General features: G+C 38.0%; 2 protein-coding genes across 2 annotated transcripts in view; both read left to right on the plus strand.

The window, feature by feature from the left end:
- Positions 1 to 6687, plus strand: part of LOC124391472 (histone-lysine N-methyltransferase KMT5B-like) — a 9504-nt gene extending 2817 nt beyond the window's left edge. The window contains exons 4-10 of the mRNA XM_046858065.1: positions 496 to 661; positions 740 to 849; positions 933 to 1099; positions 1201 to 1220; positions 1310 to 1446; positions 1529 to 1728; positions 5337 to 6687. Of these exons, the coding sequence (XP_046714021.1) occupies positions 496 to 661; positions 740 to 849; positions 933 to 1099; positions 1201 to 1220; positions 1310 to 1446; positions 1529 to 1728; positions 5337 to 6598 (2062 nt within the window). The 3' untranslated portion in view covers positions 6599 to 6687. The remainder of the gene's footprint in view (positions 1 to 495; positions 662 to 739; positions 850 to 932; positions 1100 to 1200; positions 1221 to 1309; positions 1447 to 1528; positions 1729 to 5336) is intronic.
- Positions 6688 to 21951: 15264 nt separating this feature from the next.
- On the plus strand, positions 21952 to 60421 carry tp53i11a (tumor protein p53 inducible protein 11a). Its single transcript, XM_046857623.1, has 7 exons — positions 21952 to 22105; positions 44144 to 44281; positions 51570 to 51628; positions 51838 to 51886; positions 54048 to 54138; positions 58012 to 58113; positions 59114 to 60421. Exons 2-7 carry the CDS (start codon positions 44159 to 44161, stop codon positions 59245 to 59247), a joined length of 558 nt encoding a protein of 185 aa, XP_046713579.1. The 5' UTR covers positions 21952 to 22105; positions 44144 to 44158; the 3' UTR covers positions 59248 to 60421.
- The last annotated feature ends 527 nt before the right edge of the window (positions 60422 to 60948 follow it).

Here is a 60948-nt window from a genome sequence, read left to right on the forward strand (position 1 = left end):
AATCTTATGTTTTCCTAATATTTTATGTAAAATTTCAAATTTTGTAAATATATTCAGACGATTTAAATCAGGCAATCTTTAGAAGAGATCTTGAATACGTAAAATTGTACATCTAAAATTAATATAGTTAAAAGTTATAGTTCTATTGTAAAAAAAAAAAAAAAAAACTGTGTTAAAAATGTGTAGGAAAATTGGGGTTATTGTTGATTGTTTCTACGGTTAATACATTAAAATATATATATATATATATATATATATATATATATATATATATATATATATATATATATATATATATATATATAATAAAAAGAAGCAACTGTGTATAATTCTTTTTTTTTTTTATTTGGAAGAGTTTGTAAAGACGTGGAACTGACATTTATATAGTAAATTATCAATCTCATAATTTTGTAAAAACAGCTCTAGTTTTTGTAGGTATTCATGAGCATGAAGGCTTCTATATGAAATGCATAACTGTTCTAATCTTCATTGTAGATTTCGCCCCATTAAAGGAAGACAAGACGAGCTAAAGGACATTATAGAGAGTTTTAAAAAACACAGCGACCTTGAGAAAACGTTCGAGTCTTTAACGTGTGGAGATTCCTCCAGAAATCATCTCCTGTCCAAAACAAAGGCTCAGGAGAAACTTTTTAAACAGCACGTATGTATTTTCAAAAGCCTAATTTTTCATATGATGATGATAAGGATGATAATAATGATTCCTTTTGTGTTAATTTAGGTATTCGTTTATCTGCGCATGTTTGCGAGCGACAGCGGATTCGAGATTTTGCCTTGCAACCGATATTCTTCTGAGCAAAATGGGGCTAAAATAGTTGCAACGAAAGAATGGTACATGAATAACGTGCGAGTATAATAATGAGTACGGACTCGCGCTAATACAAGACCTCTAAATGTGTTTTCCTTTCATACAGGAAAAGGAACGATAAGATCGAACATCTCGTGGGCTGCATTGCTGAGCTTTCAGCCAGTGAGGAGAACATGTTATTACGTCACGGTGAGAACGACTTTAGCGTCATGTACTCCACTCGCAAAAACTGTGCCCAGCTCTGGCTCGGACCCGCGGCTTTCATCAACCACGGTATTCGTTAGCATCTTAAACTTCATCCTTTTAAATGCTGCAAATGTTTGCCGTTACATACGTTATGGCTGAGTAATTTTTCTTTTTCTGTTTTTTTTCAGATTGTCGGCCAAATTGCAAGGTCAGCACTAAATTAATTAGCATAAATCTCATCACGTCTCGAGAGTTCAGCATCTCTTAAATATATTCATTTTTCCGTTATTTTATCAGTTTGTTTCAACGGGTCGTGATGCAGCTTGTGTCAAAGTTCTCCGAGACATCGAACCAGGGGAAGAAATTTCCTGTTACTACGGTGATGGCTTCTTCGGAGAAAACAACGAGTTTTGCGAATGCTACACGTGTGAAAGGTAACCTATAAATATATATATTTTTTTCCTTTATTCAAAAACACATCTTGAGAATTTGTGTCTGGATAATTATCGCTTCCAGACGTGGCACCGGTGCTTTCAAATCAAAAATGGGACTTCCTGTGGAAGTTCCTGTTATCAATAGCAAATACGGATTGAGGGAGACAGACCGGCGACTCAACAGGCTAAAGAAGCTGGGAGAAACGAGTCAGAACTCCGACGTCCAATCTGTCGGCTCCCCCGCCGACGCAGACACTCAGGATTCCCCGAAAACACACTCATGTAAGAATGTTCATCTTTCTTGATTTTGCTTATACTTTATTTATACACACACACTCTACAAGTCAAAAATTTGGATTCTCCATATTGTATCTAAATGTTGAAGACCTGAAATTGAAATGAAAGAACAAATCTGAAACGATTTAGTCAGCAATATTTTGTTTCTACAAAGTCGACACCTTTTGCTTTGATGTCAGCTTTTCACACTTTTGACATTCTCTCAGTCAGTCTCAAAAGGTATTTACCTAAAATGGGTTTCCAGAGGTGTTGAGTGCCTGTTGGCTGCTTTTCCTTCACTCTCCAGTCCAACCCATCCCAAACCAACTTATTATGAGTCCAGGTCACCTGATGCAGTACACCATCCTTCTCCTAGGTCCACACCTAGAGGTGTGTTTGGGGTTATCGTCCTGTTGGAAAACAAAGCTGAGACCATGATGTCATGGGTCTCCTCATTGCTTCATGGTGGAAACCACACATTCCCGAACTGTCCATTCACGCTCTTGTTTAGAACTTAAAAATCTCAAATTTTAACTTATCAGAACAAAGGACAGTTTTCCATTGATCTAATGTCTATTACTTGTGTTTCTTGGCCCAAGCAAGTTTCTTCTGCTTGTTTTTTCCCCCAGAACTAATGGTTTGAAAGCCTGACTCGCGCATTCTCCTCTGAACAGAGGATGTTGAAATATGTCTGTCACTCGAACTCGGAGAAGTATTTGTTATTCTAATAAACGTGTCCTCTGCAGCAGAGGTAGCTTGGTCGTCTTTCCTGGGGCTGTTTACATGACATTTTATCATAGCATTTTGATGGTTTTGAAAACTGCACTTGGGGATACATTTTCTCTCAATTTCTTGAGATTTTCCGGATTGACAAGGCACAAACGTGAACTGAAAAAACAATCCAGGTGATTTCCTCATGATTCTGATGAGATAATGCAATGAGTGTGCCAGGTTGTCATCAAAGCTAAATGTAGCTACTTTGGACAATTTAAAATATACTGTAGAACATATTCTGGGTTGTATAACACACATATACCGTATTTTTCAGACTATAAGCCTCTACTTTTCCCCCCACGTTTTGAACCCCGTGGCTTAAACAACGAAGCGGCTAATTTATGGATTTTTCCTGGTTTTTTCCCAGTTTCACAAACTTCCAGCCAAAAAACTGAACCCCATAACATTAGACCGATGAAATTTTCCGAACGGAAACGAAAAAACGCACCTCACCTGTGTTCTGAGCTGCACGGCATCGGGAGAAAAAACTTCCACTGGTGTTGATTTTTAAACGCACGACGATGACAAAAGATAAACTCCCGAGAGAAATAGTTGTGAAAGGAAGGAGGAAGACAGTGAACAATGACTTTCTTGGTAGGTTACTGTTTAGATACAAGCCGTTGTAGCGCGTTGAGTCTGGGTGATGGGAGAGCTCGCTAACTCCAGTTGCAAATGAAATCATATAAGCACAGACAGGTTTCCAAAACTCATGCTTTTTTATTTTTCTTGGCAACAGCATTATGGGTTAGTCAAAGAAACTTAGAAATGCATCAGCAAATAATAAACACGTAATCCTCAGTCTCACACGCGCACACACACACACACACACACACGCACACGCACACCAGTAATACCGGAAGAATGCAGTGATGTGCTGTTCCCAAAATGCCGCTCTGCTCTTAAAGGAGCCACAACATATTTTACCCGTTACACCGTGTAACAGACACTGTCTTTCGGTAAAGCCTGTGTAAAGTTTATTAGTTTAAGTGTAGACACTGCGGCTTATACACAGGTGTGGCTTTATTTATGTTAAAAATAAAAATATTTGTACAATTCAGTGGGTTCAGCGGCTTATACAAGGGTGCGCTTTATAGTCCGGAAATTACGGTAATTACATAATTACATACCATGTTCTTTCATAGTTTGTACATTAATATTAAAGGCATACAATGTTGGCTTCGGCCATCTTTGTGGGGAGCAACAATTCTAATTCTCAAAACCTTCAGAGAGTCTTTGCCATGAGGTTCCATGTTGAACATCCAGTGGTCAGAATGAGAAAATTGTACTCAAAGCACCACATTTTAACTGCTCTAATACACACACATTTATGTTCCTCACAAGCAGACAAAAACATCAGCATGATGAATAGGATGTGTGGCATTGCATGGTTACACAATGTACAGCTGTTATCACTTAGGGTGTACTCACTTTTGTTGCCAGTTATTTAAAAAATAATGGCTGGTTAAGTTATTTTCAGAGGACAGTAAATCTGCACTGCTGCACAACTGCACACTGACTACTCTAAAATATAGCAAAGTTTTATCTCTGTAGTATTGTCCTTTTAGAGATACACTAAAATGGTTGCTGAAATGTGATGGGTGAGATACTGTGTAAAATATATATACACACAATTGCACACTCGCAGTCATATGGTTATAAGCCCTTAAGCCATCGCTCTTACTCATGTTTTCGAAACCTTAAATCAGACTTATACAAAATCGCCATGGGAGTAGATCCTTTATAATATATTCTTCTGTTCCTCTCCAAAGCTACTGATGATGCTTTGATCCATGATGACTTGGCAGTAAAAACATATTCCCAGCTGCTTTTAGTCTCACACACCTGGCTGTGTTTTATCTGTAACAGAGCTTTGTGCTGCATGAAATTTACAGCATTAAACAACAATGGTGTTTATACAGAAATCTTTGTCTAGCAGTAGCTCTTAATTTATATAAACAGTTTATACAAAAGCTTAACAGTCCTTCAGATGCTTTAAAGTACAGTACCAATTCATTGTGAAAAATGTGTTTTGTCTGTAATTCATTTTAATCTATTGTAAATGGATATGTAGTGGAAAAGGTTTTATTCCTCCCTCATCTATTCAAGTTTGCTTTATTAAAGTAATGTGTACATTTATGTGCACGCGACCAGATTTTCTGCATAAAAGTTTCTGCAACAGATTTGCTTCATGCTAGCATTTTAGTCTTCTTGTGTAAACATAAACCTATAGAATATATAGTCTAAAAACATTCAGACAAATTTCAAGCCGGGTTTCATGAATACAAAATATGTTGTGTAAACACTTGTTTATGAATGAACCTGTTTGTGTCCAGCTTGATAAATGAGGCAAAAGATCCACAGTATATTCCAAATTTGGTGTACGTTTTTGCTGTTACACTGAAACAAATCAATTAAAAGCTATATATATATATATATAAAATGTATATGTGTATGTAATATATTAAAATACTTAATTTGGCTTATATATAGACTTGGGTGTTAAAATAAAAGAAGCAAGACTAGGTGGTGGGGGAAACCGTTTTGCTGTGACTGCACTGAAGTTTTCTTATAAGAGTATGTTCCGCAGTGCTTTATTCTTTTTCTACTACTGCAATTTGCCAGCACCATATTTTTGTGTTCTTTTTATCATTTTAAACAAACAATTTAGCTCCTGTCCTCACACAAAATATAAACAGTCATTTGGTAATATTTGTAAACCTAAGGTAAGGTGGGGACCTTCTGACCAATCAGAATTGAGAATTAAAAATGTCTGTGGTATGAATGATGTGTAAGAGGCATAACAATCAATTCTAATTAAAGCCTTTTTTCTTTCTATTCAGCATCTAGGAAAAGAACGCCAGCTAACACGAGGGTAAGTAAAGGCAGGAGTCATGATGGACAGTCTCTCTCAAGAGCTTACACATCTACCTCACCTTCCAAACAAAGTCAAACTAATAACAGGGTACCAAAGAGACTGAAATCAAAACCCTCCAAGCCTTCACTCCCGAACGTAAGGTTACGAAGCCAAAGCCAAGGGTCAGAGGCCAAGACCTCTCTGAAGGAGCCGAAAGCTGCTCTCTGCAGAGACGTCCGTGTTAAAAAGGAGAAGAACTCGCTTAGAGCTTTTAACCCGACGGGATCTAGAGACTGCTTAACACAGCACATTGCGAAAGAAAACAATCAACAGTCTTTAAAATGTCTTGCGGGATCAGACAATTGCACGTACAGGACTCGAAGGTCGTTGAGGGCTTTGAATAAAACGCAGGACGTTGACTGTGTTAATGGTGAACAAAGCACTTTTGAAGGCCAAAACCCGGTCATAAAAACGGAACCGGCCGACATGGAGGAGTACCTCTCTCATGGCTTGAGGTCACACGAGAAAGCAACAGAAGACTCGTACGTCGCAATAGTTTCTAACTCGCAAAATCTGCATTTCCCTCCACTCCAGCTGGACAGGAGAATAAAAAGTGAGGACGAGCCAAGCAGACCATTCATGCAGAGGTTTACGCAAAGTCCTAGAGTAAAGGATGTGCTCCTGGGGTTTCCAGAAAGGTCTCGGCACTGCGGTTCCTCCAAAAAGAAGTCTAAAGGAAGCAGTCGGAGTTTGGGAAAAGGGAAAAAGAAGCACAGGATTCCACACTACGATGCAGTGATTCTGGAAAACAGCACAGGGATTCCTAAACTGACCTTGCGCAGACGTAGGGACAGTGGAGAGACCAAGCAGGCTTGTGGGAGCTCCTCAAAGATCAAAATCAAGCTGGGCAAACACCACAAGCGCGACAAGGGAAGCGCTTACGAAGCCAGGTCCAGCAACGGCTTCAGTTCTGCATCACACATGAGGACAGTCATGAAACATGAGGACAGCGAACACCTGGTTACGCCGGCACGTTTCAACGGAAGTCACCGGAGCAACCACATGGATGAGCAGACTTCAGAGGAAGAGGAGGACCAGGAGGAGGAAAGTGAAGATGATGATTATGAGGACGATTTTATCCCACTTCCTCAAGCAAAACGTCTCCGGCTTATTCTCGGCAAAGATTCAATAGACATCGATATCTCCTCTAGGAGGAGAGAGGATCAGTCGTTGAGGCTCAACGCATAAGCTCACCTTCAGACTCACGTGTACATAAACTTCAGGTTCATTCTGATCATGTCACTGAAAAGATAAACACAATTAAAGGAATAACTTGAGATGTTTTTTTGTTTAATCAAATCTCTCTCCAGTGTATCTGTAGCATATTTGTGATTGTTGTGGTTAGTTTGAGTGTTTCCCTAAACAGAAAAAAACAGCAAGTCTATGGGCAGATATTCAGTTTTAAATACACGATCATTTGCTGCAAAATTGAATCTAGCAGCTGAAACACTAAAGGGATGACGATGTGAGAAGATTACAGTGATGAATATTTCCGAAATGGGAATGCACATTGGTGTCTTGAACATTATGAATTCACAAACCAAAAGGAAACAAGGGCCACAGGGTAGAATGTGTTGTTTATTATTTAGTGGGTTAGCATGAAGCTGTTCAGCCTACGGACACAAAACCAACATTTTTTTTCTTTTTTTTTTTCTTCTCCTCTCTGTAAGAAGAGAAACAAAGTAGTTCTTGTGAGGAAAAACAGGAGCAATACAGCAAAGAGTAATTTCAGAAATTGCGCTTATGTAAACAATTTAGAGAATCGGGTATAAAATTGACTTATTTGAATTTTGTATTCAAAAGTGTATACAAGTGACACACAAGCAAACATTGACATATTCGTACTGTATAAACGATAGGAACAAAAAACAAACTTGGCTAATGAAATCCAAATGCTAGCAAATTGTTGCTTGTGTTGTCTTCATCCAGATCATTTTGGGAACATTTAAAAAGAATTGTGTGCGTTGATCAGTAGCAAAACATGAACTTTAAATGAGTTTCTTAGCATTGTGGGCTGCTGCGGGTTTGCAGTTGGTGGAAAAGCGTTCCTCCTTTCATCAACTTTCAGAGATCTTGAAGGTGCCACAGCCATTGTTCTTGCTTTTTTTTTGGGTAGGAGAGGCAGACTCTTACACCCAGATCAATCACAGTGACACTAACCCGATCTCCAAAGCTTCTGTGGCCTGATGTATGAAGTAGAGTGCAGATAGCATTTTTTTCTCAATCTCATCATGAGCAGCAGCAGTTCACTTTTTTTATTTGAAAACACATTTAACATTTATTAAAACAAAGTCTGACATCTGCCTATAGACTTGCAAATGAGCGAATTTTGGGTAAACAATTTCTATTTTTCCGCAGGAAATGTAATGACACTACAGATACGTTAGAGAGAGATTGGATTGGAGTATTTCTTTAATGAATGTTTGTATATTGTTTAAATGCACTTAAAATGGACGTTGTAAATATTTTGTAAAGTAAGTATACTTGTTTGACATGATGTAATTTTTAACATTGTGCTCTGCTGGAATCAGTTGAAGAATCCAATCTGAGTCATGTAGCACCATGGACCACCCCAATCCACCCCCACCACCCCTTACACACGCACACACACGTGGATACGTTTTTGTACGCCATCTTATTGTGAGCGTATCAACACCGCACAGAACTGACAGTTTTATTTTGCTTTAGTTTACCTTTTTTTTTCTTCAAAACTGGTGCTGATTCTCTACGCCATCACGTCTGAGCGAGAGATAATTTTAACATATTACATCTATACGGTGTAGGATTTGTGAAATGGCAGACTTCCATGCCATTGGTGCTCATAAATATAGGACTTTTGTGAATTTCTCATGACCAGGTAACATTCCACACACGATCGATCTCCCCCCCCCCCACCCCAACTCCTCGTTGTACTTTGCTGAATATTTCAAACCTTGGACGCAACTTGGAGTATGTTTGAAGCATACCTGAGCATGTACTATTTACATATGGCATTATATTTGACATTATGACAGAGTTCTCATTCTATATACCTCTTTCATGTAAATGTTAAAGCTAATCACAGCACTAATCACTGCTTAGTCATTTTTTTCTAAATATAAATATGCTTAAAAAAAAAAAAAAGTTAGCAGACGACTAGAAAATTTTACACAAATTCTCAGGTCAAGGACTCAAATCAGTCATACATGACAGGGTGTGTGCTGTTGTAGGAAAATAATCAATAGTGCAGAACAGATTTACGGATAGCTATTGATTGGGAAGTGAAGTAAAAGGAAAACAAAGTGTTTTCTTCCTCTTTCACCACACCTAGTAGTCAAAGATTAATTTTAAACGAATGACATGGCATAATCCTTATCCGATTTCATTACTTTTATTACAAGTGAAACAAATTCGCTTCTTATGTTCTAGCAGCTATAAATGAGCGTTCCCTCATCAGCTTCTTGTTGTGTTTTTTGTTTTCTCTCACATGAAGTTAACAGGACAAAAAACCCTGGCTTGTTATTTTACTGACAAGAAATCACAAAGAAGCATACATTCAAAACATTTACATTTGCAGATTACGCACTATTTTTAATGATAATGTTATTGTACATGCCCTTATGAATGAGATTTGCAGCTGCGCTAATGTCAAATGAATCGATGAGTCCAACAAAACACGTTGAAGAATTGCAAGTTAGTGGACACGAATTCATTCCTCCGGAAGCACACGGTGCCTCGCATCAGGCATTTTTTTTTTCTTTCTGCTGGCCAATATGAATATAACATATCATGACGTTTTGAGATGAACGTTAAAACTTTCATATAACCAGCAGCTATTAACTGGACTTTTCATCGTTGTCCCACTAACTAATTATCCCACCTCACCACACCTCGCCTCATCTTTCATGCATCGAATCGTTCGATTCCTGCACCATTTACTGTCTGTGTAAAGTTCTATGATGAGATTCCAGCTCTGTTTGATTCTAAATGTGTATAGTTGTTGTTAATAAGGGTATGGGGTACAATTTAATAGCAAAGCAAATGTGCAAAAGTTGCCCACTATTTAAACCTGGTTTTTATTTAACAGTTTTGAATACTTGAAATGAAGATAAAGTCCCATTGGGGAAAGTAAGACCAGTCCTGTGTCCTGCGTGAGTTCTGAGTCACTGTGTGATTTAACTTTTCTTTGTCTTGAGTTTCACAAATCACAAATCCTGCAAAGAAAGAACAAACATTTAAAAAATGTAAATAAAAAGAAAGAAATGGATATCATTCTAAAAACTGACATGAAAAAGAAAGAATGGATGAAAGAAATTAAGTAAAATAAAATAATAAAAGGAGGAAAAAGGTAAAAAAGAAAACTAATCAGAAATGTAAAAAATAAATAAAGAAAAGAGGTAGTGAGGAAGTGCAGAGGAAAAAGGAATTATTAAAGGACTGAAGCAAACATATCTTTTTCTTCTTTTGGCTTTTTGCCATTAGGGGTCGCCACAGTGGATCACCTGTCTCTATACCCCCCCTGTCCTCTACATCTGCCTCTTTCACACTAATAAACTAATTTCTAATCCTTGTCACTCCCAACGAAAATCTCAACATCTTCAGCTCTGCTACCTCCAGCGCCACCTCCTGTCCTCACAGATACCCTTCTATCACAAATCACTCCTGCCACTCTTCTGCACCCAATCCACCCTGCCTGCACTCTTCTCTAACACACTCTCCATTACCTTGCACTGTTGACCCCAGGTACCTGAACTCCTCCACCTTCTCCACCTCTTCTCCCTGCAACCGCACCACTCCACTGCCCTTCCTCTCATATACACACACCTCCACCTCTCCAGGCTCTACCACAAATCACAATATTATCCGCAAACATCATAGTCCATGGAGCTCGTCCATCAACCTGTCTACCACCACTGCAAACAGGAAAGGGCTCAGAGCCGATCCTTGATGCAGTCCGACCTTCACCATGAACCAGTCTGTCATTCATACTGCACACTTTACTGCTGTCACACTGTCCTCATACATGTCATGCACCACCCTCGCATACTTCTCTGACACACCTGACTTCCTCATACAATACCACAACTCCTCTCTCGGCACCCTGTTGTACACTTCTCTAAATCCACAAACACACAATGCAACTCCTTCTGACCTTCTCTATACTTCTCCATCAACATTCTTAAAGCAAATAAGGCATCTGTGGTGCTCTTCCTTGGCATGAAACCATACTGTTGCTCACAGATGGTCACCTCTTCTCTCAGCCTGGCTTTCACTACTCTTTCCCATACTTGATGATTTGACTTATCAACTTTATTCCCCTGTAGTTACTGCAGGTCTGCACATCTCCCTTATTCTTAAAGATCAGTACCAGCACACTCCTTCTCCGTTCTTCAGGCATCCTCTCACCCTCCAAAATCTTGTTAAACAATCTTGTTAAAAACTCCACTGCCATCTCTCCTAAACATCTCCATGCTTCTATTTGTATGTCATCTGGTCCAACCGACTTCCCACTCTTCATCCTCTTAATCGCTGCTCTCACTTCCTCCTTACTGATCATATCCACTTCCTTTTTCACCATCTCCACACCATCCAACCTTCTCTCTCTCTCTCATTTTCCTCATTCATCAGCTGCTCGAAATATTCCCTCTGTCTTCTCAACACACTCTCCTCACTAGTCAACACATTTTCATGTACATCCTTTATTGCTCTAACTTGCAGCACATCCTTCCCAGCTCGGTCCCTCTGCCTGGCCAATCGGTACAAAGCCTTTTCTCCCTTCTAATTGTCCAACTTCTCATACAGCTCTTCATATGCCTTTTCCTTGGCTTTTGCCACTTCCCTCTTTTCCTGCTGCCGCATCTCCTTGTACTCCTGCCTACTTTTCTCATCACTCTTTCGATCCCAATTCTGTTTTGCCAACCTCTTTCTCCTTATGCTCTCCTGCACCTCCTCATTCCACCACCACGTCTCTTTATCTTCCTTTCTATTTCCAGATGTCACACCAGGTACCTTTCTAGCTGTCTCCCTCTCACTTCTGCAGTAGTTGCCCAATCATCCAGCACCTCATCACCACCACTGAGCCCCTGTCTGACCTCTTCCCTGGATCTCACACTACAGTCTCCCTCCTTCAGTTCCCACCATCTTATTCTTCTTTAAGTCTTCACTCTCCTCCTCTTCTTCACCTCCAAAACCATCCTACAGAACACCATCCGATGCTGTGTAGCTTCACTGTCCCCTGCAAACACCTTACAGTCTCCAATCTCCTTCAGGTTGCATCTCCTACATAGAACATAGTCCACCTGTGTGCACCTTCCTCCACTCTTATATGTCACCCTATGATCCTCCTTCTTCTTAAAATACGTGTTCACCACTGCCTTTTCCATCCTTTTCGCAAAATCTACCACCATCTGCCCTACAACGTTCCTCTTCTTAAGACCATACCTACCCATCACCTCCTCATCCCCTCTGTTCCCTTCACCTACATGCCCATTAAAGTCTGCCACAATCACCAATCGTTCATTCCTAGGTACACCATCTACCACTTCATCTAATTCACTCCAGAATCTTTCCTTCTCCCCCATCTCACAGCCCACTTGTGGAGCGTAGGCACAGATGACATTTATCCTCACCCCTTCAACTCCCAGCTTCACGTTCATCACCCTTTTAGAAACTCTCTTCACCTCCACTACACTCTTACTGTAGACTGAAGCAAACTTATAAGGAAAAAATATTGCTTAAAAAAAGAAAAAAGAAACAAAAATGTATACGTTAGTGTGAGTCAAATTCAAACCTACATTTGTGCATTTATTTTTTGCTTGTTGTAAACCAGGTGTGATGCAGCAGCAGGACAGATATACATCAGACTCATCCTATTATTTTACATGTAGGCTTTAATGTGGGTAGTCCACCTTGGATTTCTAATTAAATATTAAAATTGTGATAAAAAAAGAAAGTGTGATTATTTCAGAGATTCACATGGTGGCGCTGTTTTCCTCTCTAACACTATTAAAAGAACCTTGCACTGCAGCTGCACTTTGGTGTTTGCTAATCAGTTCTAATGTGCTGCATGTAATTTAGGCGTTATTGCTGAGATCTCTCTCACACAGTGCACTGTGACGTATGCAGGGGGATGAAGGCGAATTATTCCTCTGTAAAGTGGTAGAAGAATCACATCTTGTGCGTCTGCCTCGTAAAGCAGAGCAGCTCATCTCGTGTTCGTCTGACGAGGGATTTCTTTGTGTGGTTTGCTCTTTGCCTAAGCTCTAACACGATTTATAAACTGTGATAGAATCGTGCTCTGTGCTGATCCCGTGGAGTCTCTCGACTCGCTGATTGCGATTCTCACTCAGGGTTGATGATGGGGAAGGAAACGTCTTTATTCTCTAAAGGATTTATTTATTCCAATTGCCTTTTTTACTGTAATGGAACAGGAGCACACTTTAACTCCTGGCTCAACAGCAGGAAGCCTACAAATTTCATCTCTTGTTTTTATCTAAATAGCAGAGCACCGAACTGACATTGCATTAGAACATACTTCGCTCTGATTTGTCCAGGAAGCTGTACAGAATGTCCATGTTTGGTGTGCTGTTTATGTAACTGTCCAATAAACCTGTACTGCTATCCATAAAGCTTGCTAGCATGTAGAGTGATCCGTGGTTACTTTGCTAGTTTGTTACTACTGAGTGATCGTGAATCATAACTTTTTTAAAAATATATATACAACAGTGCAGATGATGGCAATGTCCCAAAATGCCAGGTGATGCTACCGTCTAGCCGAAAGTCATATTGCTAACAAATGGTTGAGTGATAGTTTTGTTTAAATGCTAATCATGGTCATGTACACCGTTGGTCAGAAATGATTCTCGATGGCCTGCTCCTGTACTAAGATTGCTTAAAGAAAAAATTAAAATGCTTACAGCTTACAAAATTAAATTGCTTATTCACCTGAATTTCTACACATAATTTGGGGATGAGTTTATTCAGGCATATATCGTGGAGTCTAATCTGGATTGAGGCAGTCTGGTGATACATTTTTTGCATAACAGTGTGTAGGATTGATGGATAAACCCCCTATCCCTCAGTCATTTTGGGTAATGCAACAGCTTAATACATCTACAACAGACTATGCATCAGATCAAACCTAATTTTGTTAAAACCGTGCAAAACCAAACCCCACAACTATCATCTGACGATCTGCTGAAAGTTTACTGCACCTTCCTGCTGTTCCTGTCAGCCTCGTTTACAGGTGTTCATAACATCTAACAGTTGCTCTCTTTTTCCTGTCTAAAACTTTGTACCAAAACAAGTTATTTTCTGTTCCCTCGTTCGTGCGATGAAAAACATGAGCTGACAAGAGGAATTCAGCTTTTTACTGTCTTTAGCCTAATATTCGAAATGATTTTTGTCTATTTTCAGACTGTTTTCTGAATCACCCATTCAGTCACAGCTCTAGTATCCATTATTCCAATTTATTCTCAAAGGAAATATTTTCTCACAGGCAATATTTACTTTGTTACGCTAATAGACCCAAAGGCATTATGCTTTATTGCAGTGTTTATAACACATTTAGAAATCCTAAATCTTTAATAGATGTTCATATTTGTAATGACTTATGAATACATTTACATGCTATGATACATTTATTAGGCATTATACACTTTCCATGAAGGCCATTTCCATGACCTTTATTGTTTTATGACACATTTTGAAATCACTTTCCAATGCATTCATATGTGAAAAGACTTCTGAATATGTTTCCAGCATGTTATTATGGATTTATGTAGGCGTTATACACATTTAAATAATTATTTATGCAATCAATCTTAATTATTATAATTATATATGTATAATAATGGTTTACAAGAAGTCGTTATAACACATTACCTCCCCATTATACAGCACCTTCTATAGAACATGTCATGAACACTACTTCCTGTATAATTTTAATGATCCATACTGCATTGTTAAGCAAGTTATGAAGTTGAAAACATTTTCATCAAACTAATTATATAACCTGTGTACAATGCTTTAGAAATGCTTTATACCATAATAGACATGCAGTCATAGTTACTTAGCAATGCTGTATGACCTTAATGGATGAAAGAAACTAATTTAGACATTCCTTAACTTTACAGGCATAAATTCAGAATTTTATTATTAAAAAAATTTTTTAATTATTAACAAATCGCTCATAGCATGCTACAATGAAACTGAGTTATTATTACCACTCTGAAGTCAACTATTTCTCTACAACCGCACATTCCCAATCCCCCCAACTCTGTTTTTTTGAAGCCCCTCATCCTACATTTCTTTCGGTCAGGAGCTTCCTCTCTTTAAGCTATTTTTTTTCAATGTTATATTACAAACTTTCTTTGTTGTTGGAAGTAATGACAGAAACATTGACCCACTGCTCAGTGTTGGTGATGAAGACAATGGAGGATGAGTGAGTTTGTTTGTTTTTCCCCTGGCTGAGACTGTAAATGCTGGTAGTCCCAGTCTCCTGCTGACTGTGGCAGACCCCCTTTTATCCCACCTGCCCACCGCTGCACCATGGGAGCCTGTTGCCATGGAGATGTTCCCAGTTCCTTATCATTCGAAAGCTCACTGTTATGAAATTGCACAGTGGAAAAATAGGAGAATTGCAAAGAAGAACAGTGAACTGAGTAAATTCTTCGACATGAATCTATTTATTTATTTATTTATTTATTTATTTATTTATTTATTTATTTATTTGGAATGATGTATTCTTATTCAATTCATTTGTCTAAAAAACATGAATTAGCCCCATTTCCTCCTCCCTCAGATTAAGTCTTTAGTTTGTTCTTCAAATTCATTGTTTTTCATGCTTGTAGGTGACCTTTTTCGCCACATCCCATCAAGTCTGTTATACGTCAATTTCGGAGCAGACTGAATAACATTCTGAGACCAACTCTATAGTCCTCAGAATCTCTTTTATTTAGCTGTTAATAACAACTCTGCTTTCTTTTTTCAATGGTAACTGATTAGCTGGAAACTTTACAGTTTGTTATATTGTGTCCCATCCTGCACACCCTTTAAGTCTTTAAAGTTAAAACAAATATTTATTTTATTTATTGAAATGTGAAGGATAATGGAGAACCTACAGAATTTACATAACAAACTTTCTATCGTACGTATTGTATGCCATACGGCAAAACTGTACGCTGTATGTTTAACAAAGTTGTTTTAATGCCTTCAAAAGGCATTAGACACACGGGTATAACTGTAGAAGCACTGTCAGTGCAGTGATATAAAGCTTTTAGAAATTGTCCAAAATGTGTCCATATGTGACGTCCATATGTGTAATGAATATATTTACAGCATGCAGTAATCTATTAAACAGGCATTAAACACATACAATCATTATGTAATGTATCTGCATTAATATAGTAATATATGCAAAATAATGCGATATAAAATGTCCTTATGACACAGTATATAGCCAACATACATTATCTTCTGTAGTGTTCGGTCAAGTAATAATTGGTCATGTAAGTTTAATGCTTCATGTTAATGATTTATAATGCATAGTAAAGAGAGTCACATAGTCTAAAGCATTTTTATCAATAATTTGATATATATAATATAGTTTATGAAATGTATATGAATAATATACAATATACATAGGAGAAACATATATTTATACTAGAAGTGCATGAAAAATCAATTCTGTATGACTAGAAGTGCAATATTTTAGAACTGGATTTTAATGGTCATTTTTGAGGATGATCAGTTAGGAGAGTTTCAGAAGAGTTGAATTTGCTGATAATAAAAACATGGATTTATAGGGAACACTAGGTCTTTACATTGATTTTAAAGATGTTGAAATGCTGTTTCAGTTATTGAGTGCTATAAAGTTCTTCCAGAAGTTGAAAATATTCTCAAAGTTATAATTAATTCAGTAAATAAAAATTCCTTTGGCAGCTGAGTTTGGTATTGGTGATAAAGTGTGTTATATGCACTGTAATGCTCACGGTTCATATAACTCGGAAACATAGCTGTTGTGTTTATAGTTTGTTAATAAAAAACCTTTGTTTAAACCAGTCATATTATCAGCAAAGTTCTTGGCATCCCTACTTATTTTTTACCTAATAATCAATTGCTCTTATTATCCAGGAATGTTTATGTTTCCTCTTTATCTACATCTGATTTCCATGAGTTATAAATATCCTGAATGCTCTCTGGCTACAAATGCAGAATTTTCCCATGAGAGATTCTGCAATTTCACTGATGAATTTGACTAGGTCTCAATTTCTGTTTGTCTAACCGTGTCATGAACTTTTGCATCTCATTAGCAAACGATTATTAAATCTTCAGTAAGAGCCTTATCCTGTTTAGTGTGGTTAACAATGTATTCCCAGAGCCTATCCTGGGAATACGGGGTGTGAGGTGGGAGAACATCCTGGACATTAAGACAACATTCGTATGTGGGCGTCATTAAGAGTCTGTTCCACCTACCAACATGTTTTTGGCGCGTAGGAGTAAACCAGAGGACTTGGAGGAAAACCAGACACACACTCAACACACAAATACATATATATATATATATATATATATATATATATATATGTGTGTATGTATGTTGTTTCAGTTGAACTGCCATCTAAGAAAACAAACATGTTTCATAAGCCATCTAATATCCCTGTGTGATTTCTCTCAGCTCTCAGCACGCTGTGTAAACATAGAGTTGATGATCTTCAAGCAATTATTATTAAATGTGCAGATTTATGATTAGCAGAACAGTTTATACAACCACTTTGCATGTTCCTTTTTTATTATGTTGTACAAGAAGGTGAAAGAGTAAATTTATTTGAATTTGGAATAAACCAGGAATAAACGTTGCATTTTTCTGATCTGAAGCCATTATTGGTGGAAGCAGTCAAAACTTTGCTTCCTAAAGGTCAAAAATCTATTGTAAGCACACGTTAATATAACATAAGTTTGGATTTCTGTCTTACAGGATTATTGAAAAAAATTTGATTATGGCAGTTTGTCATGTGATCGATATTATTTGTGCCAGAAGCTTTTAAGCAACATATTTTGATCAAACAGGCTTATCTGAAATGTCAATGGATCCCCTGGGTCTGGGACAACTTCCCGTGTTGTTCTCTCAGTAACAGGGATATTTGTGGCTGCAAGGACATAAAGAGACAGTAGCCCCTTTTAAACAAATATTTATTTTCATTTATTCTCTCACTCTTTTAAAGGTCTAATACTGTAAATATATTGTACAATGTACAACAGCTGTGAAAATGTGTAGAGCATAAAGCTTAGTCTTTAAATATTAAATACAACACTAAGCCTATATAGGTTTCCTTTTAGTTTTTGACTGTTCTATTGTTCATAAAGAAGAGATTAAAATCTACGAGATACTATCACTATTGTGTAGTGTGTTTTCATTCCTGCTAACCATGGCAAATGTGAGAATATATATTGTGAGAATATATAATATTGTGGAACTGCTTATATATATATATATATATATATATATATATATATATATATATATATATATATATATATATATATATGTAGTTGCAGTAATATTGTGAAAATACTGCGAAAACAAGTTACCTCCTGTCCTCACTTACGTTACAGCTGCTGTAAACAGTCATTCCTTCCAACAGTCTCTTTGTTTTTGACTCTTCCAGAAATTAATAAACCATGCATACTGCTGAGAACCCTGCAAAGAGTAAACTCCCATTTTCTGAAGATTTGCTGAGACTGGAGATTCATCCATAAACATCTCCTTTCAGTAAATGTCCTCATATCAACTGTTGTTTTTTTAAATAGTACTTTTTAATGAACTTGCATCACGTCAAATCTGGCCTCAGTGAATAGCAATTCAGCAGCAGTGAGATTTAAATAATCTAATAATAAACATGATTTCAAAACTGATTTCATGACAAGGAACATGTTGGACTTCTGATCAGAAGGTCATAAAGGAATCAAATCCCACCACAACCACTAAGCTACCATTTGCATGAATGAGATAATTGTAAGTCGCTCAGAATAAGGTTGTCTGCCAAATGATATAAATGTAAATGTTCTGTATCTTCTACTATAACGATTACAGAACTTATCCAATACTCTTTCATTATTTACATGTGAGGTGTATGACATATTCATATGCGAATTCTATCCTAGTGCTTTAATGAGTTTACGGGCAACATCTTGAACAGTGATACACAATAAATCCACAAGCTCGCTGGCCGTTTCCACACAGCGCAATGCTGCCATTACCGGTATTCCTTTCAAATGTTTCAAAATTAATTGCACCCCCTGGCTAGTCTCTAACCAAACACTGAAGCTGAGCTGCCAGTGGTTAGTGACTGGTCTTTTGAAATCAAATCACACTCCGACTCTTCCTGAGCTGTAGGTGGTTATTCTGCCTCAAAATCTAATAGAACATGTTCCAGGCTTTCATAAACCTGACTCGGTGCTTCCACTCAAAACTCACTTAGAATCTTTTATTTGCCAGGTACAAGATGTGCAAGGATTTTATTCCATGGTGTAGGTGTTACTATACTGGACAAGGTGTGATGGTATGAATAAAAAGTGTGTAAAGTGTGAACAATTATTCTAGAAAAATTTAATTAATAAGCTGAATATCAGAAACAAAAACAGACTATAAAAAGAAAAATTTTCTTGTGAAGTATACTTGGGAACAACAGAGCAGCTTTCATTTCTTTTGTTATTTATAGACAGTTGTTTCAGTGCCTTAGATATTTCGTGTGTAGGTTTTCTACTAGAGGAGGCCAAGGCGTAAGTTGCGGTTGTTTATATGCATTGTAGCATTGGATGTGGTCTCAGATTGATGATATTGATGAAATGAACTCTTTAACAATGGCCCGTGAGTGAACCGTAATCAGAGATAGTTTCAGCATGCTTCATTTGTACTTCATTTTGTGGTCCACTTGAAATTGTGTTTTGCGAAAACAAAGCAGTCCTAATCTGCTTTTTTTGTTTTATTTCTAAATAGCTTAACATCCATACATAGCAGAGAAAAATGTGAAATAAAATTATGGCCTGTAAGGTCATGTAATAGAGACTTTTATTATGCTATTGAGGTTTGGTTTATTGTCATTATCATAGACATGGAAATTACAGGTTTAGCACTGAGAGGGTTAGCCTAACCCTAACCCTAAGAGCTTCTGCAGCCACAAACACTGCTGGAACCTTCTGGAAAACATTATCCACAATTCAGTGTTAAACAGCTGGGCTCTGAGTTCATGGTGTAAATGACAAGTGCTCATTAATTGGCAGATTGTCCAAAAAGTGAACCAAGCTCCCTTTTGAGTCTGTTTGTTTTGTGGACAAGCTGAAAGGTCATTTTTGAACCAGCATTAACATGACAAATTATGAGTCATTTAGATTGTTTATACTGTATATATAGTCCTTCTGAAATTAAACCTTGTCATGTTGCTATTTAACACTGTGCACTTTGTTGTGCCATTACAGACAGTTAAATTCATATTCATGAGGTGACAGAAAACTATCCAGCTATGTATTTTTGTTAGCCAGGTGGCAACATTTGAATTGGACAAGATGAACCACTAACAAACCTTACTGAGACCTGTGCAAATGGTCTTTATCTTGAAAGCTAAAAGTGTGAAAAACTCTAAATGATATATGTAATATACACTCCAAGGCAAAAAGTATGGGGACAACCTTTCTTCTTATTGATTTCTGTTTTTCTAGCTTCACTTATTGCAAACAGATGCATCAACCACATACCCATGCAGTCTTAATAAGTCAACACTGGCAGTAGAATTGAGCATTTCAAAGAGCTCAGGGACTTTTAACTAAGGCACTGCCACTGGATGCCACCTTTCACCTTTACCACTTACAGACTGGGGCTGTGGAGTGCTGAAGCATATAGCTTATATCCTCAACTATCCTCTGTTGCATCAGTCAATACAGAGTTCCAGACTGCCTCTGGAAGCAACATCAGCACAAAGACCAAGACGCCAGGAGTATTGTGAAATGGTTGCACACAAGTCTAAGATCACTACGAATAACACCAAGTGTCAGTTGGAGTGATGTTAAGCATGTTGTGTTCTCCAGAGTGATGAATCATACTTCACTAGCTGTCAGTGTGATGAATATATCTGGGTTTGGTGAATTCCTAGAGAATGCTACCTACCGGAATGCAGAGTGCCAGTGGTGAAGTGGGGTGAAGAATAATGGATAATGGTTTGGGGCTGTTCTTCAGTGATTGTGACTGTACACTGTATGCTTGTTTGGCTTCTTTAATAAAAACTGAATATTCCTTTAATCTTTTTTATTTTACATCTATCATTGCATTTATCCACATGTTGGGTGACCAGATATCTTGCATCCCGTAATTTTCTGTATTTGGATTGTTCCTACAATAGTATTTTGGTAAGTTCTAAATTTAAATTGATGGAATATGTCAGTTGCATTATCAAAAAAGCCATGACACCAAACAAATGCAAATAAAATTGAGTTTCAATAAAGAACGCCAATGGATAAGAGCTTTATGCAACCTGTACCAAAGTATTATTTTTTTTGTTTCCCACAGAGGTGAGTATGATGTAAAACACACAGCACATGAGAAAAGACAAAGAAAAAAAAAGACATTTAAATCTATGAACTACTTAATGTACTCAAGCAAAATGTGAGTTTTTTGTTTGCATTTTTTTGATACAAACTACAAATAAAGTGGGTAGAGTACATGTTTTGTCTTCATTTAGAAAGAACAAAGATCAAAATAGAAGGTCTCTCAGTGTCCAACATTCAGTCTGTTTGCATCTGGTCACCCTAACCACAAGTGAACCATATACTCAGAGACTCTCAGCATGCTTCATTTGGGGTGCATTTTGTGGTCCACTTGAGACTGTGTCTTGTAAAAATAAAGTTTTGATTTTGTTTGTTTTTATTTTTAAATATATGACTGTCCAAGTGGGAAAAAAAACTCTAAGGTTCTGCCCTTGCGATCGTGTTATAGAGACATTATTGAGAGTTCTGGATGAAGTTCCCAGCTCTTGGAAACCGCTCACTGCTGCTGAGCATGGTCTTACATGGCTAGCAAAATTAGATTAATATGAATGATGTGCAATTAATGCTAACTTTTTCTTGCCCAGAAGTGTACATAATATGGGTAAAAAATATGGAAACATTTAATCACATCTATGCTATGCACTTGTCAGACATCCCATTCCATAATTGAATTCACTTTCATTGAAATATATTTGTTTTAACAAGAGAGAAAGTCTCAAAACACCTTTGTTGAAATGTAATTTAATCATTTAATAGGAATAATGTTATTTACCAAGACAGTCCTATGAGGTGCTGAGGTGATAATAAATAACTGTAGCATATAGCTTTACAGACTTATTTTTATTTATTTTTTTGCCTTGAACACATTCTGTATTTTGGAACATTTTTAAAACAGTTGACATTCTGCCAGGCGGAACTTTATGGGGAAAAACTTAATGTGAATTGGCAAAACTGAGGCTCAAACGAGCAAACAAGAACAAGAAAGGTCAAGTATTGCAGGTATTACGGTTCGCTTTGGGCACGGGCGCCATTTTGAATACCCTCCTACTGCGTCCATTACGGTAGTGTTTGCGCTCGTGCTGGATTGTCGTGTTTGCCAAACTGTGCTGCTGCGATGTGAAAGATTTCCTCCCACACCGGGGATCGTGTATCTCATTTCTCTCCTAAAAGTACAAGGTAAGCGTGCTTTTTATTTATTTTCTTTATCATTCCTCGCTGTGGGTTTTCGCATTTATTTTTATTAATAAATTGAAAGTGTTAACAATTCGTACTTTTTTTCCCCCCACCACGTTATAGTGCACGTACCTGCATATAGTTTGTAAGGCGACAGTCTGAACGCGTTGCAGTAAATGTGTCCATATGTAATAGCAAACTTACACTTAAGAGTTACATGTAACTGCTTTACACAACTAATAAATCATCAGGGTGAACGTCTTGGAGCTTTTTTCAAACATTTCCTTACGTTTTTTGTCCATTTTTAATCGCGAGAGGTTTTTATGAGATGAATCTGATCTAAACATTGTAGTGAAGATCCTGGTCAATGTTTTGTCTTCATTTCTTGAGCCTAGTTAGAAATACTTAAAATATGAACTGTTGATACTTGTATGTAATATTTTTTGCTGACTTTAGGATCCGGAATAGAATAGGATATTTGTTAGGAATACATCCATATATATATATATATATATATATATATATATATATATATATATATATATATATATATATATATATTTTTTTTCTTTTTTTTTTCCCCATCCATTAAAACATCTAATCAGAGCATTCACTTTGAGTCTCTATTGATAGAGGATGGTGGGAAAAAAAAAAAATATATATATATATATATATATATATATATATATATATATTTTTGTTTTGTTTTGTTTTTTTTCCCCCCACCGTCCTCTATCAATAGAGACTCAAAGTGAATGCTCTGATTAGATGTTTTTAATGGATGGGGAATTTTTTATATATATATAATATATAATATATATAATTTTTTTCAGTCTCTACTGATAGAGTCCTTGGAGTCCTCGGACCCTGAGACTACTTTCTCGGGAATGTCTGATGTTCATGAGTGTGGAGTCGATGAGACACATCCACTGTCCAGAAATACAGTGTTAGAACAGAACTAGATCAGATCTGATACCAACTCATCACCGATCCTTTATAGGCCTTCATAAGCTCTATTTGGATGGGATTAGTTTCTGTTGCCAGATGTTATTAGACAAGGGTGTGTCAGTATAATGTATTGATAGCCATCACATACACATTTCCAGGCATCCTGCATGCACATCAGTTTAATAATAAGTTGGTAGTTTTCTCCTTTTCTCCTGTTCTTGTAGTGGGTATGGGAATGAGAGGTCACATGACTTGAACATGTATGTAAGCTCTTGTCTGTTTTGGAGCGCAACAACTTGAAACTGCTTCTCAGACACATCCTTCTATATTTTACTCGTTCAGGGGCTGTATCTCATATGGCCGTAATTACTACAGTGATCAAGTGTCCAGACAGAGAATCCCAAATCAATAGCTCCTATTATTCTCATGCCATTTAGGAGGGATTTATCTGACCTGGTGGTATTACGGTTCATTTTCTCGAAGGTAAACGTAAATTGTCTTGAAAGATCCATGCACGCACATGCAGGTTGGGTTGGGAATAAAATGACAGAGTATCTCTGGTAATAATTGTATTACCGCCACCTCCACATGAAAACGAACCTTAAAGTAGTGATTATTCCGCACGTTTCACTGTAAACACTGTTTCGTTTTCGTACCTTAAACTGGGCTGAGTGAGAATATTTCATCTTTTTTGTGTTTTTTTTTTTATGTTTTTGAACAAAATAAGCCTACTTGTTGAAGCTGAATTGCTCATTTTTGTTTGTTTGCTCTTTGGTTTGTTAATAATTATAGGCTGCCCGAATATATGAAAAGTGTTGGTTAAAGTGTGAGTGGGGCATCCGTATAAAACCCTTTGGTATATTAGTCAGAAATACAGTGAAGGTTAATCACACCTTTAACAAGCGCGCATAGAGAATGAACATTTTCTTGCCTCACATGTGCCTCATCAGTTTAAGTTTCCAAAATGCGAAAGTTAAAGCACTGCTACAGCTCTGTATTTTGGTTCAGTTTAGGTTTCAGTCTAATCATTTTTTTCTCACTTGTAAGCTCAGATTCGAGCTTGAGCCAGTTTTCTCAAGTGACTCAACTCGAATCTGAGTGTGGCTGCTGTGTGTTTTGTTCAAGAACAACATAAGGGTTCTCGTGCAAGTACCTTCTGTAGTTCGACAGTCACAGTTGCAGCTTATTTGCAGGAATTTGGAAACATTCTTCAGGTCTTGGTAAATTATTTACTTCCTGAACGGAGGTCAGGTTTGTGCTCAGACAGGCCTGAATGTGGGACAGATTGTGACGTTATCCAAACTTTTTAATCTTCCTGATCTATCTATCTATTTGTCTGTCTGTCTGTCTGTCTGTCTGTCTGTCTGTCTGTCTGTCTGTCTGTCTGTCTGTGTATTGATACACACACATAAAAATGCATATGTAATCATGCACAAGGCTGGAATGGGCTACAAGACAATCAGCAAGAAGCTTGGTGAGAAAGAGAACACTGTTGGCATGATAAATCGAGAATGAAAGAAATAAAGGATAAGTCAGTCTCCCTCACTCTGGAGCTCCATGCAGAATCTCAGCTCATGGGGTAAGGATGATACTAAGAAAGGTGAGCAGAGTGATGCAGAGAAGGCTTTGGAGAACGTGATGTGGTCAGATGAGACCAAAATTTAGCTTTTGGCATCAACTTGACTGGTCATGTTTGGAGGCAGAGAAATGCTGAATATGACCCCAAGAACACCATCCCCACTGTCAAACATGGAGGAGGAATCCTTCTGCTTTGGGGCTGTTTCTCTGCTAAGGGTACAGGAAAACTTCACCACAGGAACAGGACCATGCACTGTAGAATCTTGAATGAGAACCTCCTCGAATCAGCCAGAATGCAGAGGATGGGTCATGGATGATTCTTCCAGCATGACAATGACCAAAAACTTATAACCAAGGCAACAATCTGATGGTCTTGAAGCCCATTCCAGTCTTGTGCAGGTCTACAGTCTTGTCCCTCATGTCCTTTGACAGCTCTTTGGTTTTGCCCATGGTGGTGGAGAGGTTTATCCTGCGACTGCTGTCTTTTATACACACCATTAGTTGATATTAGAAGAACCTTCTAATTTGGGTGTGTGGGAGTCAGAATTCTTGCTGGTTGGTACAGGATCAAATATATATGTATGGATGTATTTAATATTTGTATATATGTGTGTGTGTGTGTGTGTGTGTGTGTGTGTGTGTGTGTGTGTGTGTGTGTGTGTGTATATATATATATATATATATATATATAAAATATACATTTTATTTATTTATTTATATACACACGTATAAGTGTGTATGTATGTATATATATATATATATATATATATATATATATATATATATATATATATATATTTATATAAAATCAATAAATACATTTAATTAGATGTGTAATGGTACATAAAATTCACAGTTCGATACGTCCCCTGGTTTTTAAGTCACAAAACTATTTTAAATAAAATACCTGTAGTCAATTAAATTGGCACAAATGAACTTGATTAAATTAAATCAAATGAATGGAAAAATGTAATTAAATAGTTTACATTTGATAGACCTCACCTGTGTGTGTGTTTATTTAATATTTAATTTTCTAAAAATATGATCTACTTAACTAGTTTTTTTATATCAGCATACTAACAAACATCTTCATTCTGTCCATCCTTCATTCATTCTCTACTTCGATTTTTTACTTCGAGAAATTCTTGAAGCTGGACATTAAACGCTAAAGAATCCACAGCGTTTTCATGCATTCGCAAAAACAAATCTTATTTCCAGTACGCAGTGAGTAGCCACAGGGACACTGCACTGACTCTAGTTTCTTTCTTTATACCCCTGATATTGTTGTGCACGTTTTCAAGTTTAAGAATAATCATTTTTTAAAATGTGCGATTTGGAGACTAAATAACATCGCGGTTATTTACCACTTAATATGAGCCTGTAGGAACTCTGAAGGAACACTGAGTAACAAATCATTTATTTATGTACCGAAAAAGAAATCCTTTTTTATTTGTAAAAAATATTATTTTATTTATTATTTAATCAAGCAGGCACTTTAATTTAAAATTGTTTAAAAACTATATATATATATATATATATATATATATATATATATATATATATATATATATATATAAAATTAATATTATTATTATTATTATTATTATTATTTTTTTTTTTTTTAAAGAACCCTTTCTGGTCAGTATTATAAATCCTGAGTGCTTGGACATGATTTTAATGTTCTTTTCTTGAAACCTTTAAAAAATAGCATTTCAGAATGCTGTGATTGCTGTTTCTATGGCAGTCATTATTTTTCAATTAACTTCGTGACCATAACTGGAAAGTGGAAGCTTTTGGCTTTACTGTGCCTAATCAGTGATTGAAGAAAAGTACACACTTTCTTTCCCCTTGTATACTGCGATTTCGGTGGCTGCCTCAGAAGAGCACAAGGCTACTGGGTCAGATTTATTTCCTGCACTTACAATAGCTGGAAATGAGCCTGTAACATGGTAGTAATTATGTAGTTATATTTAAAGTGACCTTGGCTTGATTTGAATCAAAATCCCTCTGTCGTCTGTAAATCATCCGGCTTTGTGTCGCTCAGAAAGCCGGACAGCTCGACACAGAAAGCCGCTGCGTCTCTGGAGCAAAGAACAAAACAGCAAGTAATATCAGTGTGCCCCTGTGTGATATATGTGCCCTAGTTTTAGTATCCATTACACTGAGGATTCACAGTTTTGCTTTTCTGTCACTCGCCTGAATCATTCCTCAGAAACGTTGACAGTGACTGATATAAGTGTGAGGGTTAATCAGAGCCAGAGAGTTGCTCCCTTGTTGTGTAGCTGTTATAATCAGAGGAAGTCAAATCCAGTGTTTTTCTCACATTGTTTCCCAAAAGAAGTACATGATTTTTTCGATAAGAGGACCTGCAGCTGCCTGCAGGTAAACAAGCCCCGTCATGTCCTGTTTCTTCACAAGGTCTTCATTAACTTGTTTTAGGGGAAAAGGAACATTACACTGTGATGAACTGTTCACACTGAGCTGTTTAAAAAGCAGTCTAGGAACTGATGCTTCGGGGCTCGTTTGCATCAGATGGTCTAGACCTGGGAGCGAACCGTAGAAGAACCTCTAGGGGGCAGGAAGAAGAAAAATTGGCACAAAATGATTTTTGAAAGATATATTGTGTCAGATGCTGCACTGACTATAATTTGTATTTCTTATATATGAGGTTCTGATTTCAGGCTTCTGATTGGTCAGAATGTGTTGATTTAAATTCTGTGAATGACTGTTTCATCACATCTCGTTTCGATGGTGATTATTTTCCCCATAACAGAACAACAGACTGAACTGTCAGTATGACCTCATGCTGATACATAAAATGTGTAAAAAAAAAAAATAAAAAAAAAATAAATCATCGAAGAATTTTTTGAAATGGTTTAATCTTTCTAGATGTCAGAACAGGATGATAAAGAAATAATCACGTGTTATGTCTTTTAAAAAATGAAACGCACACTGCCCTGTTTAAAGCTTCCTCCAGCCCTGGTGTGTTGTGTGTTGATTTCATTTATTTATTTTTGTCAGAAACTCCGAGCAGGGCGCGTGTGTGCTGCGTGAAGGGGAACATTAACAGCCTGCGGGTTAATGAGTCTTAACTCCACCCGATGTTCGGAGCACCAGAGGAAACCTGTGTGATTTGGGAGAGTCCACATTTGTATTTATTTCATTCATTTATTTGGTAGTCATGCTATGTAAGCACACGCATAAAGATCAGTCCGATGAAACCAGTTTTTATGATTTTTACATCTGTTGTCAACATTACAACAGTAAATCTGTGCCATTTAAGGAATAAAACACTGGGGGAGCGTGTGCTGTTATAGAAAAAGAATCAACTAGGAAGTAGTATGAAGAGGCAAAGTTACTGTTCTTACCTCTAATACACATGTTTTAGGCAAAGTTATTGTTCTTACATCCAGTACACATGTTTTAGGTGAAATGTTTCCTCTCACAAGTGCAAACGTTTTATTTATAAGTAAATGATTTGGGATTAATATATGATTGACGCGATATATTTTAAATCCACATGACTCAGCTGGAAATCATGCTCGCGTTCTTCTCTTTCTCGAAGGAAGGAGTTCAGTATTCAGGTCGATGCTCTCGTCTTGACTGCCTCTGTTTTACCAGCAAACATAATGCATTAAATCTACACAAATTTCCTTCACATTGAAAAGAACTCTAAGTACACAATGTCCACTTCATCAAAAGTTCTGTAGCATTTCTAGGAAAAGCTAATGAACCGTACGCTCTCGGAGCGGCTAAATGGATCCCGTCGGTTTCCGACCGACTCGTTTAAATGGGTTAAAAGCAAGCGGCAGGATGGCCTTGGCCTTTACATCAGAATTAAAATGACGTGTGGTCAGAGGGAAGTGGATTTGGTGCCCTTCTTTGTTCAGACTGACAGAGTACTTTTCAGACTCGAGCCTAATTAGACCTATGGATCTTCTCGGACACGGCCTGTCGAGAAACGGCAGCTCGATAAACGAACAGGTCCAGCGGAGCGGAAACCAGCCAAACTTGTTACCCTCTATGTGTATACACTAGATTACTTCTGGGATGTTTTACAAATGCGTAGATCTTGATAATTCAATTTATTTTAATTGTCAAGTAGTAAACATGTCTTTTTTTCTGGTTAATTTTAATATGTGTGGAGGAGGGACATGGGGGGTATATCAGTAGGAGAATGCTGAGGATGGAGCCACCAGTAAGGAGGAAAAGAGGGAGGCCAAGGAGGAGGTTTATTGATGATGTGAGGGAAGATATGCAGGTAGTTGGTGTGAAAGCGGCAGATGTAGAGCACAAAGGGGGGGAATGGTATGGCGACAGATGATCCGATGTAGAGCACTTATTAGTAAAGATATTTATGAAATATGGAGACATGGAGTCAGGATGGCTGCGGATGGTCTTCCTGTGCTTGTTTCCTTTTCAATCTGATTCCCTTTGTGGTTTCAGGAGTGTCATCTCAATAAGCGAATCTGTTCCCTCCGCCTTGATCATTAGGGTTGCATTTATACATTTTTATCCGGATTTGTGACCGTGTGCATGGTTGAAAGTGCTTTAAATAAATTCAAAATTTTATTCTGAGTAGCCTCATGCTTCTGACTCTCCGCCCTGTCCCTCTGTGAATAAAACCACTGTTTCCCATCTCTGTAGGCACAACGTAAAAACCGCCCTTTCCTGCCTCACAGTGGGCGTGAAACCCCCTTTTTTTTTTTTTTGCTTTTGTGAAAGTAAATGCTCTCTCCATTAGAGTAAAAACTTTCTTCACACGTGTTATAACCATACTGCTTCTGCCTCCACGAGACCAAAAACCTCCGTGTTCTCCCACCACATGAGTGGAAACTACCTCCATGAGTATAAAAGCGTCCTTCTTCTGCCTCTGTAAGAGTAAAATCTTCCTCCAGGAAAATAAAAGCTGCCCCAATGTGAGTAAAAACCTCCGTTAGAGTAACAACCGTCATTCGTAAATACAGAAAATAAAAAGTAGGGATGTGCTGCTTAATGTAGAAGGAATATAAACTCCAGCACACTGACTAATAACTCCACATTTACTGCCTCCTTTCCTTCCTCACTGCACTAACATAACCTCCTGACCGCACATTTTCGGAACATATGGAAGCGAAAAGTCTTAACTGTGTGTGTGTGTGTAGGTGTGTGTGTGTGTGTGTGTGTGGATTTGAAGTGAACTGCAGCAACCCTGCGTGAGTCTGATAAAAAGCCGTCCCCGCCGTTTCTCTGATTCACTTCATTAACTCTGTGTTATAGCGAGCAGGCCGTTTTCATCACCACTTCATCCCCCGCCTTTCACCCCAGTCAGCAGAGTGCGAGTTATTTATTCATTAATATTGTATATGTTTAGTTGCCGATAGCCTGATTTCCCTCTGGTCGAGTGAGCAATGAGTTGAGAGCAAATACTCAGACTTGAAAAGCAAATACGCCGATTCCCCTTGCATAAAAAACGTCATTAGATATACTCAAGGCTAAAGGTTGTTTTGCTTGTTTAAATGTTTTCACATCAAGCTTAATTCTATTAGATTATAAGGGTATTTGTGCAGTGTGTGAACAACCAGGCTGTTTGAAATTAGATTCGAAATGTAATAAGGGTTTAGGTGTGGCCACACTGGTGTAGATTTATGTTTTATTTATTTATTTATTTTTATTTATTTGTCCAAAGAATCTAGAACAGGGGTGCCTTAATACGTCGATCATGATCGACCTGTAGATTCCAAAGGTAGTATGGGTCGATCACATACCATTTAAAAAAAAAAAAAAAAAAAAAAAAAAAAAAAGGCAGAGACTCTATTCAGTGCAAGCCATTAGAGTATATATTTAGTAAACTTTTTTAATATTTAGCATTTTTAATGTAGGTGGATCATTTAGTTTTGGGCATTTCAAAATTAGCTCGCACGCTGAAAAAGCGTACGCAGCCCTGATCTAGAAGATATGTGTGTAGAACATGAATTCAAACATGAAATAAAAGCGTTTATTGTTCTATCAGCAATCACGTGTTACTTTGCAAGATTTTGAAAGGAATTACAGAACTAGATATAAAGCTTGTAGAACTCGTCTATGTAATCGCCAGTTCTGTTTGGGGAAACGCAGAAAAAGTCCGCCTACTTGGACAACAGTGCATCAATTTCACCAAGTGTTATCAAGGCATGCCTTTTATAGACTGCAAAATCTGCATCATTTTCACAACAGATTCATAACCCGAAGAAATCATTTTCTTAAACTCATGGTTGTATAAAATGTATCAAATCTTTACTGGTAATTGAGCCTTTTTTCCTTTCTCTGTGTGTGTGTGTGTGTGTGTGTGTGTGTGTGTGTGTGTGTGTGTGTGTGTGTGTGTGTGTGTGTGTGTGTGTGTGTCAATCAATAAGGGCTTTCTCGAGTGTGTATTTTAGTTTGACCGTGTGCAGTGGATCTTGGTCCGAATCTACAGAAAATCTGCTTTCATTAGGAAAAAATTGCAGTGTTCCCCAGATATTCTTCAATATTTTTTATATTTTTTATTATTATTTTTAATCACTGGATGCTTCATAAATGGAAGTAAAACAAGCAGTTTGAATGCTTGCCATGGGAACCGATTTCTTGCATGTGTATTTATTAAGTTTTTATTCAGGGCGATTAGAATATTGCCTTCATCCCATGTGAAAATCATGACTACGTTCACACGCTTTATTGTGTCAAAATATATGGCATCGGTCTTTTGCTGGGCGTCTGAGTGTGTAATGCGTTTTTAATAGAAGGAACGAAAGGCATGTGAGTGATGTGTGCCTACACACTGCTGCATTAAGCCCTCACGCTGTACAGCAGCTCCATCCTGTTGACGAATCTCCACTGGGGCTGGAATATGGAAATGAGTGCCTGTCCAGGATTCGCCGCAGCAAACACAATCTCTATATCGCACCCCATTTCCATTACGATGTCTCAGGCAGCTCAGGGTTTAAACGAAGCTTCGGGATGGGTATGTTACAGATCAGCGGTTTCAAGATTAAAAATGCACAATTTTTTGCGAATAAGAGAGTAAATCTTGGAAAAATCCGTAAAACTTCCAGAGAAAAGGAACAACCTTTTTTTCCCGCAAAACACTGTGTTTGAAATATACCGTTATGTTTTTTCTCATATGCGTTATTCTTGAAATATTAAGGCTTTTTCTTCTCCAAATATCCAATTTGTTCTCATAACATTTTAACCAAAAATGTTTTTCTTAACACAAACACAGATAGTTCTCTACTTACGATGGAGATACGTTACGGCGACCCTGTCGTAAGTCAGTAAGTGGAAGATGGTGTTATGACTTTGACAGTCTTTCCTACTTCATACTGATTTACAATTTTCATTTTCTGCTCTAAAGAGAATAGATGGCTTTCCTCTTCTTTTTTTTCACTAGCAGCAGGAGACATATTTGGGTGCTTGGAAGACAGGCTTTTATCACGAAAATTGCTGTTTGAAACAGAAAAAAAATACACAGAGAGAAGAATTTACTCCCTCGACCGCTAGCGAGAGTGGGGCATCTGACAGGGCGAGAGATACGCTCATCCCAGCTGTGCATCCAACGTGTCGGACATCGTCCACTGCTGCCTGTACAATTTAGACGTATCGCTATCGTCATCGTAAGTCGGACCATCGTAACTCGGGGACCATCCGTAATACACAGGCAATACTGAAAAAGAAACATTTCCCGTAATAATAAATGCAATAAAAGTATGTGCACCCCGATTTATATTTCACTCTGCTGATATTATAAGCTCCACTCGTTGGTGACGCGCATTTCTGCCTATCGAACCAATATGTCATAATACTGACAGTGTGAGAACAGATTGTATGAAGAGCTCGTTCTCAGAACTATATTTCTAAGAAAGAAGATTAGTTAGTTGTTCACAATAATTCCTGTATCGTACACGACTTTTACATGTGGCTCGTGAGCTTTCTCTTCATCTCTGTTTACTGGTTATGTACTTAGACTTTCCAGTCTATGAGTTTGACCGACGAGCGGCGCTTCCGGTGTTTTAAATAATAACACTGGGACATTTCGCTTGTCTATTTATTCGCCATCCAAAAATAAAAAAAATTCCAAATATAGCAACGGTTCTTCATATTGCAACTGATGCTGTAGTTCAGTGACGTCCGCACGGCGCCATGGCAAAATGCAACCCTCTGTAAATCTGTGTGAACTGTATTTCTTGCTAAAATAACCACATGGTGATTATGTACCGTAATTTCCGGACTATTAAGCGCACCCATATATAAGCCGCACCCACTGAATTTTACAAATATTTTTATTTTTAACATAAATAAGCCACACCTGTCTATAACTAAAACTAATGAACTTTACACAGGCTTTAACGAAAGACACGTTACACACGGTGTAACGGGTGAAATATGTTGCGCTTCCTTTAGGAGCATAGCGGTATTTTGGGAATAGAATGCCAGAAGCGAGCTCTCCCTTCACCCGACTTAACGTGTTACAACGGCTTGTATCTAAACAGTAGCCGACTAAGAAAGTCATTGTTCACTGTCTTCCTCCTTCCTTTCACAACCATTTCTCTCGGGAGTTTATCTTTTGGCATCGTCGTGCGTTTAAAAATCACCCGATGGAAGTTTTTTCTCCCGATGCCGTGCAGCTCAGAACACAGGCGAGGTGTGTTTTTTCGTTTCCGTTCGGAAATTTCATCGGTCTAATGTTATGGGGTTCAGTTTTTTGGCTTGAAGTTTGTGAAACCGGGAAAAACCCAGGAAAAATCCATAAATTAGCCGCTCCATTGTTTAAGCCGCGGGGTTCAAAACATGGGGAAAAAAGTAGCAGCTTATAGTCCGAAAAATACGGTAGTTAGTTTACGTCGGGATAATGTGCGTTATTTTTGTTTATTAATGCTCGTAAGTCATTGAGTTTTTTAAACTTTAATTTTTTTTATAGTAGGTTTGTTGTTCTTTAAGTTGAAATAAACAGTGCTGCAAAACTAATAATGAGGACTGGCCAGTTCTAAAACTGTCTGGGTTGTTAGCAAGAAACCACGAGTCTTATATAGGTTCGATTAATCACAGGAACCGAAGAAAAAGAGTGGCCTTTTTTTTTTTAGGTTTTACACATGGCTGCTAGTTCTCTTCCCAGAGCTGGAAAAGGAAATCCGGAAGGCAAGCTGATTAACCGCATCCCTCGTTCATGCCATTTCCCCATTTGTATTCCCTGCTTCACCCGGCAGTGTTTAACGTCTCCGATTGTGTAACATTCACACCACAGATTTTATCCACATCTGCCCTGACCTTTTTTTTCCCCTAGCCAGAGAGTTTGTTGCCATGGCAAAAGGAATGCAAGTGAGGATACTGGCTGTGGCACGGATCAGGACACTAATCGCATCTCCGTCACCTTCGCTTTCACTCGTTCTTTCCTTGAACCCGAGGACGTGTGCGAGTGAACGACATCTGAGCTATTTATTAAATATAAACGCAGATTTTTTTGTTTTTGTTAAAAAACTGAAGACGAGACCTGCATCCCCAGAAGTGAGCGGTGGGCAGGACGCGTGCGTTCGATGCATGATGGCGGATCTATTTTAAAGCCCTCGTTGACGTGCAGTAGGTGTGAAGCTTGTGTCAGAGGAACACGTGGTGGTGAGAAGGTGTTTATAACGACCCGCTGAAGCACTTCCTCTGGAACGTAAACCGTTCTGCTAACACCAGTTCTCAGAGAAATTCAGCTAATTTTAGAGTGCCCTTTTATTATTATTATTTTTTTATTGCCAGCCTGAAGCACACCTGTGCAATAATCATGCTGTGTAATCAGCATCATGATACGCCACACCTGTGAGGTGGATGGATTCTCTCTGTAAAGAGAAAGTGCTCACTAACACAGATTTGTGAACCCTATTTGAGAGAAATAGGCCTTTTGTGTACAGCTCATGAAAAATGGGGGCAAAAACAAGTGTTGCATTTATAATTTTGTTTAGTGTGTGTGTGTGTGTGTGTGTGTGTGTATATATGTATGTATGTATATGTATTTATTTATATATATATTTATATAAATAAAAGGAAAAATGTTTTTACAGCACAGATTTTATTCACGATTAATGCAGCGTGCATTTCTGTTGGACCATTTTTTATTGAAAATAGAAATAAATAGATATTTTTATATCTTCATCATATTCACTACTTCCTTTCTTTACTCAGATATATTTAAAAAATTATAATAAATACAATGGAATTTTTTTTTTTCATTACTAAACATTTGTTTTACTGAAGCGCCAAGCACCAAAATCCACCATGATGCATACATCTGGTAATTAAACCCGTATGTGTGAAAACATACTAAAAGTTTCGTTTAGTGTCCTGATGATTTAAGTAATTTAAAACACCATAATTACTTTAAACCAAGAATATTTTGTGTTCATGCTCTATGTTGAGTATGGATTAATTAATAATTAATATTTTCATAAAGCATCTATATTTGTCTATGGTCATGTTGATTAGAGTACAAAAAAATCTGAAAATTATTAATTGAAGGTACATTTAAAACAGGTAAAAATGTTGCGATTAAATAATTAAATTATTAATTGATTGGCAGGCAGGCAGATATACAGTACAGACCAAAAGTTTGGACACACCTTCTCATTCAAAGAGTTTTCTTTATTTTTATGACAATGAAAATTGTAGATTCACACTGAAGGCATCAAAACTATGAATTAACACGTGGAATTATATATGGAATTATATACATAACAAAAAAGTGTGAAACAACTGAAAATATGTCATATTCTAGGTTCTTCAATGTAGCCACCTTTTGCTTTGATTACTGCTTTGCACACTCTTGGCATTCTCTTGATGAGCTTCAAGAGGTAGTCACCTGAAATGGTTTTCACTTCACAGGTGTGCCCTGTCAGGTTTAATAAGTGTGATTTCTTGCCTTATAAATGGGGTTGGGACCATCAGTTGTGTTGTGCAGAAGTCAGGTGGATACACAGCTGATAGTCCTACTGAATAGACTGTTAGAATTTGTATTATGGCAAGAAAAAAGCAGCTAAGTACAGAAAAACGAGTGGCCATCATTACTTTAAGAAATGAAGGTCAGTCAGTCCGAAAAATTGGGAAAACTTTGAAAGTGTCCCCAAGTGCAGTCACAAAACCATCAAGCGCTACAAAGAAACTGGCTCACATGCGGACCGCCCAGGAAAGGAAGACCAAGAGTCACCTCTGCTGCGGAGGATAAGTTCATCCGAGTCACCAGCCTCAGAAATCGCAGGTTAACAGCAGCTCAGATTAGAGACCAGGTCAATGGCACACAGAGTTCTAGCAGCAGACACATCTCTACAACAACTGTTAAGAGGAGACTGTGTGAATCAGTCCTTCATGGTAGAATATCTGCTAGGAAACCACTGCTAAAGAAAGGCAACAAGCAGAAGAGACTTGTTTGGGCTAAAGAACACAAGGAATGGACATTAGACCAGTGGAAATCTGTGCTTTGGTCTGATGAGTCCAAATTTGAGATCTTTGGTTCCAACCACCGTGTCTTTGTGCGACGTAGAAAAGGTGAAAGGATGGACTCTACATGCCTGGTTCCCACCGTGAAGCATGGAGGAGGAGGTGTGATGGTGTGGAGGTGCTTTGCTGGTGACACTGTTGGGGATTTATTAAAAATTGAAGGCATACTGAACCAGCATGGCTACCACAGCATCTTGCAGCGGCATGCTATTCCATCCGGTTTGCGTTTAGTTGGACCATCATTTATTTTTCAACAGGGCAATGACCCCAAACACACCTCCAGGCTGTGTAAGGGCTATTTGACCAAGAAGGAGAGTGATGGGGTGCTGCGCCAGATGACCTGGCCTCCACAGTCACCGGACCTGAACCCAATCGAGATGGTTTAGGGGTGAGCTGGACCGCAGAGTGAAGGCAAAAGGGCCAACAAGTGCTAAGCATCTCAGTCCTTCAAGACTGTTGGAAGACCATTTCAGGTGACTACCTCTTGAAGCTCATCAAGAGAATGCCAAGAGTGTGCAAAGCAGTAATCAAAGCAAAAGGTGGCTACTTTGAAGAACCTAGAATATGACATATTTTCAGTTGTTTCACACTTTTTTGTTATGTATATAATTCCACGTGTTAATTCATAGTTTTGATGCCTTCAGTGTGAATCTACAATTTTCATAGTCATTAAAATAAAGAAAACTCTTTGAATGAGAAGGTGTGTGTGTATATACACAAAATACATGATGCAGATGCACTGGGACACATCATCAGTGATGTATCCTGGGGTCATTGGGTCTTTCAACTTCGACACCCTCATCCAGGCGACCCAGCCGGGGTTGATCAGACTCCGGCCTGTGTCCCAGCAGCAATTGCTCACGGTTCTGCCCTCTTAAACCAAAGCCATCTAGTGGTTTTCTCTGCGGCTTCAGTGGCGGTTCTAATCGCCTTCCTCTTTGCCTCCCCAGTAATTCCTAGTAGAGTAAGTACTTTGCAGAGTGAATGCTCTGCAAAACCTCTAAACCCCACCTCCAATGGCCCACAATGAGTTTTCCAGCCCTGCCTTCTACACTCTTCAACACACTCTTGGTACTTAGCCCGCTTCCTCTCGTTGGCCTCTTCCATGCGCTCTTCCCAGGGGACAGTGAGCTCCAATAAAATCAAATGCTTGGTGGAATCGGAGATAATGATCACATCTGGACGAAGTTGTGTAGATGTTTTTCTGGTAGGGATCTTCAGCTGTTTTTCTCGATCCACCTGCAATTGCCAGTCTGTAGTGGAAGTGAGAAAACAAGACGTTACTCTGGATTGTGGGTGGGTCTTCTCTCTGGCTCTTAAAAACTGGATGGTCTTTGGCTTGAAATGGCCTTTGTTGGCATTAATGGTTATGGCTAAGCTCTCAGCAATTGCCTTAAGCACTTTGTCGTGGCGCCAACGATAGCATACGTCCCAAAGGGCTTTTGAGCAGCTGCTGAGGATATGTTCTAGCGATCCCCTTCCTAAGAACCTGATACGATAGAAATCTACTTTCCAAAAATCAGTCCAGGTGATCTTACACCGCCGAACATTAACACATTTAGTCCAAGCTCCTTGTTGTCCCAATCCCACCATCCGGCTAGCTCTTTCTATTATTTATATTTTAGAAAAATTTTTGTTTTTATATTTGTAATAGTATGTAACTTAGTGTCGACTTTAAAGTTTTGCAGATATTTTTTTTCCCAGCAAATGAAGTGCTTTCAAAAAGCATCTAATTATTAAGTTTAATAGCTTCTTCTTCTTCTTCTTCTTTTTTTTTTTTTTTTTAAACTAAAATCATATAAGAATCAGTATTGGTTGAAACATGAGGTTTCAGCATCTCCTTGTCCAGTCAGTTTAATCAGACTCCAAACAGCGTAAAAAGTCGCTGAGAAACGGAAAGCTCAGCGCTTGAGTTAAAAGAGAGAAAGACAAGAATGACAGGAAGCCCCCTGATAATTAGAGGTTGATTATCAGGGAAACATCAGCCACAAACGTGTGTGTGTGTGTGTGTGTGTGTGTGTGTGTGTGTGTGTGAGATCCCATGAAAAGCACAAAGTTCACGCCATTCAGTGTTGCCAAGCAACTACATCTTAACATTTGCCATCGGGATAAAGAGAGATGAAGGAATAATTGAATGAGCTGTCATGTCAGAGATAATAATCATAATAATAATAATAATAATAATGGTGATAATGTATAACAGTGGAAGTGACGGTGTGGGAAGCGTTTTCGTTCACCGGAGAGGCACCGGTCACTTAAGCCGCTTCGGACCTCCATCAGAACGAGCGACAGGTGTGAAATCAGCAGGTGCTGTCGCCCATGACCAGGTGGACGCTTGATTCAGACTGGAGACTGCCCTCTGTCTGTATACATTAAAGCTATATTTATTATTTCATCATCTGACGATCAACAGCGCACTGCTTCTGTATTAATGGCACTAGTTTCTTAACTTGAATGGTGTTGTGATACTTGAAAGCATTTCCCCAAAGGCAAAAAAGTAGCAATTTTTAACATTAGTAATATTGTAATGCATTAACACACAGATAAAAGATCAGCAAAGGTTCAAACAAACTTATTCATTTCTGCAACTGAACTAAAAGGAAACACAGAGAAGCAGGAAAAGTTTTGAAAGATTATGAAAAGATATTGAATCTTAGAATTAGAAAAAATTGATGTTTGTAGAAATGTCAGGTCTGGGGGGGATATAGGTGAGAAATTCTGAGTCATAATACTTAAACATACCAGTCCAGTAGTTCTACATTTCAAATATTTCTAAAAATGAACGAAAACCGGAACACTGAAAAGCCAGAGGTGGAAAAAGCATAAATTTTATACAAAGCTTTCTGTTATGGTGGAAAGTGATCAGTTTGCAAACAAAACAATTATATGGGGGGAAAAAAAGTTATGTTTTAAACACTTTTGCAAAGTGATTCGATCTCCGCTGTTGCAACATTTTGTGAAATATCGAACAAAACCGATCTGAAAAGCAAATCCCTTCAACACAAGTTAACGCTGTGGGTCTGTTTATCCATGTTGCTGCTTTCCTAAAATTTCAAGTCATTAAACCAGACCTTTTGAAAGGTTTTATTTTAGTTCCCCTTTTTTTTTCTCTCATATTATTATATTCCATGAGCTTCTACATGCCCATTGTGTGTGGACATTGAGCTGTTGTGTTTCTAGTGAATGTCCCGACACATCCGTCTCGTTCGCTCAGAGTCGTCTGAGAGCGAGCGCATAAATGCCCCGATACATTTCAGACAACAGATGGTTCTCTTATAAAGGCTGAGCATTATAATAAACTCTTTTTAGGTTTTTTTTTTTTTCTTTTTTTTTTTTTTTATTCTCATATTTCTGCTATTTTGCATGAGAAGACCCGTTGCCGTTTGTGCGTGACGTTGTAATGATGAAAAGGTCTTTCTGTGGAAATAAAGCGTCATTAACTGAGGAACTGGACGTCTGGACGCCGGATCTGTTATCACTGAGGGCCATTTTGATCTCTGAAACTTTTTCTCTTCTAGAGAATCACTTATTTTAATGGTTTCATAGAATTAAACATGTCTCATAGAATGAGATTATTTGTTTGTCCTCTTGATGACATTTTTAACAATATAAACAAATTAGTCATTTAAAGCAGCGACACACAATCACCCTGAACCAGTATTAAATAGATTTATACTATATGGACTGAGACGTGGCAGACATTTGTTTAGGATGTCAATGGATGTGGTAGCAGTAAATTTTCTCTTCCCCTTGAACTAGGAGACCCAAACCTGTTCCAGCATGACAGTACCCCTGTGTACAAGGGGGAACTCCATGAAGATACGGTTTACATGGGCGGGATCTTGAGTGGCCTGCTGTAGAGCTCTGACTTCAATCCTGTTCAACACCTTTTGAATGAATTTGAATATTGACTGCACCCCAGGCCTCCTCACTTCACCTACATCTGTACCTGACTTTACAGTCAACACCCTTGTGGCTGAACGAGCACAAATCTCCACAAACACACTCCAAAATCTAGTAGAACATCTCAGAAGAGTGGAGGATATTAATGATTGGTATGGAATTGTTGGTTTGGTGTGCATGGGATTAACACACATGCTCATGGTTTTATCCTGGTTATGATCTGGTCACTTCCCAGCACTGAAAGTTAAAGCAGTGTAAAACTGACTGAATGCTTCAAAATATAATGGTTTATTTTCGTTCGTTTTTCTTTTTTATATATGGTTCATTAGATCTAGAATTCTGCTGCTCTAAATCTCACACAGAGATAAAGAAGCTTTATAAGATATAGTAAATAGTTCAAACGTGTGTGTGTGTGTTTACTAATAACGATGAGGTTGGTGTTGGTCTTGGTGTCCCATTTTTCTTTCTAATGCTCATTTTAACAGTTTCTTTGCCAGTTTTCTTCAACCCACGGAACTGTAACTGCACGTTACTATGGTTACAGTTGTTTTTAAGGCAGCGGATTTATTTCGAACGCTGATTAAACTGACCGCAATTACCTGCGTGTTTAACATCCTGTACACACGTCTTTCATTCCAACCATTCAGAATAGAGTATTCACACAGACCTTGGCATAAACATATTTAACCGAGCTCTCAGGAACGCTCCTGAATAAATGTAATAATGGTATATTGTGATTTCAGTCATTATAAGTAAAAATACGGACTTTCTAACTACAATCAAACCTTTGTCTTTCTGCAGCAGGTCTCCAATCCAATGCAGTTCTTTCAGCTAAATAACTTCTGAAAGTAATCGGACACAGTGAAACCGATACAGTGGACGAGTCGGCTAATGTTTAGGAAAATGGATTCACTGAGCGGGGGTCATTTTGTTGCAAAAGTTTTATCAGCCGTGATATTTTTGTTTTTTTGGTGTGGTCTGATCTTTTGCCGTCTCTGCTTCTGAATCACGTTCCTTCTTTTAAAAAACCTTTTTACTGTAAAGTTGGAAACCACCTTGTTTTCTTTTCTTTCTTCTGCCTCTTTTTTAACATTAACTGTCGCATTCATTAAGGATTTGCAGCACTAATCGAATCAGAAATGTTTATTAATCTCATACATTCCTTTTATATTAGATCAAGTTAAGCAGTATTACCTTTTTTCCACCTGCTGTTCGGCACGACCACGAATAGTCGGATTTTCGATGCTTTGATAGGAGGAGCCTGCCTCGACTACCAATTTCACAGTCGAATCTTTGCACAGATGTTATGAAACGAGGATTGTGCCATTTTGGTTATATCGGGGAGCTTAATATGTGATTTCACAGAGAACTACAGTTTTTTCCCAATAAGTTACTATATAGCCCATTATTATAATTCTGTAAAAAGAAAGAAGTATAAATATGTTTACTGTACACAAATAATTCCAACCCCCCGTGACAGATTTGTTTCACCTTCCATGATCCGTAATCGACACAGGAGCATTTTGGCAGCAGGGATTTAAATATTTAACAATGAGATTAAAAGTATATTCTTTTTTAATGCATCGATGTTGCGCTGTACTGCTCATGCTTGCTAACGTGTATATGCAGTATCGCACAAGTAAATACACCCCTCACGTTTCAGCAACCATTTTATTATATCGTCTCAAGAGACAAAACTACAGAAATAAAACTTTTACGGTAGTCACTGTGCAGCTTGTATAGCAGTTCAGTTTTATTGGACTCTAAAAGTAACTCGCCATACAGCCATTATTGTTAAAATAACTGTTCGGAATCCATGTTTCCCTCAATGAACCTCAGTACCATCAGCACTCATGCAGCCCCAGACCATGATGCTACCACCACCACCATGCTTGACTGTAGGCAAGACACAATTTTCTTGGTGCTCCTTTACCAGAGCCTTGCCACACATGCTGGACACCATCTGAGCCAAGTTTATCTTAGTCTCATCAGACCACAGGACATGGTTCCAGTAATTCATACTCTTGGACAGGTTGTCTTCAGTAGACTTTTTTTTGTAAGACAGCTTCAGAAAAGACATCATTCTGGGACCTCTAAAGCAATGCTGCAGCACTCAGGCAAATGTTTTTCTAAACCAGAAACCAGACGCACAGCACGAGTACTCAACTTTTTGATGGACCCTTGCGATGTCTGTTCCGAGTGGAACCTGTGTTGGAAAACCTCTGTATGACCCTGACCACTGCACTGTAACTCAGTTTCAGGATGTTACCGATCTTCTTATAGCCTCGGCATCTTTGTGGAGAGCAACAATTGTAATTCTTAAATCCTCAGTTTTCTTTTCCATGAGGTGCCATGTTGAAAATCCAGCGGTCAGTATGAGAGAATTGTACTCAAAGCACCAAATTTCAACTGCTCTAATACACGATACACAAATGTATATGTTCCTATCAAGCAGAAAAAAACTTGAACATGATGAATAGGACATGTGGCTTTGCATAGTTACACGACAGATGTACAGATGTTTTCATTTAGAGTGTACTCACTTTTGTTGCCAACTATTTTGACAATGACTGTGTGTCGAGTTATTTTTAGAGGACAGTAAATCTGTACTGCTACACAAGCTATAAATATATCCAAGATTCATTTCTATTGTATTGTCCCTTGAGAAGATACACTAAAATGGTTGCTGAAATGTGAGGGGTGACTCATTTTTGTGAGATACTGTATGCACGCGCGCACACACACACACACACACACACACACACACACACACACACACACACACACACACACGTATATATGAATATATGATTTATTATCGGTCCTGGCACAGGTCAAAGGAAATGAGTGCAGAACTGGTGTCCGGATGTTTGCTCAAATTGTTTTTGCATTACCTTGCTAGCAAGCCAACCATTGTTCACTATCTGACAGGAAGTTTTAAGTGCTACTACACTGCTGCATTCGTGAACATGGTAGTGTTCGAAAGGGCCATCTTGGATTATTTTTTCCCCTCGCATTTCCAGCCACGTTGACCTTTTCAGCGGAATCTGATCTGTCAGTCTGAGTGCGTTGATGCGTTTCAAAAAGATAAATAGTCTCTCTGCTCGCTTCTCTCTTTGTTACACCGAGTGCTAAAGAGCTGAGCACTTTGTGAGTGCTAGAAAAATATGTATACTCTATAATGCTGTAGAACTCCTAATTCAACATGTTTTGCACAATTGTAAGTATTGTGTTTAGGTTTTGGGAGAGATGTTCATTATATGGGTTAGATGTGTTTTTGAGTATTTCTTGTTTTCATTCGATTTGGCTTCTCTGGGGACCTGAGGTCCGATTGTTATTTTAATGCCTTGGAAGGAATAATACATCAATTAACAACAGGTAGAATGTTTTCTTATGTTATAGCAGCTTGTTCGTTACATCACCAGCATCTCTGTTTTATTTCATTTTTTTTCTTCAAAATGCAGCCAATGTAATGTTAGTGGACAGTATGGAAATACAATCACTTTGCCACTGTATTGAAAAACCTTTTTGATGGACTGTACTTTAGGAATATTTCATTAGGAATGTGTAATTAATTCTCCACAAAATTGGATCCTTGCTTCTTCGAATGAATGTTGAATGAGAAGTTGTTGTGAGAGCAGAAGTGTGACCCCACAGTGGTGAGAGTTGATTTGGGGTAAGGGCTTCTTTTACTGTGTGTCTGTAACAATAGACCACTCTCTCATTAAAAAGGTAGAATGTGCAGAATCAAGTGTCCGACAACTTTTACTTAAGTAGAAATGTAACAGGAGTCATATTTAAGCAGGCGATTGTATTTTAGTTAGTACACAAGTACAGAAATAGTGTATTTCCTGTTTAGTTCCTGTAAAAATGCAGCTTTGTTCCATCAGCGTTCTAAAAATGTAGCCAAAAATCTCAGCATGCTTAGACCTATTTATTTCCTCACCTTTTTGTTCATTACTAGCAGACCGCCTGGGTGTTACTATAGAGACGATGATGTATTAGAATAAACATGATACTATTTGACCAATCAGAATTCAACAGCACCATAGGTATTACACATGCATTCTGAGCGAATGAACAAAACGGGGTTAAAAAAATGACAACTGTGATTAACTCACTATCTTTCTTTCTTGTGTTTAGCTCCTTCTCTACACCATGGCTTCCAAACCTCCGCTCATGAAAAAACACAGTCAGACCGACTTAGTTAGCCGCCTCAAAACACGCAAAATCTTGGGTGTTGGAGGAGAAGATGACGATGGCGAAGTTCACAGATCAAAGGTAAATAAATATATATAAACAAAAAGACCATCTATTTTTCTGTCTGAGCACAGGGTAATGATTTGTTTATCTTGGCCCAAACAAGCAGAAATATACAGCACATGGTTTAAAGGAGAGCAGAAGGTGTTTAGAGAAATCTACCAGATATATATATAACAGATACAGACCGAGAGCGAGCGCTTTCTAATCGGCTCCTATCTTTAACTCTTACACATTAGAAGGACTGATTTAAATACAATTAAGATTAATCGTTAACCAGCGTTGGCATGATGGCAGCTATTTTGTGACGTTTCAGTTGTTCACGATACCTAGAATGAATTTGTATGTTTTAGATAAATAACAGAAACAAATATGTCGGTTATTAAATAAGTAGTTATTACCTCCTGATGAACGCTCATGTCCACAGCCATGCCCCAAAATGTGTAGGAAAGCTTTCCTAGAGGAGTGGAGCTCTTTATAACTGTATTCTGGTATAAGACGTTTAACAAAAGCATATCAGTGTGAAGTGCATTATACCGGTTCCTAAATTCATCTTTGTCCAATATTTCATACTTATACAATCTCTCTTTCTTGCTTTCTTTGCTTTTCTTTCCTTTCATTCTTCCCTGTGCAATAGGTAGGGACATTCATTTAGGGGAGCAAAGACTGTAAATAGAAAGTACATCATTCATTGTAACTACCGTATTTTCCAGACTATAAGCTGCTTCTTTTTTCTCCACGCTTTGAAACCCGCAGCTTAAACAATGAAGCGGCTAATTTATGGATTTTTCTGTGGTTTTTCCCAGTTTCACAAACTTCAAGCCAAAAAACCGAGCCCCATAACATTAGACCAATGATATTGCTGAACGGGTTCAGGTGAACCAATGAAACTTTTTATATTAAATCAGATGCGCTCCCACTGAATCGGGCCGCACCACATAATCAAGTCAAGTCAAGTCAAGTCAAGTCAAGTTTATTTGTATAGCGCTTTTCACAACAGACATTGTCTCAAAGCAGCTTTACACAAATCAACAGTGATGGTGAATGGTGTGCATTTGTCCCTGATGAGCAAGCCGTGGCGACTGTGGCAAGGAAAAACTCCCTTAGATGTTATGAGGAAGAAACCTTGAGAGGAACCAGACTCAAAAGGGGAACCCATCCTCATCTGGGTGACATCAAGAGTTTGATCATAAATCTTTCAACAATACAGAACACTGGAGAGTGAGAACTAACATGATTACTGGAGTATAAGATTATAAGTAATGTTCTTTCTGCAGTCTTATACAGTCTATATGGTTAGTAGCTCCGAGTTTTATAAGCTCAGCATTTGTGATCACCACAGATCCAGCATCAGCTTCTCCATGCCAGAGCCTTTAAACACTCCAGGAGGTCCAATGTCAAAACTCCACACATGTAGCGGGATCCAAATGGCACTGGTACGCCTCTAGATGGTTCAGGATGTTTGTGAGTTCGGCATCTACTTCTTTAAAGGTCCGTAATCATCACGAGGTGGGAGGTGACTGGAGCTGGAGCAACCTCAGGATGCCTCGGGATGGGGAGAGAAAGAGAAGCAGTGGAGAGGAATTAGCGTAGCTGCTGTTCATGATATTAACAGCACAAGTTGATAATGTGCATGTGATCAGATGTTCTGGAGCACAAGGTTATGATGTGATGTGTGTTATGTGTAGGCTTTGCTAAAAGATACGTTTTAATCTACACTTAAATTGGGTGAGTGTGTCTGAGCCCCGAACACCGTCAGGAAGACTATTCCAGAGTTTAGGAGCTAAATGTGAAAATGCTCTACCACCTTTAGTGGACTTTGCTATTCTAGGAACTACTAGAAGCCCAGAGTTTTGAGATCTCAGGGGCGTGGCGGATTGTAGCGTGTTAAAAGACTGGATAGATACACGGAGCCAAACCATTTAGTGCTTTATAAGTGAGAAGTAATAGTTTGTAGTCTATTCGAAACTTAACAGGAAGCCAATGTAGGGACGATAAGATCGGGGTTATGTGATCATATTTTTTTGACCTTGTAAGAACTCTGGCTGCTGCATTCTGGACTAACTGAAGCTTGTTTATTAATGAAGCAGGACATCCACCTAGTAACGCATTACAGTAGTCTATTCTGGAGGTCATAAACGCATGGACGAGCTTCTCTGCATCGGATATAGACAACATATTTCTTAGCTTAGAAATATTTCTAAGGTGAAAGAAGGCTGTTTTGTAACCTGATTGATGTGATTTTTGAAAGACAAGTCGCTGTCTAAAATAACACCCAGGTCTTTTACCGTTGAACTAGTGGTTACAGAACATCCGTCTAAATGCAGGTTGAGATGCTGGAGCGTCTGTATACCAGTTTTGGGCGATGAGCAAAATCTCAGTCTTATCAGAATTTAAAAGTAGAAAGTTATGGGTCATCCAATCTCTTAGTTCCTTAACACACTCAGTCATCCGGGTTAATTGAGCTGTATCGCCTGGTTTAGATGAAATATATAGCTGAGTATCATCAGCATAACAATGGAAGCTAATTCCATGCCTTCTAATAATATTTCCTAACGGAAGCATGTATATTGTGAAGAGCAGGGGTCCTAGAACTGAACCTTGCGGCACGCCATAATTTACTTGCATTAGCCTGGATAGCTCTCCATTCAAATCTACGAAATGGTAACGATCGGACAGGTAGGATTTAAACCAGCTTAATGCCTGTCCCTGAATGCCGATGTAATTTTGTAAGCGATCTAGGAGGAGATCATGGTCTATAGTGTCGAATGCAGCACTAAGATCTAGTAAAACCAACAGCGAGATGAAGCCTTGGTCTGAAGCTAAAAACAGGTCATTAGTTATTTTAACTAGAGCAGTTTCTGTGCTATGATGGGGCCTAAAACCTGACTGAAATTCTTCAAAGATATTGTTCTCTTGCAGGTAGGAACATAACTGTGCAGCGACAATCTTTTCTAAAATCTTAGACAAAAATGGGAGATTTGAAATTGGTCTGTAATTTGATAACGTGTTTGGATCCAGATTAGGTTTTTTAATGAGGGGCTTAATAATAAATATGGATGAGGTTCCTCTGATGTTTGACCTGCCGCTCACTCGGACTGTCAACAGGGAATGCGAAGTATTCATCACGCTAAATACAACCGGGCATGAAAAACCGCACTTCACCTGTGTTCTGAGCTGCACAGCATCGGGAGAAAAGCTTCACTGATGGTGATTTTTAAACGCACGACGATGCAGAAAGATAAACTCCCGAGAGAAATTGTTATGAAGGGAAGGAGGAAGACAGTGAACCATGACTTTCTTGGTGGGCTACTGTTTAGATACAAGTCGTGTAACAGACACTGTCTTTTGTTAAAGCCTGTGTAAAGTTCATTAGTTTCAATGTAGACACCTGCGGCTTATAGACAGGTGCAGCGTATTTATGTTCAAAATAAAAATCTTTGTCAAATTCAGGGGGTGCGGCTTATTTTTGGGTGCGCTTAATAGTCAAGAAATTACGGTAGATGTTTTTGTTTTTGGGAATAAAATATCACTTTGGGAAAATATGAATCGAGGCAATGTTGATTTTTTTTTTAATCAGAGATATTATTACCAACATTTTGTAATAATAAAACAAATTATTAAAACATGACATATTTAAGAATTATTACATACTCGTTCCCCTCTGCCTTATTATATACATCGTGTGCCACTCTATCTATCTCTCTCCGTCTGGCCGGTGGTGGGAGACCCTCTGACTGATGTGACAGGAAGGTCAACATGAAGCACAGCTCGTATTCAGAAGCAGCTGTTCTTCTATCTTCGTGTTGTGCATTATCGTCCTCTCTGCGCTAGGCAGCTAAAATCAAAGAAACACCCATTAAAGCGCGCTCGCTCATCGCCTTCCTATTGAACAGCGACCCAAACTTTGTGTGTCTGTACATAAGTACAGCCGTAGACAGCATTCACTGCCTTTTAATAGAAAAAAAGATGCAAAAGATTTCGTTCTCTTGCTCAAACTGTCGCTCTCTGTCTCCTTCTAGCGTATGAATTAGTCACGGTGTACTACAGGAAGTCAGCTGTGAACACAGCAGGATATGGATGTGGTTCATGCCACATTTTTATAGTAGAGTTTTCTGTGTACTTCCTGTCAATCTCCTTGTCAGTGTATAATATCCTCAGAACGCGACCGGTTGTGTAATCTCGACTGTAAACTCGCGGTTTGCGGTTCAATGAAAGTCTTCGATCGAAGCGCAAAGCTGAGAGACCGGCTCTGTGTAAAAAATGATTCGTTGTGCTCAAGATGCAGTTCAGCGTTCCACTTTTCTTGGCTTAGTCACATTCTGCAGTGTTCGTTCACTTTTCTTCAACTACCCAACATTACATTTGATTGCATTATGTTAATTAAATGTATTTGTACGGTGCACTTTAAACAGTGGACTTTTCCCAAAGCAACTTTTCAGAATGGAATAGATTATATCAATTTCGTCAATATGTCAATATATCAAAATCATACATTTTGATTGCCACTACTGACCACTTGAGGCGCTTAACCCTCAATTGCTCAGCTAAATAACTGAGGTAACTGTAAGTCGTTCTGAATAAGGGCATCTGCCCTATGCCATAAAGGTAAATTAGTCGCCATATGTTTATCCCTAATGAACACGCCAGTGGCAAGTGTGGCAATAAAAAAAAAAAAAAATCCCTTGGATGCTATAAGGAGAAATGAGAAATGGGAACCCATCTGTGTCTGGGTGACTCGGAATGTCGATTCATTATAATTCCTTTATTGTTAAGTTTATCAGCTGTTCACTGATGGACACTTGAATGCAAATCTGTTCTTGGCAATTGCAGGCCTAAGCATCATTATCATAAAACCTCATGATAAGGAGGAGCTGAAGATTTGAACAAAGAAAATAATAAAATCAATCTTCTGAATGCAACTCACTGAGACACACTATAACACTGATACAGATGTTCGCCATTATAATGCGTGATGTTGGAAGAAACACAAGGACTGTGCATGTTTTTGAAGTGGTGATATTTTGATGGTGTCTGGTTATATTATTAAAGAAATAGTTTACATTACCTGCCGACCAAACTACAGAGAGAGTAGCCAGAAGGCTGTGCTGGTTTCTATGATACGAGTTTAACAGCATGCGTCGCTAATTTTAACTTTTCTGAAAATCTTGGTCAGCGCTCACACCCACAGCACGAGCTCCAGGGAACACTGAGTTTCACCATCCCAAAATATCCCACATCAACACCCAGGTCTAGGTGAACAAGAGATCTGTCCTTCCTTCCTTCGCTCCTGTTTTTCTTTGTTCCTTCCTTCCTTACGTTTTTCCTTCCTTCCTTCATTTCTTCCTATTTTCCTTGCCTTCCTTCCTTCTTTCTTTTCTCCATCTAAACATCGATCCATCAAAAAATTCATCTAAAATTGCCTGACGCTCCATTTACTGAAGGAACACTGTGTTTTTCCACACCACATCCTTTTTTACTTCTTTTCTTGTTTTCTTTTTTTTGGACCAGACTCACATTTTCCTGGCTACTGTTTCTCTAAAACCCCTTCAATCCTTGTGCAATTCCTCCTTGCCTTCACAACCTTTTCTAATTTCTCCACTTTGGCCTTAATGACCTTTACATAAGAGTGTTTTGCCCAGCGTTTTAAGTCTTTCTTCTCTCTCTCGTTCTCTCACTCTCTCTTTTTCTTTCTTTCTCTCTCTCATTCTTTCTCTCTCTCTCCCTTTCTCCCTCTTTCACACAAACACACACGCACGCACGCATGTATGCACATGCCAAAGCTTTTAACCGAGCCTGATGGAACGAGACGCGAACTGATCCTTCACTCTTATCGGTCTTACAGAAACGCAGTCTACTTCATTTAATACGTCCCTGAAATAATTGGAGCTTTTAACGCAGCTCGCCCTTCCATCTTTCAGAGACTTAATCAGCAAATAACAAGAAAAACACACATCAGAACTCGCTTTAATCTTTTATGGACTCCATCCAAGGCACTGAAGTAAATTTAAATAATTGGTTATAAATGCAAATTGTTTGTTTTGCTCCATTTATTTGAGGCATTAGTCGTTTATCAAAGTGTGCATGAAAAATTTCCAAATGCCACAATGCAGAGTTGTCGTGACGACGTGCTTAGGGTTAATGGCAGCATTTGTAAACTAAAGGAACTTTTGTACTTTAACAAGTCCCTTTATGGACTTTAATACAATTTTATTTGACCCAGTTGCAATATAAGTCATTTGAAATGAAGCAAAAATACACCAGCTATATGAGGCTGTTCCCCAAACTTTTACCACAATATCGGAGGTACACAGTTGTATACTGGGTTTCTGTGGGGTCTTAAAAAAGTCTAAATTTTAAAAAAATAAAAAATTTTAGGCCTGAAAAGTCTTAAATCTCGCTGGTCTAGGTCTTAAATAATTCTAAAGAGGTCTTCCTTCTCTGATGTCCAGGTAACACTACCTCTGATGCCCATTGAAATGCTCTCACAGCACTAGAATGTTTTTGTTTGTTAGTGGTGATGTAGTTCTTTGTTTCATTAGTCTAAATATAAGTCACTGTATTACAACTACAAATGTGTCCAACATGTAACAGCCAATCAGCTTTCTGTTATGCAAATCTCTCTTGGATTGTACCACAGTTGTAAAAACTGATTTTATTTTTCAGCTCTAGGGAAGTGGAAGTTTAGCGATACTTGGTTTGGGGAAAAAAAAAGAATTAATAGTTTGGTTAAGCAACGCTAGCAATGTATTTGTGTGTTTTTAATGCCTTGAGCCAAACCAAGCCTGAAATGTTTTTCTGTGAAAACTATTACCCATTAAAATGCTGTTTATTTGTGTTTATCTGTTTGTTGTTGTTGTATTTTATTGCACAAAGATGCAACTTTTTAAAAAATATGTGTATATTAAAACAAAGTAAAAAATATTATAAAATAAATATTTTAACATTTAACTAATAACTAGTGTTATCTAATGTAATAAACCCAACAATTTTGCTTTGTAAATGTAGCAGTACTTTTTAAACTCACTATATATAAATAATCGTTGAGATTTCAACGATTATTTCAGTGCTTTCGCACTGGACTTTTGTGGTCGTGGCTAAAAGTAAATTAGCTGCACAGTGTATGTGCATGATAATTCATCAACCTATTAAGATAAGTATGATCAGTTTAAAATCAGTTTAAAAATTAAAGCAATCACACTATTTGCAAGTAGCATTGAAATACAGCATGTAAATAACTAGTGTAATATCCTGTCGAAATATATATATTTTTTGTAATTCTGCTTTTTTTTTTTTCCCCCATCTCCAGATCAGTCAGATGTTGGGTAACGAAATTAAGTTTGCTGTACGAGAACCGATAGGACTCAGGTAAGTGGAAACTAAATTGACTTTATGTCTGTAAAAGTCAAAACCGATTCTTTCTCATCAGTTTTTCTGATGAGAAATTTTGGAACTGAGACCACTTTTCATTAACTTTAGTGGGTCTCTTCAAATCTCCTTCAACACCTGAGCAATAATCTCAGTCCTGAAGTAGTGATTTTTTTTTTTCCTTTCATGTGAATTGTTTTTCATTACAGACTCTGGATCTTCATATCCGCAGTCTTGTTCACAGCAACCTCTTTAGTGGTGAGTGTTTTTTTTGTTGTTGCTCGAACTGACTGCCTTTTTATGTGTTCGCTAAAAAGATTTTAGGAAGTATATTTCAGGCGTCCATGCCATAGTGCTGAGTTCTACTTGTTTATACACATCGATTATCCATAACAAATAGGCCATATTAAAACCCAACTGCCGAAATATTGTGTAGCTTCACCAGAACAGTTGTGAGTTGTGGACTAGACCTCTGACTGCGTGCTGTAACTTTAGGATGTGAAATGCGGTCTCCGTGGATTGGATCATTTTATACTGTATAGCATGTATAGCAACTTTGAAATGTAGGGAAGTTAAAGTCTCCCCAAATGGAAATACTTAAGTAAACTACAGATACCTGAAAAAACGACATAAGTGCAGTAACAAATTGCATTTACTTCATTACTGTCCACCACTGGAAATTGGATATCGGATATTTGGAAGCAGAGCCAACACCTTCAGCCCTTTGATTTAATTTGATTCAAATCCTCCTTATCATTTTTTTTTACAGACAGAAAAAACAACCACTTTTATTAAGAAAAACCGTTGCCATTAAGGAGCGTAACTCGGTTTGCAACTTGGTTTAGGCATGTGATGCGTAAAATTTAAAGCAACATCTGAATGAATGACCCAAGGTTTCATTACCCACAATGTCTCAACTGCCTTCTTCAGCTTGGCCTCTTCCCATAGTGCATCTAAGTGCCATCTCTTCCTTAGTTAAGTAAAGCAGATGATGTACCAAAAACACATGATTCATTCTTCTATTCCATTATATGTTCCCATTGTAGGAGCTTTCAGTGTTGTACAGGGGTCAGCACAGGAACACTGACTTCTTTGCAGCTACTCACTGTCTTCTATAGCAAGTTGTGATGCACTGTGACTCTTTTCTCTCAGAGCCAACATTAATATTTTTTTTTAAGCAGTTTGTGCTACAGAAGCTCTTCTATGGGATCGGTGCAGATGCACAAGACCTGTCATTTTGGAGGTGTTCTGACTCAGTCGTCTAGGCATCACGATTTGGACTTGTCAAAGCCGCTCAGATCCTTCTAAGATGTTCAAATTTGTACTGCTTTCAACACATCAGCCTCCACCAGTGACTGTTAAATTGCTGCCAAATCGATCCCTCCATTTATGACAGGTGCTATTGTATCAAGATAATCACCGTTATTCATTGTCAGTGGTATGACTCAGATCAGTTATGACTGATCGATGAACACAGTGAGGTCTGAGATTAAATTGACAAACTGGGAATTGTTGATTTAAAATGGAAAAGTATTTTTTTCATTTGTAAATATTTCGAACAAGAAAAGGCGATAGGTTGTCAGTAGGTTGAATATTTAATATTGAAATTCTGTAGCATTTCTATGTCCCTATTCAAATTTAAGCAAATGTGTAAAACCGATACAGATCATCTAAACAACAATGCTGTGTACAAAACAGTTAGAGTTACTCTCATATCTAATGTTTTCCAGTGAAGCTTGTGATTAGACGACACCCCGATTAATTTTAATCCAAATTGCCAGCTCAAGTGCACAGTTTCATTAAAGGAAAAAGTGGAAAAAGCCAAATACCAATAAACTCTGAAATTGATGTAAATGATCAAGTTTTCATTGTTGTCAGTGTCTTACTTGTGTTGAACATTTGCTTATTAAATGAGAAAATAATGCAAAATTAAGCATTTCTATTCTCAGATCTCTATAATTCACTGTATATCTGCTTTGCACATACTGACAATGTGCAGTGTTAAGAAATTCAGGAAGATTAGACAATTAAGAAGAACATAAGCATGTTAAACTCATGAGTATCTTAAATGAAGTGAAACAATAAAAAAAAAAAAAATAAAATAAAAGAACCGACAGTTGCATTTGGAATCCTGATAAACAAAATGAAATTGTGCATCTTTGCTGCTGTTGGGTACGGAGCTCATGTACACATCAGTTATTCAAATTAGTTACAGACTCGTTTGTTTGTTTAACACCGATTTGTAATTATTAGTCACTTTTTAAACTGAGTAAAGGATCCAATTACACAGACTTTAATCGTATTGTTTGCTTCTTGCAGTGACTAAGGCGACTGCAGTATCATCCATTATACACAATACATGTTTCGGTGTGTCTGGCCAAGTTGCCTATCCTGATGTGTGCTGCGCTGTGTGTTTCAGGCCTTGGCTTTCCCTAGTCAGCTCTACGAGATTGTCTTTGAGCTTGCCACCGCTAGGGTCTCCATCCGACTCTACGGAGGAGCTCTTCTGAGTATGTTAAGTATTTTTTTTTCCCTTTGCATTTCAGAAAAAATCTCATTTTACTGTGACACGATTCTACCAGTATCGCTGTTGGTACAGGCTGATGCTGAACAGATTGTGGTTCATATTGTGACAGGTGTTTTGGCTGTTGTTAAATAAACCACTGAGACACAAAGCAACTGACCCTGATACTGATATCCCACTCGTGTTGACCTGTGAGGAATGTGAGCTAGGTCAGAAGCTGGATCATTTAGATATGAAGATATATATAGGTTATGGGGCAACCAATAAGTAATGTAGATAAATAATGAATAATATAGCATGGTTAGGATTCCCACAGATGTCACAGCACTACAACTACTACTGATAATGATAATAACTGTAAAGATTTACTTTGTCCATGTGGGTTCTGTGTAAATGTAGCAATATTTCTAATACTGAGAATAACAATAACAGTAATAATTTTTTTATTAGACAATCAGCAAATGATCGGTTGATTGTGTTGAAATATAGCATTTTAACCACTTTTTACAGTAGCCAAGGACACTACAGATAAGCTTAATAGTAACAATAAGAAGATTGTACAACTGTAACGGTGTCCATTTATTTGTTGTTTTTTTTTTTTTATATAAATGCAGCAGTAGTATTAATCAGAAGAAAAACTATCAATCAATCAGTAGATAACCCGGTTTATATATCCAGTGTATTAAAAAAGTGAGTACACCCCTCACATTTCAGCAACCATTTTAGTATTTCTTCTAAAGGGTCAATACAATAGAAATGAAACTTGGATATATTTTAGAGTAGTCAATATGCAGCTTGTATAGCAGTACAGGTTTACTCTCCTCTAAAAATAACTCACAATACAGCCATTCTTGTCTAAATAGCTGGCAACAAAGGTGAGTACGCCCACTTTTTTCAATAATTTTATTGTCCATTGTTAATATTTTGTGAGAGCACCACTGTTATCCAGCACTGCCTTAATCCTCCTTGGCATGAAATTCACCAGAGCTGCACAGGTTGTTGCTGGGATCCTCTTCCACTCCTTCATAATGACATCACGGAGCTGCTGGATGTTAGACACCTGGCGCTTCTGCACCTTCCACTTCAGGCTGCTTTATTATGTTGCAAAACTGCCATAAAGTGCAACAATTCTAATTCTCAAATCCTCCAGTTTTCTTTTCCATGAGGTGCCATGTTGAACATCCAGTGGTCAGTATGAGAGAATTGTACTCAAAGCACCAAATTTTAACTGCTAAACACAAGATACATACATTTGTATAGTCGTGTCAAGCAGACAAAAACATGATGAATAGGACATGTGGCTTTGCATAGTTACACGACATATAGATGTTCTCATTTAGAGTGTACTCACTTTTGTTGCCAGTTATTTAGACAATAATGGCTGTATGTTGAGTTGACTACTTTAAAATATATCCAAGTTTCATTTCTATTGCATTGTCCCTTGAGAAGATACACTAAAATGCTTGCTGAAATGAGGGGTGAACAGATATTAAGAGATATCAGGAATATATAAAAATAGGGACTTTTCATAGGATTCTAGGACTCAGATGTCAGATATTCAGATGTCACAGCACAGAAATGATGAAGATGATAAAAATGATAATAATATAAAGAAGAAGAATGATACAAGTGTAGAGATGAACCTTAGTGATTTTGGTTCTTTGTAAACACAGTAGCAATAATACATTTTAAATAACAGAACAAAAATGAAAGCGAGAATAATAACACCAAAATTCATATGTATGAGATGATAAACTGATTTAGAGGAAATATTAGAATGCACAAATAAGATGGATGAATATGAATCAGTAGGCCCAACAGTATATTTTTATAAGGGGGATGAGAAGTGCAAGCTGGAGTTTTACCAAAACATAAAATTATAATCATTTTATTTCAGCGGTTTAAATTGGCATCCTGACGCAGCTTGTTCTAGTTTGCTTCCTAGTGACGGTTTGTAAATTCTCCAACAATTTATTTTCTGCTCTTTCACTCCTGCTCTCTGACAGTGTTCTCCTCTGTGTTTACGTGAGTGACAGGTCCATGTCGGCTCGTCTTATTACCTTTCGCTGAGCGACTGATACACACCCAATATTCTCAGTCCTCCACAGACATAAGCAATACCTCGCTTTTTTATTTTCCCTGCTGAATGAATTCCGGATAGCGAGCAGTATAAATATTTGAAAGCCTGAGCTTTTTAAAAAATTGATGACTCTGTCATGGTTCCCCTTGTCTTTTTCTCTCTCTCTGTGTATGTCTCATGCAGAGCAGAGTTGCAGCAGTGGGTTTAATAAGAACAGCCGCTCCCCTGCTAATCCTGGGTCATTTTTCCAAAGGCAGCACTAATCAAACCCCGCAGGAGGTCTGAGAACGCAACAGAAAATGACTGTGCCGTGATGGAGAAGTGGGGAAAGGGAATATATTCTGCGAGTACAAACTTGTGATCCGATTATAAATTTAGAGGGAGGGAGGGAGGGAGGATATATATATATATATATATATATATATATATATATATATATATATATATATATATATATATATAAAAGCAAACATAAATGGTAAATGAATTTTATTAATATAAATATTGTTTAAACTAAAACTTCACAGTTAAACTCTTTAAATATAATTCTTAAATATCAAATCATACTTAACAAAAAATAAATTTTTTAAATGTTTCCATATTCTAAACTATTATTTTTATTTTTTTCAAATCTAAATCCAATCTTTGGCATCCACTGTGTTCCGATTTTCGATCCAAAATGTGTTTTTGCTGGGTACTTTTTGGACTTAAGTATCAAAAGTTCAAGTCATGAACTTTGATACTCAGAATTTGATCTGAATCATTGATGCTGTTTAGTTTCCATTCTCCTGCATGCAATACCTTTTTAATGAGAGATTTTTAAAGAAAACCCCATACTCCACACACACACACACACACACACACACACACACACACACACACACACACACACACACACACACACGCACTTTCTCCAGAACTGCAGGGTTACACTTGTATTCTCACAACAGCTTCTCATTTAACGCAGTTTATGTATATTCAATTCAAAGTATTAAGGAACAGCATGTTTTTCTGAAATTTTGTGGAATATAAAAGATATTACACATTAAAATCCTACAATTACAAATTAAAGTCCTACTAAAAGTACAAGATTTGTTTATAAACGATTTAATTTTACTGAGCATAAGAATATGACATTAAACATTTGACATATTTTGGATGTAATTTTTAAACCTTTTCCATCCATTCTATTCATACACATGGGCAATACTGCTTATTATCTTATATATTATTATATACTGATATAATTTCAGATATATCAGTATTATTTATACATCATCTAAACAGATTTGGTTTGAAATATCCTATGCATGAAGGGGTTTATTTTTCCAGTCTGTGCAAATCAGAATTTTTCTATCTCGCATTACGTAACCATGCCTCTATGAACCTCTGTGACTCTGCCGCCTGCTTCTATGATCTTTATTTCATAACTGGCACAAAGCAAGGTGTAGCTGCTTATGATCATCTTTGTGCCAGATGGTTTATAGGAGGAGGCAGAGAAGCAGCAGCTGGTCTCCATGTTATCCGCATCCGGAGTCACGGGAGGAGATCAGAGGGATTCTCCACGTGTTCCTCATCTCCCGGGCCCAATCATCAAAAAGCCTATGCATCTAAAACTCGAGTTTTAAGTCCGAAGTCTATGTTTGGCCTGCCATAACACGAGAACTTTATAGCGTGTGTGTGTGTGTGTGTGTGTGTGTGTGAAGTGATCTACTTGATGCACTAATCAGAGATTAGTGTTTGACCCTGACCCGCTTGCATGTGACCTTTTCTCAACAGGTATCTCGTTAATCTTGTGGAATGGCCTCTACACAGCAGAGAAAGTCATCATACAGTGGACTCTGCTCACTGAAGCGTGTTACTTGGGTGTACAGTTTCTCGGTAAGATGAAGCTCCGACGTAGGCGTTTGCTATTTTCATTTTCTTCTCTCACACACGGTTTCGTGCAGATCAGCTGAATAGCAAGCTTTCAAACATTTCTCTGGTAAGGATTGACGCAGTCCATGTCATGCTGTGACAGGAAAATAATCAGTGACATACACCGATCTGGTATATATCAGCATAGCATTGACATCATAACATTATGATTGAATCACACTGATTATCTCTTCGTCATGGCACCTGTTAGTGGGTGGGATTTATTAGGCAGCAAGTGAACATTTTGTCTTTAAGGTTGATGTGTTAGAAGCAGGAACAATGGGCATGTTTGACAAGGAGCAAATTGTGATTGCTAGACGACTGGTTCAGAACATCTCCAAAACTGCAGCTTTTGTGGGAATGTTCTCGGTCTGCAGTGGTCAGAATCTATCAAAAGTGGTCCTAGGAAGGAACAGGTGAACCATCGGATAAGGTCATGGGCAGCCAAGGCACATTGATGCGCGTGGGTCCGTTCTAACACACAAGCTTCTGTAGCTCAAAATGCTAAAGTTGCGTCTTCACCTCTGACTCTTATAAATCGCTGACACTGCAGACTCCTTCCACAGCGTAATGTAAATGAACGAACCGTTACTATAGAAACCATAACGTATCCGAATGACTGTCGGAGTCGGTGATTGAAATGAAGAAACACCTTCTGATCAAATTTGAGAGGTCTCGTAATCTTAAATACGGATTAGAGTTCATGCCTCAGGGAGTTGGTCATGTCTCAGCTCTTTTCTCCCCGCAATATTCCAAGGCATGTTCAGTAAACTGCCAGGGTTACGGCGCCCTCTGCTGGTTTTGGCATTAATGGCAATTGCGCATTACTATCGCTCGAGGGCAGCATAATGATGTCATGACCTAAATTCACACACACCATCGCTCGAGGTTCTCAGCCTTCTGGCTGCCAAATGTGTTTCATTTTCACTCGGGATCGTGTCTAAAAGCGATCGTGTTTTTACAGTGACGTCCGTCTCGCTCCTGGAGATAGGCGCGCTGTCCAATGGAGCCGCTCTCCTCCTCCTCAGCGACGCCGTGTTCCTCCTCATCACCCTGTCCTACTACAGTCAGCTCAGCCGCCGGCCCAAGAAGATCTGAGACCCACTGACACGTGTGTGTGTGTGTGTGTGTGTGAATGCAGTGACAGTATAATACTGAGTGCACATTACAGGATTTTCTTGACATGTTTACAAGAACAGTGACTCAGGTCACATGGTTAATTTTGTTATTACACAAATTCATCTTGATAGTTATTGCATCTACGTAAAAGTTTCGTTAAAAAGGAATGTATTAACAAGAAAAGTGTTATACATTACAAAAAGTGGAGATTTTAACATCCAAACAGTTGCATGCAAGAGCAAAAATGATATGCTCTGAAGTTTAGTGTAAGATTTAGTTTCTGAACAGTTTCTCGCTGTGAACATTGTCGTAATCTAGTCATCTGATGACACTTTGCGACGCTGACGTTTTATTAACCTAAACGTCGTTGGTAAATAAGTGAACCATCTCAGAAATGTTGTGTTTGTTTTGGAGTGATTAGAGCTACAGTTGTCTTTTTTTTTTGCTCTACATCGTCTCTTTGACTCCCTCGTCTCTGAGCAAGATCTGTTTTTAGGATTAGCTTTTAAACACCAGCCTGCTAACCTACTTCTGCTTCTGCTTCATCCAGCCGAGAGCTTCTGTACTACATGACGTGAATTTGACCAACATGACTCTTCCCACACTAGGAGACATCAGGAGCTTAATATCAGCACTTAATAACAAGATTTGTTTCAGTCTCAGGCATTTAAATAGAATTAATCAAGACTCCTGATTCACGTAGATGCAATAACAAGACACAAACTTTGGAAAGTAATTCGCTTTAAGTCCTCTGGGCCAAACCAAACTAACAAAAAAAACCTAAACGAAACTTGTTTGTCGATAGCAGCGCTTTATTCTACAATGTTGATAGTTTAAGCATTTAAGACGAATGAGGTTTGCTTTTCGAACTCTCATAACGTTCCAGACTGAATACTCAGGTGTATAGGACCAAATCTGTGTGATCATTTCCTCAAACACTTTGACAGTCCTGTAAATCAACAACACCTCAATTTGATAGAAAAGCAATTGCATTATTTGGAAGTGGTGGAGTGAAAGACTGAAAAACACCACCAAGACTCAGCTGTAATGCAACCACTCAGTGGAAAAGGAGGCCAAAACTTACAGAAAAAGCTTACAGGTTTGTACACACTCAGTGTGCTGACATAAAAAAATTAAACAGAAATGAAACCAAGTACTCTCTCTCTCTTTCTCTCTCTCACTCTCTCTCTCTCTCTCTCACTCTCTCTCTCTCTCTCTCACTTTCTCTCTCTCTCTCTCTCTCTCTCTCTCTCTCTCTCACATTTTTTTTGAGGATATTACAAGACTGAAATCCAATAAAAGCTTCAAGATGTGCAGTCAGTTTTCAGACTAGCGGTCTTCACCACTTCCTTTATATATATATATATATATATATATATATATATATATATATATATATATATATATATATATATATATATATATATATATATATAAATTGCGTAATCCTGTACTGTGTGCTCAGTTTCTTCAGGCTGTTTTTACACTTGAGACATTTCTTTTTAAACCGCAGTGCATGTTTGTCATGTTATCTCATGGGAATCAGCTGATTTTAAAAGGCGCTGATGATGCTTGGTTTATTTGTGTCACATTAGAGCTTCCACTATTTCTTAACAAATTGGATCACAGGCTGAGGGACAGAAAAGAAAGAATTAAAGAAAAACAGGAGGGAGGGAGGAA

The sequence above is a fragment of the Silurus meridionalis genome, chromosome 9 (genome assembly GCF_014805685.1).
Source record: "Silurus meridionalis isolate SWU-2019-XX chromosome 9, ASM1480568v1, whole genome shotgun sequence".
NCBI lineage: Eukaryota > Metazoa > Chordata > Actinopteri > Siluriformes > Siluridae > Silurus > Silurus meridionalis.

What these genes read in the sequence shown, in the direction of transcription:
- tp53i11a (XM_046857623.1), top strand. Translation starts at nt 44,159, where the DNA reads ATGGCTTCCAAACCTCCGCTCATGAAAAAACACAGTCAGACCGACTTA. An exon ending in TCACAGCAACCTCTTTAGTG is followed by an intron (nt 51,887 to 54,047) that starts GTGAGTGTTTTT and finishes TGTGTGTTTCAG; the next exon opens with GCCTTGGCTTTCCCTAGTCA. An exon ending in CTACGGAGGAGCTCTTCTGA is followed by an intron (nt 54,139 to 58,011) that starts GTATGTTAAGTA and finishes TTTTCTCAACAG; the next exon opens with GTATCTCGTTAATCTTGTGG.